General features: G+C 40.3%; 1 protein-coding gene and 1 non-coding gene across 2 annotated transcripts in view; both read right to left on the bottom strand.

Annotated features, from left to right (window-relative positions):
• The window catches only part of LOC116550510, a 139-nt gene extending 42 nt beyond the window's left edge, over positions 1-97 (bottom strand). The window contains exon 1 of the small nuclear RNA XR_004268462.1: positions 1-97. This exon is cut by the window's left edge and continues 42 nt beyond it. This is a non-coding gene — a small nuclear RNA (U4 spliceosomal RNA).
• A 44,296-nt stretch (positions 98-44,393) lies between these two features.
• On the bottom strand, positions 44,394-53,035 carry MRPS33 (mitochondrial ribosomal protein S33). Its single transcript, XM_032275631.1, has 3 exons — positions 52,930-53,035; positions 48,583-48,824; positions 44,394-44,771 (listed from the first exon to the last, which is right to left on the bottom strand). Exons 2-3 carry the CDS (start codon positions 48,795-48,797, stop codon positions 44,666-44,668), a joined length of 321 nt encoding a protein of 106 aa, XP_032131522.1. The 5' UTR covers positions 48,798-48,824; positions 52,930-53,035; the 3' UTR covers positions 44,394-44,665.
• Between the last annotated feature and the right edge of the window lie 19,054 nt (positions 53,036-72,089).

Genomic DNA, 72,089 nt, shown 5'->3' with positions numbered 1-72,089 from the left:
AAGTCGTCGTGGCGGGGTATTGGGAAAAGTTTTCAATTAGCAATAATCATGCCTCAGATAAAACTCATTGACTACGATACTGCCACTGTGCAAAGCTCCATGTATATAGTCTCTAAATCAGCTACTTCTTGGCTGGGCACAGTGGCTCACGCGTGTAATCGCAGCCCTTTGGGAGGCCGAGGTGGGTGGATCACCTGAGGTCAGGAGTTCAAGACCAGCCTGACCAACATGGAGAAACTCTGTCTCTACTAGAAATACAAAATTAGCCAGGTGTGGTGGTGCATGCCTGTAATCCCAGCTACTTGGGCGGCTGAGGCAGGAGAATAGCTTGAACCTGGGAGGCAGAGGTCACGGTGAGAAGATTGCGCCATTGCACTCTAGCCTGGGCAACAAGTGAAACTCCATCTCAAAAAACCAAAAATAAACAATCAGCCACATCTTAAATCACCTACCTTGACTCGCTCCGTCATGTCTGAACAGAATTGGGCAAGCTCCAAACCCTGGTGCATGCCATTCCCCCTTATCCAGGAAATTTCCAAGTTTTTAGCCAATCAGGCCAAGCATAGAATGTAAGGTCTCGTTCTGGCCAATGGAAACTGGACACAGAAGTCAGGTGATTCCTTCAGGTTATGAAAGTTATAAATGTCCCTGTCTCCTTTGTTCAGATGTGCTCTCCTGGCAAGACTGCCAGCGAGTTGCACCCTTCCCGCAGGAAGTAAACTACCGTTGCTGAGTGATACATTGTCTTGGTGTGGATTTTTCCCAACTTTATAAACCCGTTTCCAACAAATCTGGGCGCTTGTCGTCTGGGATTCTGTTTCCCCTCTTGGGCAGTCCTTGGTTCTCTCTTGTGGGGAGGCGCCATCATGCCCTACAGCGGTGGCGGGGTTGGGTGAGAGAGAGAGAGTTCTGGTTGAGCGGAGAGCCAGAACTTACCCGGTGTGAGGAATAAACCCGGCTTCTCAGCAACCAGCAACACAGAGGAAACAGATTCCAAACCGCAGCGACCAGGGGCCTTGGCCAGGCAATCTCGTGCAGGAGCCAAGGTAGGAAACATTGCAAAGGGGCAACACAATACTTCCTTGGTGGTCAACTGCTGAAGGGTGGAGCGTGTGTGTGAACTCGGTGTTGTTTTGTGAATGGTGACAAGTCCTGACCGCACGAATGCGAAGAGTGTAAGGGACCCTCAGAAGGGGGAAGAGAGGAAACAGGTCAACCTCCCAGGGCAGCGAAGGCAAGAAATTCCTTGCTTGAGGAGTTGAGTCTTCTATAAGCTTTACGTTTTTACAACAGAATAGGCAAGAGAGTCCCAGCTTGGGGGGTTGAGTCTTCCATAAGAAATGATAAAGTATTACTGTTTTATTTGAACTGAAGAACCAATCCTCAAGACCACAGTTGTCTGGCCAAAATTTGGGTCGGGCGAGGATTAGGTTTGTCAACTCTTAATAATGTATGTCAACAATAAAAGCCCTGTCTCACAAGAAGAAACAGATTATGCTCTCTGTTGGCTGCAGGGCCCTTTCTCCTCTACCCATTAAGAGAAGGAGGAAAACAGTAAGAGAGTAGAATAAAGTCAGGAGCAGTCTCACCTAAAATGAGTGGAGCTTTTACCCCAGAGCAATCAACACGTAAATGGGACCCTTTAGACCATCTTCCCTCATTTCCCGCTCCAGCTCCTCCTCCTCCTCCCCAAGCTGCCACCCCAGAACCCAACCCAGAATTCCCTACTCCTCTGTATAACCCAGGCTCTTGGGAGCTGGTGTCTCAAAGACCTGATCATTGCCAGCCTGAGTGTTCTTCCTTGGAGAAGGAGCTCCAGAGGGAGATAGAGCAATGCAAAAGAGATATTTAGAGTTTTCCTTTCCCCTCATCTTCCAAGGAATCAGCTTCAGCTTCAAAGCTTTTTTTTCTCTAAAGAAGATGCCTCATCGAGGAGGCGCAGTTTTGTGAAGCCTCAAGGAAGAGGCACAGTTGGCTTTTTGAATGCTCCCTTAACTGCTTCGTAAGTTCCGAGTCTAAAGAGAGAACTTAAGCCATTACTAGATGAGCCTGATGGGGCAGCAGAACAGAGTGATCAGTTTCAGGTCCCCAGTAATATATTTACCGAGTTAATGTCCTTTCTAAGTATTCTCTTTTCTTTTTCTTTTCAATGTATTTATTATACTTTAAGTTCTGGGGTACATGTGCAGAACGTGCAGGTTTGTTACATAGGTATACATATGCCATGGTGGTTTGCTGCATCTATCACCCTGTCATCTACATTAGGTATTTCTCCTAATGCTATCCCTCCCCAATCCCCCCATCCCCTGCTATCCCTCCCTTAGCCCCTATCCCCGACAGGACCTGGTGTGTGATGTTCCCCTCCCTGTGTCCATATGTTCTCATTGTTCAACACCCACTTATGAGTGAGAATATGTGGTATTTGGTTTTCTGTTCTTGTGTCAGCTTGTTGAGAATGATGGCCTCTCTAGCATCATCCATGTCTTCACAAAGGACATGAACTCATCCTTTTTTATGGCTGCATAGTATTCCATGGTATATTTATGCCACATTTTCTTTATCCAGTCTATCATTAATGGGTATTTGGGTTGGTTCCAAGTCTTTACTATTGTGAACAGTGCTGCAATAAACATACATGTGCATGTGTCTTTATAATACAATGATTTATAATCCTTTGGGTATATACCCAGTAATGGGATTGCTGGGTCAAATGGTATTTCTATTTCTAGATCCTTGAGGAATTGCCACACTGTCTTCCACAATGGTTGAACTAATTTACACTCCCACCAACAGTGTAAAAGTGTTTCTATTTCTCCACATCCTCTCCAGCATCTGTTGTCTCCAGATTTTTAAATGATTGCCATTCTAATTGGCGTGAGATGATATTTCAATGTGGTTTTGATTTGCATTTCTTTCATGACCAGTGATGATGACCTTTTTTTTTCATATGTTTGTTGGCTGCATAAATGTCTTCTTTTGAAAAGTGTCTGTTCACATCCTTTACCCACTTTTTGACGGTTTTTTTTTTCTTGCAAATTTGTTTAAGCTCTTTGTAGATTCCAGATATTAGCCCTTTGTCAGATAGGTAGATTACAAAAATTTTTTCCCATTCTGTTGGTTGCCAATTCACTCTAATGATAGTTTCTTTTGCTGTGCAGAAGCACTTAAGTTTAATTAGATCCCATTTGTCTATTTTGACTTTTGTTGCCATTGCTTTTGGTGTCTTAGTCATGAAGTGCTTGCCTCTGCCTATGTCCTGAATGGTATTGCCTAGGTTTTCTTCTAGGGTTTTTATGATTTTAGGTCTTATGTTTAAATCTTTAATCCATCTGGAGTTAATTTTTATATAAGGTATAAGGAAGGGATCCAGTTTCAGCTTTCTGCATATGGCTAGCCAGTTTTCCCAACACCGTTTATTAAATAGGGAATCATTTCCCCATTGCTTGTTTTTGTCAGGCTTGTCAAAGATCAGTTGGTTGTAGATGTGTGGTGTTATTTCTGAGGCCTCTGTTCTGTTCCATTGGTCTATATCTCTCTTTTGATACCAATACCATGCTGTTTTGATTACTGTAGGCTTTTAGTAGTACAGTTTAAAGTCAGGTAGTGTGATGCTTCCTGGGTTTTTTTTTTTTTTTTTTGCTTAGGATTGTCTTGGGTATGTGGGCTCTTTTTTGGATCCATATTAAGTTTAAGGTGGTTTTTTTCCAATTCTGTGCAGAAAGTCAATGGTAGCTTGATTGGGAGAACATTGAATCTATAAATTACTTGGGGCAGTATGGCCATTTTCATGATATTGATTCTTCCTAACCATGAACATGGAATGTTTTTCCATCTGTTTGTTTCCTCTCTTATTTCCTTGAGCAGTGGTTTGTAGTTCTCCTTGAAGAGGTCCTTTATATCCCTTGTTAGTTGTATTCCTAGGTATTTTATTCTCTTTGTAGTAATTGTGAATGGGAGTTCATTAATAATTTGGCTGTTTGTCTGTTGTTGGTGTATAGGAATTCTTGTGATTTTTGCACATTGATTTCGTATCCTGAGATTTTGCTGAAGTTGCTTATCATCTTAAGAAGATTTTGGGCCGAGATGATGGAGTCTTCTAAGTATACAATCATGTTGTCTGCAAATAGAGACAATTTGACTTCCTCTTTATCTATTTGAATATGCTGTATTTCTTTCTCTTACCTGATTGCCCTGGCCAGAACTTCCAATACTATGTTGAATAGGAGTGGTAAGAGAGGGCATCCTTATCTTGTGCTAGATTTCAAAGAGAATGCTTCCAGTTTTTGCCCATTCAGTATGATATTGGCTGTGGCTTTGCCATAAATAGCTCTCATTATTTTGAGATACATTCCATCATACCTAGCTTATTGAGAGTTTTTAGCATAAAGGGCTGTTAAATTTTGTCAAAGGCCTTCACTGCATTTATTGAGATAATCATGTGGTTTTTGTGTTTGGTTCTGTTTATATAATGGATTACGTTTACAGATTTGCGTATGTTGAACCAGCTTTGCATCCCAGGGATGAAGCCAACTTGATCGTGTTGGATAAGCTTTTTGATGTGCTGTTGGATTTGGTTTGCCAGTATTTTATTGAGGATTTTTGCATCAATGTTCATCATGGATATTGGACTGAAATTTTCTTTTTTAGTTGTGTCTCTGCCAGGTTTTGGTATTGGGACAATGTTGGTTTCATAAAATGAGTTAGGGAAAACTCCCTCATTTTGTATTGTTTGAAATAGTTTCAGAAGGAATGGTACCAGTTCCTCTTTGTACCTCTTGTAGAATTTGGCTGTAAACCTGTCTGATCCTGGACTTTTTGTGGTTAGTAGGCTATTAATTGCCACCTCAATTTCAGACCTTGTTATTGGTTTATTCAGAGATTCAACTTCTTCCTGGTTTAGTCATGGGAGGGTGTAAGTGTCCAGGAATTTATCCATTTCTTCTAGATTTACAGGTTAATTTGCATAGAGATGTTGGTAGTAATCTCTGATGGTAGTTTGTATTTCTGTGGGATCAGTGGTGATATCGCCTTTTTCATTTTTTATTGCATCTATTTGATTCTTCTCTCTTTTTTATTAATCTGGCAATTGCTCTATTTTGTTGATCTTTTCAAAAAACCCGTTCTGGATTCTTTGATTTTTGAAGGATTTTTAATAAATCAAGTTCTCCTGGATTTATTGATTTTTGAAGGGTTTTTTGTGTCTCTATCTCCTTCAGTTCTACTCTGATCTCGGTTATTTCTTATCTTCTGCTAGCTTTTGAATTTGTTTGATCTTGCTCCTCTAGTTCTTTTAATCATGATGTTAGGGTGTCAATTTTAGATCTTTCCTCACTTCTCTTGTGGGCATTTAGTGCTATACACTTTTTCCCTCTAGACACTGCTTTAAATGTATCCGAGAGATTCTGGTACATTGTGTCTTCATTCTCATTGGTTTTAAAGAACATCTTTATTTCTGCCTTCATTTCGTTATTTATCCAGCAGTCATTCAGGAGCAGGTTGTTCAGTTTCCATGTAGTTGTGTGGTTTTGAGTGAGTTTCTTAATCCTGAGTTCTAATTTGATTGCACTGTGATCTGAGAGGTGGTTTGTTATGATTTCTGTTCTTTTACATTTGTTGAGGAGCATTTTACTTCCAATTATGTGGTCAATTTTAGAATAAGTGTGATGTGGTGCTAAGAAGAATGTATATACTGTGGATTCGGGGTGGAGAATTCTGTAGATGTCTATTAGGCCCACTTAGTCCAGATCTGAGTTCAAGTCCTGGATATCCTTGTTAATTTCCTGTTTCATTGATCTGTCTAACATTGACAGTTGGTTGTTAAAGTCTCCCACTATTATTGTATGGGAGTCTAAGTCTCTTTGTAGGTCATTAAGAACTTGCTTTATGTATCTGGGTGCTCCTGTATTGGGTGTGTATATATTCAGGATAGTTAGCTCTTCTTGTTGTATTGATCCCTTTTACCATTATATAATGCCTTCTTTGTCTCCTTTGATCTTTGTTGGTTTAAAGTCTGTTTTATCAGAGACTAAGACTGCAACTCCTGCTTTTTTTTGCTCTCCATTTGCTTGGTAAATCTTCCTCCATTCCTTTATTTTGAGCCTATGTATGTCTTTGCACATGAGATGGGTCTCCTGAATACAGCACACCGATGAGTCTTGACTTTTTATACAATTTGCCAGTCTGTGTCTTTTGATTGGGGCATTTAGCCCGCTTACATTTAAGGTTAATATTGTTGTGTGTGAATTTGATCCTACATTTTGATGCTAGCTGGTTGTTTTGCGTGTTAGTTGATGCAGTTTCTTCATAGTGTCAATAGTCTTTACAATTTGATGTGTTTTTGCAGTGGCTGGTACCAGTTGTTCTTTTCCATGTTTAGTGTTTCCTTCAGGAGCTCTTGTAAGGCAGGCCTGGTGGCAACAAAATCTCAGCAGTTGCTTGTTTTTAAAGAATTTATTTCTCATTTGCTTATGAAGTTTAGTTTGGCTGGATTTGAAATTCTGGGTTGAAAATTCTTTAAGGCTGTGGAATACTGCCCCCCCCACCCCGCGGTGTTCTGGCTTATAGGGTTTCTGCCAAGAGATCTGCCATGAGTCTGATGGGCTCCCCTTAGTGAGTAACCCAACTTTTCTCTCTGGCTGCCCTTAACAATTTTTCCTTTGTTTCAACCCTGGTGAATTTGATGATTATCTGCCTTGGGGTTGCTCTTCCCAAGGAATATCTTTATGGTGTTCTCTGTATTTCCTGAATTTAAATGTTGGCCTGCCTTACTAGGTTGGGGAAGTTCTCCTGGATAATATCCTGAAGAGTGTTTTCCAACTTGGTTTCATTTTCTCTGTCACTTTGATTTTATTGGTACACCAATCAAATGTAGATTTGTTTTTTTCACACAATCCCATATTTCTTGAAGGCTTTGTTCATTTCTTTTTACTCTTTTTTCTCTAATCTTGCCTTCTCACTTTATTTCATTGAGTTGATCTTAAATCTCTGATATCCTTTATTCCACTTGATCTATTTGGCTATTGAAACTTGTGTATGCTTCACGAAGTTGTCGTGCTGTGTTTTTCAGTTCCATCAAGTCGTTTATGTTCTTTTCTATGCTGGTTATTCTAGTTAGCATTTCATGTAACCTTTTTTCAAGGTTCTTGGTTTCCTTGCATTGCTTTAGAACATACTCCTTTAGCTCAGAGAAGTTCATTATTACCCATCTTCTGAAGCCTGCTTCTGTCAGTTCTTCAAACTCATTCTCTATCCAGTTTTGTTTCCTTGCTGGTGAGGGGGTGTGATCCCTTGGAGGAGAAGAGATGTTCTGGTTTTTGGCGATTTCAGCCTTTCTGGACTGGTTTCTACCCATCTTCTTGGGTTTACCTACCTTTGGTTTTTGAAGTTGGTGATTTTCGGATGGGGTCTCCTGAGTGGACATCCTTTCTGTTGATGTTGAAGCTATTTCTTTCTGTTTGTTAGTTTTCCTTCTAAAAGTCAGGCCCCTCTGCTGCAGGTCTGCTGGAGCTTGCTGGAGGTCCACTCCAGGCCCTGCTTGCCTGGGAATCACCCGCGGAAGCTGCAGAACAGCAAAGATTGCTGCCTATTCCTTCCTCTGGTGGCTTTGTCCCAGAAGGGTACGTGCCAGATGTCAGCCAGAGCTCTCCTGTATGAGGTGTCTCCCAGTCAGGATACATGGGGGTCAGGGAGCCACTGGAGGAGGGAGTCTGTCCCTTATCAGAGCTCAAGTGCTATGCTGGGAGATCTATTGCTCCCTTCAGAGGTACCAACCAGGCAGGGACATTTAAGTTTGCCGAAGTGGAACCCACAACCGCCCCTTTTCCCAGGTGCTCTGTTCCAGGAAGGTGGGCGCTTTATTTATAAGTCCCTGATGGGCTGCTGCCTTTTTTCAGACTTGCCTTGCCCACCAAGAAGGGAGTCTAGTTGACAGTATGCCTGCCAAGCCCTTGCTGAGCTGCTGTGGGCCCCGCCCAATGGCTGCATAAAATTCCCAGTGACTTTGTTTAACACGGGCAGTTTAGAACTGCCTACCGGAGCCTCAGAAATGGTGGACGCCCCTCCCCGCATGAATCTTGAATGTCCCAGGTCCAGCTCAGACTGCTATCTGGCTGCAAGAATTTCAAGCCAGTGGACCTTAGCCTGATGGTCTTCATGGGGGTGGGACCCGCCAAGCCAGATCACTTGGCTCCCTGGCTTCAGCCCCCTTTTTCAGGGGAATGAGCGGTTCTGTCTTGCTGGCATTCCAGGCGCCTCTGGGGTATGAGAAAAAACAAAACAAAACTCCTGCAGCTAAAACAGCCGCCTAGTTTTGTGCTCGAAACCTGGGGCACTAGTGTTGTAGGCAACAGAGGGAATCTCCTGGTCTGTGGGTTGTGAAGACCATGGGAAAAGCACAGTATCTCAGCCAGAGTGCTAGAGTGTTGGAGAACATCCCTAATGGCTTCTCTTGGCTAGGAGGGGTGTTCTCTGGTCCCTCGTGCTTCCTGGTGAGGTGATGCCCCATCCTGCTTCAGCTTGCCCTCCTTGGGCTCCACCCACTGTCTAACCAGTCCCAGTGAGATGAACCTGGTACCTCAGCTGGAAATGCAGGAGATCACTCACCTTCTGAATTGCTCTCGCTGGGAACTGCAGACTGGAGCTGTTCCTATTCAGCCATCTTGGCGGAAGTCCCAGTTTTCATTCTCTTTTCGAGGGAAGAAATGGTAGACGTGGAGAGCCAGAGAGAGAGAGAGAGAGAGACAGGGAGAGACAGACAGTCAAAGAGAGAGAGAGAAAAATGAGTCAGAAAGAGCGCGAGAGACAGAGTCAAAGAGAGAGAGAGTAAGAAAGGCAGAGAGAGACACATACACACACGAGGCAAAGAGAGAAGGAGACACAGAGGAGAGAAATTAGGAAGAAGAGAAAGAAATATTAAGAAAGTTACAGATATAAGAATGCACCTTTAGTAAGGAAAGTTATATAAAACAAAGAAAGTTAAGATTATCTTTGATAGTTGTAAAAATGTTATAAAAAGGAATTTATGCAAGAAATGTTGTATAATTTTTGTTTTGAAAGTGTAAGCAAATTTTGAAATGTTAATTGTAAAGGAAATTCTGTGTGTAAACATGTTGGCTAACGTTATCTGGTATCATCTAGTTTTTCTGTAAACTGGACATTAAAATAAAAGCACAACAGTTTTTTTAGTTTTTTTCTTTTTGAGATGGAGTCTCACACTGTCACCCAGGCTGGAGTGCAGTGGTGCAATCTCGGCTCACTGCAAGCTCCGCCTCCCAGGTTCAAGCTACTCTCCTGCCTCAACCTCCCAAGTAGCTGGGATTACAGGCATGCACCACCATGCCCAGCTAATTTTTGTATTTTTAGTAGAGAAGGGGTTTCACTATGTTGGCCAGGCTGGTCTCAAACTCCTGACTTTGTAATCTGCCCGCCTTGGCCTCCCAAAGTGCTGGGATTACAACAGGCGTGAGCCACCTTGCCTGGTCAACAGGTTTTTTTTTTTTTTTTTGAAGCCCTGACCTGCTCTTTAACAAAAATTATAAAAGGTCTCTTAGCACAGGCACCGCTCCTAGAATTTCCAGTACACCAGCACCAGCCTGGAGACTACCCTACCTGGTGCTGCTAATCACTGAGACTACCATTCGTACAGCAGAAAAGAGATGGGCACATCACACCTGAGTCAAGAAAGTGGCATCACTGTTAGAATCATGGGCTATTGTTCCAGGATCAGACCCTAGCAAGTTAAAGCTAAGAAAAGCTTAGTCGATCTTTTCTTTTTCTTGTCTTCCGTTTAACTACTCCCCATCTTGTTATTAATGTAACTCACCTCAAGTTATTACTTTTGATGCCTGTTTAGTTATACCTTGTGGAGATTTACATGACCAAAGATAGCTTACTGCTTCAGAAAATTATCTCTGTCCTTCTTAGACTTCCTCAGATTAGGAAGACATAATGAGTTCCTCTAAGGACACTAGTAATCCAAGGAATAGAAGCTGTATTAATTGGTAGGAATCAGACTTTAGTCCCTCTGAAACAGAATCTCTGTTTTCTGCTTAGCCTAATGTCATATGGAACACTAAAGGTTTAGGATAAACTGCTTCCACAGGATTTTGTCAGTCCTTAAAACCATATATCCATTTCACCAAAGGAATTACTCCTTCTAGCTGTCAATATAACCAGTGTAATTCTATATCATTGTAGCATCTGAAAACTCTTCCCCTTCATTAAGTCGTATTTATGGCATAGAAGCCAACATTTCAGGAAAGGATCCTAAAGAAATTTTTGCAACACGCTTCATTGCTCCTTCAACCTCTTTATTAATCACTCCTCCTAGACACAATGATGAAACCAAAGTCTCAATGGTAGAAGTAGAGGACCTAAGGCAAACCATAGGCATTGAAACAGGATATAAGGATGCAAATGCCTGGTTAGATTAAATATTCCATTCGCATCTTAAATAAAAGTGACTGTTACGCTTGTGCACACGGTAGGCCAGAGGCCCAGGTTGTCCCCTTTCCATATGGGTGGTCCTCAAATCAAGCGGACATGGAATGCATAGCTCTTTCTCAGGATTCCAACACCTAGAATAACAAATTGTGCCTAGTTCTTTCTCTGCTATTTTCCGAGTTTCAACACCCTGTGGGATCAGCCCCTGAGGGCCATACAGCCTCCATCTCTCAAGGTGAAGTTCACCTTGTGTCTCTCATGACAGGAGGAGAACTCAGTATTCCTTGGAAATTTCACAGGATGCAGTGAAGTAAGGCACTTTTGAGAGCTAACCCATCAGTCTTCCATCAGCCATCCTCCACCAGACGTATGGTGGTATTGTGGGGGACCCTTACTGGACACTCTGTCAAATAACTGGAGTTGTACTTGCCCTCTAGTCCAATTGGCTATCCCTTTTACCCTGGCATTTAATCAACCAAAGGTAGAGGAAATCCAACCAATTACATACAAGAGGACCCCCTTTTGGGTCCTTTGATTCTCCTGTGTACTTAGATGCAACTGGGGTCCCAAGAGGAGTTCCAAATGAATTTAAAGCCAGAGATCAGATAGCTGCTGGATTTGAATCAACACTATTCTGGGGGGTGACAACAAATAAAAATGCAGACTGGATAAATTATATTTATTGTAATCAACAACGATTTGTTAACTATACCAAGTATGCTGTTAAGGGAATCACAGAACAGTTAAGGTCTACCAGCCAAACAGCATGGGAAAGCAGGACTGCTCTTGACATGATGTTAGCTGAAAAGGGTGGTGTTTGCATAATGATCAAGATCCAATGCTGTACTTTCATTCCAAATAACACAACTCCAGATGGAAGTATCACGAGAGCATTACAGGGACTCTCTAATGAACCAGCCCTATCTAATGAACCAGCCAAAAATTCAGGAATAAATAACCCCATTTCAAACTGGCTAGAGAACTGGTTTGGCAAATGGAAGGACACTTTGGCATCAGTCCTCACGGCCCTGGTAGCGGTATTAGGTATACTTCTTTTTGTAGGATGTTGTGTTATACCCTGTGTTCGAGGACTCATGCAAAGGCTCATTAATACTACCCTTGCTAACCTATCTCCAACTCCTCCTCCATCCCATCCAGAAAAATTACTTCTGTTGGAAGACCACGCCGAACAACGAAGCAAGGACCTATTAGGTAAGTCTGAAGAAGAATTATGAAATAAAAAGAGGAGGGAATTGTGAGAGATGGGAAAGTTCTTCTTCAAGGTTTATATTTTAGACTACATTAGAAGGAGTGACAACCTCTTGCTCTAAGGCCATTATTCCCTATTAGCATAAACATATACCCATGTATACATTCTCTAAATCAGCTACGTCTTAAATCAGCTACCTTCATTCACTCCAGTATGTGTGAACAGAATTGGGCAAGCTCCAAACCCTGGTTCATGCCATTCCTCCTTATCTATTCAGGAAATTTCCAAGTTTTTAGCCAATTGGGTCAAACATAGAATGTGCGGTCCCATTCCGGCTAATGGAAACTGGACACAGCAGTAGGGCAATTGTGCCAGGTTATGAAAGTTATAAATGTCCCTGTCTTTTTTGTTCAGGTGTGCTCTTGTGGCAAGACTGCCAGGGCACCCTTCCTGCAGGAAGTAAACTACCCTTGCTGAGTGATGCATTGTCTCGGTGTGGATTTTTCCCAACTTTCTAAACCTGTTTCCAACATCTAAGAAAACCCAAGTCACAGTAAATGCTTCTCTTTGGGTCTGTTTTCACAATTGAAGTAGGACAGTGCTGCAGAATAAACATTTATCTATTTATATGTCAGACTGATCTGACATTCATCCATTAGGCTAAACAGAATTTCTTCAGAGAAGCTTTTGGAGTGGCCAGTGTCCCATAGCAGAAAACAAGATTCTTGAGGGCAGGGACCATTTGTATCTCGCAGCTGCTGTATCCCCAGGGCCTAGCAGAGTAGATGCTCAGTGGTCACAGGTTGAATGAATGGACTCATTTACTCAATAATATGTGACAAGTCCAGTATTCCATACTGGGATATAAAGAGGAAAGACAAGGTCCCTGCTTCTTCAACAGCTTCTGGTCCCTTCATGGGTGACAGACCAATGGACTGACAATTGCCATGGGTGTGAAAAGCACTTAGTAAGACATGTCTAAGTTGTTTCAGGAACACAGAAGAGGAGTATATAATCTACACTGGGTGAAATCAGGGGGAATGAGAGAGCTCAGAGACAGTGTCCAGAAGGAGTGTTGCTTGAATTAAATGTTTAAGGATATTTAAAATTATCCAGGTCAGAGCAATAAAGTAGAAGCAACTGCATGTTCATAGAGTAAGAGGCCAAAGGGTGTGTTTGTATATCAACACTGTTCTAAGACAGCGAGTCTAAGAGGTGCTGTGTGTGTGTGTGTGTTAGGCTGATAAGGTCAACTGGTGCTTATTCACTTCCCTCCCATAGTTCTTCAAAGACTCATGACCCTATGTTCAAATAATGGGCTGAAACAGAATGTTTAACCCCTGTCTACTCCATTCCCATCCATTCTCCCAAATCACCTGATTGTCCTTGATGCTGGTATCTACCTGGTCATGACTCCGTTTCTTTCCTGCCCCTATGTGGGTATGACCTTCTCATTTGCATGGACTGTAATTCTTCCTGCAGGAACCATCTCTGAATCAGCCCCAAGGTTACCCCAGAACGGCAAGAGTCCTTCACACCATAAATGGCTATTTTTCCCCCTACAGAATAATTTAGTTCATTGTGTTGCTTTTTTATTTTTCTTTGCATTCAAAAACACAGTCTAAATATTCATATCTTAGTTTTCTCTTTGGCAAAGCAATGAAGTGTACCACATAGCTAAGGCAATGGAACAATGGAATACAACCGGGTTTCAATAAAACCACTATCACTAATTAATTAGTTGTAGAACTTTGGAAAAGGTGGTTTTCTTTTTCTTTCTTTCTTTCTTTCTTTTTTTTTTTTTTTTTTGATGGAGTCTCACTCTGTTGCCCAGACTGGAGTGCAGTGGTGTGATCTTGGCTCACTGCATCCTATACCTCCTGGGTTCAAGCAATTCCCCTGCCTTGGCCTCCCTAGTAGCTGGGACTACAGGCACGTGCCGCCACACCTGGCTAATTTTTTGTATTTTTAGTAGAGAGAGGGTTTCACCATGTTGGTCAGGCTGGTCTCGCACTCCTGACCTTGTGATCCACCCACCTCGGCCTCCCAAAGTGCTGGGATTACAGGAGTGAGCCACTGTGCCTGCCCAAAAGTGATTCCCTTATATTTAAAGCAACAGTTGGATTAGTACTAGGTGCTAAGATATTATTCTGTTTGAATTCTTGACAGGCAAAGAAAATATTCTGCTATAAACAAGACGGGGGAGGCAAATTGTTGATATTGCGCAGAAGCAGTAGTTATTCCAAGTCACTTTCTCTATCTCTCTCTGTCTGTCTCTCTCACATGCACACATGTGAACACTGCATGGGAATAATTCAGTTCAAAGAAATCAGCTAACAGAAGCCCAGCAGTGGGTGTAAGGTTAGCATTCTCCATAAATGCTTTAATAGTTGTACAGTTGTAATTAAGTTCTGCTTGAGAAAATTGGTTCTCACAGTGCAACCTGAGAACTTCCTTCATGGCTTCTTCAACTTCAAAGCTTGAGTGGGTCTCTGTGTCCTATAAATCACCAATTTAATTTGTCATTGTAAGGTCCAAAGCCCCTATGATACCAATAAGATGTGGTGTCATCTACCTGACCTCTCACTAATATGTGGTAGAAACTGGTGATCTGTGTTTTTCGAAGTAAAAATAAGTATGAAATCTGTTTGTATGTAGGTTGTTGAAGAGTATCTTTTTATCTAAAGGAATCTAATTACATCATTTTTCGTCAAGGGGGTAGTTGGTTTTGCATCTCCAGTACTGTGTGTGCGTGCATATGTGTGTGTACCTGTCTCAAATAAAGTAACAATTCCAGTTTGGCAACCCCTAATTGCAGGGATTGCTAAAAAGATTAGTATGCATGTTATTGCAGAGAACTCAACATCCTATAAAGTCATGTGGCAGGAACTAGGGCATGTCTCAATTTACCACATTAATATTGCAATAAACCAACTCCTCTCTGTAAACATCAGGGTAAGGACTGCCTAGAGGGTGGCTTTGTAGGGCCTTCTAAAGAATTTATTTTTCAGAGGATGGGGAAATCACAGTAGTTTCATTCATTCATATTTTGTTCTTTGGCTTTTTTCCTTATTTTAATTTCTCTTTTATTCTAATTAGAAAAATAATACATGAATATAGAAAGTTTTTTGTTTTTTTTTTAAATGGAGCATCACTCTGTCTCCCAGGCTGGAGTGCAGTGGCACCATCTCGACTCACTGCAACCTCCACCTCCTGGGTTCAAGCAATTCTTGTGCCTCAGCCTCCCAAGTACCTGAAACTACAAGTGTATGACACCAACCTTGACTAATTTTTGTACTTTTAGTAGAGATGAGGTTTTACCATGTTGGCCAGGCTGGTCTCAACTCTTGGCCTCAGGTGATCTGTCCACCTCGGCCTACCAAAGTGCTGGCATTACTGGCGTGAGCCACTGCTTCTGGCCACGTTGATCACCTTAATGTCAAAATATTTGTGCCTCCTTTGAGTCACTTCTTTAGTATGGATTATTAAAACTGAAATTAGGCCAAGCGCGGTGGCTTATACCTGTAACCCCAGCACTTCAGAAGGCCAAGCTGGGTGGATCACTTGAGGTCAGGAGTTTGAGACCAGCCTGCCCAAATGGTGAAATCTCATCTCTACTAAAAATGCAAAAATTAGCCAGATGTGGTGGCACACACCTATAGTCCCAGCTACTAAGGAGGCTGAGGCAGGAGAATTGCTTGAGCCTGGGAGACACAGGTTGCAGTGAGCCAAGATTATGCCACTGCACTCCAGCCTAGCCAACAGAGTCAGACTCTGTCTCTAAATAAATAAATAAATAAATTCAAGTGTTAAACAATATACTCATGTAATAAACCTGCACATGTATACCCTATGAAGCTAAAATAAATGTCCAAAGTTTTATTTTAGATTGAGGAGGTACATGTACATGTTTGTTACATGGGCACATTGCATGATGCTGCGGTTTGGGGATGTGAATGATCCTGTCACCCATGTAGGGAGCATAATGCTGAATAAGTAGTTTTTCAGACCTTCCCCTCTTCCCCTCTCCCCTACCTCTAGCAGTCCCCAGGGTCTACTATTTCCAAGTTTTTGCCTATGTGTGCTTAATGCTCCCTCTTATAAGTGACAACATTGGTATTTGGTTTTCTGTTTTTGTGTTAAATCACTTAAGATGATGGTTTCTGGTTGCATCCATGTTGCTGCAAAGGACATAATTTTGTCCTTTTTTATGGCTGCCTAGCATTCCATGGTGTATATATACCATATTTTCTTTATTAAATCCATCATTGATGGGCACCTAGGTTGATTCCAGGTCTTTGCTGTTGCAAATAGCATTGCAATAAACCTATGAGCACATATGTCTTTTGGGTAGAATTATTTCTTTTCCTTTGTATATATACCCAGTAATGGGATTGGTGGGTAAAATGGTAGTTCTATTTCAGGATCTTTGAGGAATCTCCAAACTGCTTTCCACAGTGGCTGAGCTAATTACATTCCTACCAGCAGTGTATTAATATTCCCCTTTTTTCTGCATCCTCACCAGCATCTGTTACTCTTTGGACCTTTTAGTAATAGCCATTTTGATTTGTGTGAGATAGTATCTCACTGTGGTCTTGATTCACATTTATCTGATCATTAGTGATGCTGAGCATTTTTTCACGTTTGTTGGCTGCCTATATGTCTTCTTTTGAGAACTGTCTGTTCATGTCCTTTGCCCATTTTTAAATGGGGTTGCTTTTTTTTTTTTTTTTTTTTTTTTGCTTGTTGAATTGTGCAAGTTCCTTATAGATTCTGGACATCAGTTCTTTGTCAGATATATAGTTTGAGAATATTTTCTCCATTCTGTAAGTCGTTTGTTTACCCTGTTGATAGTTTTGCTGTGCAGAAACTTTAGTTTAATTAGTTTCCATTTGTCAGTTTTTTTTTTTTTTGGGGGATCAGTTTTTTTTGTCAGTTTTTGTTTCTGTTGCAATTGTAAAGACTCTTTAAACACATTATGAAATTGCTATTCAGAAAGGATAAATTAGTTTTTATTCCTACCACCAGTAGTACATGAAAAAAACTATTTCAGTACACTTTCAGTTTGAGGCATTCACATTTTAGTACATCTTTGTTACATTGGTAGGGAGGAAAAGTATTATATATTTGCAGTTTTAATTATCAGTTATTTGATTATTAGTGATGTTGATCATTTAATCACATGTGCATTGTGTGTTCACATTCTTTGTCCATTATGATTGAGAATGTAGAATTGTTTTTAATTTTACTCATTTATAAGATCTTTAGTACTTAGTCCATAATGTTTGTTTTCCTATTTCCTGAAATGATTGCTTATATTTCAAACCTACATATCTTTTTGATGCATAGAAGTTTAAATATTTGCTGCAGTCCAACTTTTTAATCTTTTGTTTTCTTTTATTATTATTATTATTATTTTGAGACAGAGTCTTGCTCTGTCATCAGGTTGGAGTACAGTGGCACAATCTCCACTCACTGCAACCTCCACCTCCCAGGTTCAGTTGATTCTCCTGCCCCAGCCTCCTGAGTAGCTGGAACTACAGGTGTGTGCCACACACCCAGTTAATTTTTGTATTTTTAGTAGAGATAGGGTTTCATCATGTTGGCCAGGCTGGTCTTGAACTCCTGACCTCATGACCCACCCACCTTGGCCTCCCAAACTGCTGGGATTACAAGTGTAAGCCACCACGCCCAGCCTCTTTTATTATTTTTAACCTCTGAAAGTTATCTCCAGTCCTGAGATTTAATGAAGTTTTCCTCCTAGCATCTTTTGCTGTATATAAACTATTTAAAATGTAACACACACACACACACACCCCTACTCATGTACCTGACACCTACACATACACCTCAAAGTCAGAGTGTATACCAATCAACTTAAAGAAAGCAAAGGTAGTAATTCACCAAGAAGTTAAAGCTGTCCTTTATTAAGAACCAGTTGGACCACAAATTTCAATAAGAGCATTTGAAAGAAACACTTGTTACTGTGGATGAGTGGCTTTTAATGAAGAATTGAGGATGACAAAGAGGAGGCTGCTAGAGAATCCTTCTCCTGACCGCAAAGATGCATTTTTACATTGAGCTTGAGGTCTCCTCATGTTCTCCACTCTCTTCTTTTTTTCTGAGGCCTCCTCTTGCTCTCCATTCTCTTGTTTTTTTTTTCTTTTTGTTTGTTTTGTTTTTTAGTTTCTAGAATAAATTTGTAGCAATCTTGAATCCAAGGAATGATGACTTAAAGTAGCTGTAGGTTGCAGAATGCAAAGTTCCTCATTTTCAAAAGAAGCTGAGAGAAACTAAAAGGTTAGAGAACTGGAGTAAAGCTGTCTGGGAATGCCCAGGAGTCTCTTACCATCTTTTCCTGTGATAACAGAAGCAGGTTGTTAAATGGAAAACTTGAGTCTCAGTGCAGAAGGTGGCCTCTGTAGTTGTGAAGCCAGAGGGAGAAGAAATTGGAAGTTTCCCTTTTGACATGAAATAAGGGATATCATAATTAGATTATATATTCATACAATTTGAAATTCAACATGAGAAAGGTAAAAATTTATACTTAATAAAATTTTACCTATACTGTGGACCTGTTTATTTTTGTTTTACGCTTGTGGATCATTTAAATATTTGGTTTGGTTACCAATTTAGCAAGCACATTCCTTAAAAATTGAAATTATAACATATGTCCTCATAATCATTCTCACTTGGAAAATGCCTAACTGATGGGTCTCATAGCTACCGACTAGGTTTTATTTTTATTTATTTATTTTTTTTGAGATGGAGTTTCATTCTTGTTGCCCAGGCTGGAGTGCAATGGCGAGATCTCGGCTCTCCACAATCTCTGCCTCCCAGGCTCAAGCGATTCTCCTGTCTCCCTCCTTAGTAGTTGGAATTACAGGCATGTGCCACCATGCCCGGCTAATTTTGTATTTTTAGTAGAGATGAGGCTTCTGTATGTTGGTCAGGCTGGTCTCAAACTCCTGACCTCAGGCGACCTGCCTGCCTTGGCCTCCCAAAGTGCTGGGATTACAGGTGTGAGCCACCATGCCTGGCCAGTTTTATTCCTTAACCTATCTGAACCGTAGGCACAGTGACTAAGAGGAACTGCTTGGTTTGTAAAGAACTGGCTTTGTAAACTCAGCCTTATAAAGTGACCACAAATTTCACAAGTTGACATGTGTGTCCTGTTTGAGCTCACTTGTCAAGGGTTGTTACAATAAAACTTGGGGTTCAGTTCTGCATCTTCAAGAGATGGTGGGCAAAACACCAGCTCTTGGTATACCAATTTCTTTAGCTGTAATATTGGGGCTTTGGCTAAATCACTAAGGTCCCACCTAGCTCTAAAACTTGAATTTCAAAAAATCCTGCAATTAGGAAAAATCTAACAAGCATAGCTTTTCTTATTCTTCTTTTTTACCTATATAAAAATGACATTTTAGAAGAGTCATAGGAAGCAGCCCAGAACTTTTTAGCTAATTAGGAATACTAGAAAGACAAATTTATGTTATTCCTTTAAGTAACTCTAATAGGCTGTCTCTGACTTTACTGTGTTGGTTCTCTTTTTAGATAGCTTTTTCTCTTTTCTTTGTTTATAAAAAATCTTGATACAATATGTACCTCATAACAATGTTTCTGTCAGTGATGGATCACATATAATGACAGCTCCTAACACCTAGTGAAATCCCAGCTGTAATAACATGGTAGCACAATATATTACTCTATGTTTAGATACGTAAATATTTATTATCATGTTACAGTTGCTTACAGTTTTCAGTACAGTAACACGCTGTACACATTTGTATCCTAGGAGCAATAGGGTATACCATACAGCCTAGGTGTGCAGTAAGCTATACTATCTAGATTTGTGTAAGACCACTCTGTGATGTTTGTACAACTACAAAATTGCCTAACAACACAGATCTCAGAATATATAACCATGGTTAAGCAACACATGACTATTTTTGTTTGTCTATTTTTTATTTGTATCTTTTGGAGATGAGTCTTGCTCTGTTGTCCAAGCTGGAGTGCAGTGGCATGATCTTGGCTCACTGCAACCTCTGCCTCCTGGGTTCAAGCAATTCTCCTGCCTCAGCCTCCTGAGTAGCTGGGACTACAGGCATACACTGCCATGCCCAGCTAATTATTTGCATTTCAGTAGAGAGAGGGTTTCACAGTGTTGTCCAGTCTAGTCTCACACTCCTGAGCTCAAGCAATGTGCCTGCCTTGGCCTCCCAAAGTGCTAGGATTACAGATGTGAGTCACTGTGCCTGGCCAATATGACTGTGTATGAGAAATGTCTATCATATTCAATTAAATTCAAAGATTTTAATAAAGAATTAAAACATTGAAAATAATAAAAACATACATACTAGAACATCTTCCTGTGGCAAATTCTTACTAGGCAAAGAAACTGGCCATGATTAAGGCACTACTCCCACCTGATGGCACAGACTAATTACAAGAAAAGTATCAAGAAAAGTATCAAGGCTGTAATCCCAGCACTTTGGGAGTCTGAGGCGGGTGGATTCACCTGAGGTCAGGAGTTTGAGACAAGCCTGGCTAACATGGTGAAATCCGGCTTCTACTAAAAATACAAAATTAGTCAGGCATGGTGGCATGCACCTGTAATCCCAGCTACTCCGGAAGCTGAGGCAGGAGAATTGCTTGAACCTGGGAGGCAGAGGTTGCAGTGAGCCAAGATGGCACTATTGTACTCCAGTTTGGGCAACAAGAGCGAAACTCTGTCTCAAAAAAAAAAAAAAAAAAAAAGTCAGCTTTTTGAATGAGCGAAATTAAAAACGGATGATACATTTTTAGTCTTTTTTTTTTTCCTTTTCCAGCTGGAGTCTCACTGTTGCCCAGGCTGGAGTGTAGTGGCGTGATCTAGGCTCACTGCAAACTCCGCCTTCTGGATTCAAGCCATTCTCCTGCCTCAGCCTCGCATAGCTGAGATTACATGCACTTACCACCACACCCAGCTAATTTTTATATTTTAGGTAGAAACGGTGTTACCCCATGTTGGCCAGGCTGGTCTCAAACTCCTGACCTTAAGAGATCCGCCCACCTCCACCTCCCAAAGGGCTGGGATTACAGGCGTAAGCCACCATGGCTGGCCAAATTTTTAATCCTATAAGGTCCTCCAAAATTTATATTTAAGAAGGCATCTGGCTGGGAGCAGTGCCTTGGACTCATTTAATCCTCATGGCTACCCTATAAGGAAGGTACTATTATTGGCTTCATATAACACACAAGGAAAATGAAGCACACAGAAGGTGAATAAATTACCCAATGTCATAACTGGTAGAGATAGGATTCAAATCTTGTCTGCCTGGATTTAAAATCTGCTCTTAACCACTATACCACTTCTTTGTTGTCCATTACTTGAATATAATTAATTTAACAAAGTACTCATTTTTGAATACTTAGGTAGTTTCTAAGTTAGTGTTATTATAAATAATAATGTGATGATCAGTCTTGTGGCTAAATTTATGTAAACATATATCTTTCTACTCTTAGGCTAAATTCTGAGAAGTAAAATCGAGGACCAAGTGAACTTCATTAGCTAATTGCCTTATATCAGAAAGTAAGGAAATGCTCAAAGAAAGAACATGTACCAATCAATACTTCCAGAAACAGATCTAAGTTATTCATTGTTTTTAAATTTACTTTCAAATTGCAAATGTCATACATTCTTTTAGAAAATTAAAACAACTCTAAAGCTGCTTTTTGTGTATCCTAAGATTCAGGAACAAAGTAAATACATTGTGATTAATGGGAGTCATGTGTGTGTTAAAGATGTAAGTTACAAATAGGGAAAGTGGAAGACTCAAGTGAACCAGTGGTATTGGATTAGAATCGGAAGGTATGGGGTATGAATTTATGGTTGTTGTTTTTCTACATATTTAGACAAATAGGTATAGAAATAAATTTAGATATATCCCACCCTCCCAGCCCTGCAAGTTGCTAGGTACTTGTGAGGCAATGTACTGGGGAGGGAAGAGCATGGATTCTGGGGTCAAAGGGCCTGTGTCCTACCCCTACTCGGCCCTCTACCTGCAGGTGACCACTGGCACATTCTCCAGCTTGTCTCAGCTTCAAGTTCTTCCCCTGTAAGATGGGGATGATGAAAACAGTACCTGTCATGCAGAATTGTTAGGAGGATTGATAATTTAGATGTTTATACATGTAATGTACTTAGAGCAGTGTCTGCCTCTTTTCACTTGATATCTAGTACTATGTAAGATAGAAGATGCATGTCTTCTATATTCTGTATTTCCCATTTCTTTTGTGTGCAGTTTTTGATTCTTACAATAGAAGGAACATGTAGAATATATATTTGTATATTCATGTCAACATAGTATTTAAAATTGCTACTAACTTCATTTAATTCAGCATAAGACTAACAGATGAAGTCTCTCATTTGCTTGAAGATACTTTACAAAATACCAACTGCTCTATGTTTCTTTAGAGAAAGGTTATAGTTATTAATTTTGATACGTCTGATAATATTTTAAGTCTTCAGCAAGTCCTTTTACTGTAGATTCATGATAGCTAATTAGTACTAACTGATTTAGAGGTTTCCTTTTCCATCATATGGAATGATGTAGAGAAATCAGATACAAACTATTGCAATTAGAAAATAAAATATGAAACAACTTCAAAAAAAAAAAAGAAATAACTTTAGATATGTGTGTGTTGGGGGGGAACTTATATAGGCATTTGTGTATATATATCCTAACTCTGTCTGCTAAAAAGGCCTAAAAGCAGACCAGGTGTGGTGGTTCATGCCTGTAATCCCAGCACTGGGAGGCTGAGGTGGCGGATCTCTTGAGCTCATGAGTTTGAGACTAGATCGGCCAACATGGGGAAACACTGTCTCTACTAAAAATACAAATGGTAGTTGGGCATGGTGGCATGCACCTGCAATCCAAGTTACTGGGAAGGCTGAGACACAAGAATCGCTTGAACCCGGGAGGTGGAGGTTGCTGTGAGCAGAGATCATGCCACTGCAGCCTGGGCAACACAACAAGATTCCATCTTAAAAAAAAAAAAAAAAGCTGGTTGTGGGGGCTCACATTTGTAATCCCAGCTTGGGAGGCCAAGGTGGGTGGGTCACTTGAGGTCAGGAGTTCAAGACCAGCCTGGCCAACATGGGAAAACTATCTGCTTGGAAGGCTGAGGCTGGAGAATAGCCTGAACCCACAAAGTGGAGGTTACAGCGAGCCACGATCATGCCACTGCACACCAGCCTGGGACAGAGGGAGATTACATCTCAAAAAAGAAAAAAAAGGGCCTAAAAGCAATGAAACCCAGTAGCCATGAACTTCCAAGTGTTGTTCTTCATTAAAAAAAACCTGTTGGAAATAGATGCTTGGTGCCACAAAGAAAAATCAGCACTCATACAAAGGATCTTTCAGCAATGCAATTTTTACTTCCTGGATTGCAGGAAGGGTACTCTCACTAGCCATCTTTCCATGAGAGTACAGTGAATAAAGGAAAGCAGACAAATTTATCCCTTACACATTTAGGGTCATCCTTACTGCTGTCTATTCTCCATTGGTTGGAGCCAGATCTCACAATCTAAACTAGAACCCGATTGGGTAATAACTTAAAACTTTTCTGAACAGGTAAAAGCAATAGAGAGCTGGGACATACCTGTGAGTACATCCAGCACAGATATCTTGGTTAAAGTACAAGGACATAGAAAGTACTATGTGCCTGTAAGCACGGCATGTCTAACAGCTACATAGGACAGGGCTTAACAAAGTTATTAGCACACTATTCTTAAACAAAAAAGGAAACTTTAAAAAGGAACTTTTCTACTTCCCACAATTCCCTTCTCTTTTACTTTATAATTTTCCTTTTTAAACTTTTTTTTTTTTTTTTTTTGAGACGGAGTTTCGCTCTTGTTACCCAGGCTGGAGTGCAATGGCGCGATCTCGGCTCACCGCAGCCTCCGCCTCCTGGGTTCAGGCAATTCTCCTGCCTCAGCCTCCTGAGTAGCTGGGATTACAGGCATGTGCCACCATGCCCAGCTGATTTTTTGTATTTTTAGTAGGGACGGGGTTTCACTATGTTGACCAGGATGGTCTCAATCTCTTGACCTCGTGATCCACCCACCTCGGCCTCCCAAAGTGCTGGGATTACAGGCGTGAGCCACCGCGACCGGCTAAACTTTTTTTTTTTTAAACATGTTTTGGCTTGGTTGTTCTACCTGAGTTTTTAAAAGAAAAAACTTCTCTTTCTTTTCTCTTTACACTATTTCTTTCTTTAGTTTTACTTCCTGTCTCTCTCTTTCACACACACTTTCTCTTACCATTTTTTTCACATACTTTTATTTTCTTTCTTTTTAACATTTTGCTGGCTGGAGCTGCTCTTGCCTTGGGCTGCTGCTCGTGCTGCTGCTCATGCTGCACTTTGTCTCAGTGCTAATTTTTCTTTGTGGCACAGAGCATCAATTTCCAACTTCTATTTCCAAGAGAACCGAATACCTTTGGTGAAATGGCTGACTCAGGTTGGTGCTAAAAAGGTTGAGGACCGCTGGTGTAGAGCATCTTTGTGTCAGAAAGTAATGAAGTGCTCAAAGATAGAGGGGACATGTCTAAAGGATGTGAGAGCCAGCTCTACTGTGTCCCCCACTGGCCAAATCTGGGGCAATTTGTGCATCAAAATAAATAATGAGTATATAGAATCCATACCAATATGAATTCTGCATCAAAATAAGTAATTCTGCATCAATGTAAATAATGAGAATAAAGAATCCATACTAATATGAATGAATGAAATAATGAATGAATAGGGAAAAGGGGAATTTTTCCTTGATGATAAAATTCCAACTGATAAATGTAGAAGGAATGATGGAATCAGAAAATCACCATTTCCAAGGAAAAAGTGGCAAGTTAACAGTAGAGAAACTTGGCAGACATCCCTTTAGCCAAGTGTTCAAAGTATTTTCTGTTCTTTTTTTAATAAAATGGGGGGCCATGCTATGTTGCCTAAGCTGGTCTCTAACTCTGGGGCTCAAGGAATCCTCCCACCTCAGCCTCTGAGTAGCTGGGATTACAGGTGCATGCCACCTTGCCAGCCAATAGTGTTGAAAGTGTAACATTAATTATAGTGGGACATCATGTGCCTTCTACCATGAGGCACTGAGAACACAACAACAGTTTTGTGGATTTGCTGCCAAAAATGGTAACCTGACTTGAATCATGAAGAAACATCAGACAAACCCAAATTGAGGAACATTCTTCAAAATATCTGGACTGGATTCATCAGAAATATCAAGGTCATGAAAAGCAAAGAAAGACTAAATTAGAAACTGTTTGTAATTAAAGGAGACTAAAGAGACCTGACAACTACATTCAATACACTACCTGGGATTTTCTTTTTCTGTAAAAGTCGTTATTGGGGCAATTGGTGAAATTTGAATGTGGTCTATAGATTAGCTAATAGTGTTTTATCAATGTTAACGTCTTAATTATCCTGCTTTTGGTATTATGCTATGGTTATGTAACAGAATGTGTTTAGAGAATACATGCTGAAGTACTTAGAGGTAAAGTGGAATTATATCTGCAACTTACCCTCAAACAGTTTTTAAAATTTACACACACACACACACACACACACACACACACACACACACACACACACACACAGAGATTGCAGAGAGGGAGAAAAGGCAGAGAGAGAGAAAGATAAAATATCTGTCATAAATGTGACAGATATTAACTTTTGGGGAATCTGGGTAGAGGTTACAAAGTAATTCCTTGTACTACTTGTTTCCGCCCCCCAGACAGAGTCTTGCTCTGTCACCCAGGCTGGAGTGCAGTATGCGATCTCAGCTCACTGCAACCTCTGCCTCCTGGGTTCAAGTAATTCTCCTGCCGCAGACTCCTGAACAGCTGGGATTGCAGGCATGTGCCACCATGCCCAGCTAATTTTTGTATTTTTAGTAGAGACAGGGTTTCACCATGTTGGCCAGGCTGATCTCAAACTCCTGACCTCGTTATCCACACGCCTCAGCCTCCCAAAGTGCTGTGATTACAGGCGTGAGCCATTCATTGTAGCTGGCCTCCTCCTACTATTTTTGTAACTTAGTGTAGATCTGAAATTTTGTCAAAATAAAAATTTAACAAAATTTAAACAATGTAAAAGTGTATCTCTTTAAAAATGGAAGTGATTTCAAAGTGATTTCTTACTCTTGTTTCATTCTTTCCTTATATATTCTCATAATGAATAATTTGGTGAATAGCTTTCTAAATTTTTGCTATGCATGTACAAATACATGAATATGTATGTGTCTCCATGTATGTTCCTGCACAATTTCTTGTAGGTTCATACTCAACTATACAACAGAATAGTCTGCTGCATTTTTTTTTTTTTTTTTTTAGATGGAGTCTCATTCTGTCACCCAGGCTGGAGTGCAGTGGCGTGATCTCGGCTCACTGCAACCTCCACCTCCCGGGGTTCAAGTGATTCTTCTGCCTCGGCCTACCAAGTAGCTGGGATTACAGGCGTCCACCATCACACCCATCTAATTTTTGTATTTTTAGTAGAGATGGGGTTTTACTAGGCTGGTCTCCAGCTCCTGACCTCAGGTGATCCACCCACCTCAGCCTCCCAAAGTGTTGGGATTACCGGTGTGAACCACTGTGCCTGGCCTGCTGCTTGATTTTTAAAATGCTATATTACTGACATTTTCTCATGTCAGTACATATACATATACCTCTTTTCTTTTTTAAATTAATGTAGTTCTATACAATCTAGGGTATGGATGTAGTATAACTCATGTATTGATTTTCTCATTGATGAACATGTGGATTGCTTTCTTTTTCTATAAAAAGCTGCAACTAACGTTTTTGTGCATTTGCATCTATTTTCTGTGGTATAGACATGAAATTCCTGAGTCAGAGGATATTTGTATTTTACCTGTTGATAAAATTGCAAGGACTATTGCATTTTAGCGCAAAATGCAGCTAAGTGGCTTCTCTAAATGACCACTGGCAGAACCATATGTTAGGAACAAGTGTGAACGACGACTAAGTCAAATCTGTGGGTCATTTGGATGCGTCTTATGGCCCACAGCTTACAGCTGTGCATTGCTTGCTGGCCAGCACGGAGCAGTGACGATCAGCCATGTGTGCATTGCTGATCACCACAGAGACGGGCGAGTTGTCCTTGTTTATTGCTTGCAAACTATGTGTTATCTCATGCAGGCTGGTACATACGTGATTACAGTCCCTCAAGAGTTAATTGTTAACCGGAGGGGTTATGCTAACTCTGTTAAGTGCCCATAATTACCTGCATGTTTTCTGTTGTGTTTATTTTAAGAATGCAGACAGCTATTAATTATTGCAACACTCGATCAGTATTTACCCCCTAGTTTACTTTCTTCTCTTTACTATTTTCTCATCTTTTAGTCACAATTGATGTAGTAATATCAGTTATATATCTATAAGAAAATGTCAGAGGTACTGAGAAAGGCTTACTATAAATGAATAAATATAATAGTTTTTAAAAATTATTCCACTCATAATTCCCCCTAAAAATATTTGTCCTATCCAGTAGTCTGGCTTTTCATCTGCAATGAATATGTCATGTTTTGTGAAAGGGGTGTATGTGTGAGGGAAAGGGGGCAGAAAGAGCTATCCCAACGACATGTATACTCAGAGATTGTTTCCAGGCCAATGGAACTGTTTTTGAATTATTGCTGTAAATTAGCATATTAAAAATATAAGAATAGTTCTTAAAGTATAGCAGGTTAAAATGTGAAAATCTTTGGGCAACATAAGGTTTATTATTATGTGAATTTAAAATAATGGAAGGAAAGATGAAAAGATCGTTTTCAAGTAATATTATTGAGTTTCTCTTCCAAGTCCTGGGCTGGGTGCTAGGGAACACAGATGCATAAGGACATTGATGTTCTTTCTCCTTGAATAACACATTTTTGTGGGACACAGACAAGTAAGTACGTAGTTATGATATGAAGGCTATGTAATATTGACCTACACTGGATATAGATGTAAAATATTAAGGGAGCAGAGAAGAAGAAATAATTAGTTTTAACTGAGGGTATCCGAACAATTTCAATGGAGATACGATCTTTGGGCTGGGCCTTGAAGGATGAGTAGGAGTTTGCCAGGTTGATAAGACATAATGGAAGACATTTCAAGGCAAAGACAGTGATGACTTGCATGAGTGAAGGCAGAAAGGCTTTTGGATCCCTTCTAATAACTCGGAAAGTTAATGCAAATCCTAGGCCAGTGCTTCTCACACTTTCTGTGTATACAAACCATCCGAAGCACATTAATATGCAAGTTCTGATTCAGAAGGCCTGGAGCGAGCCTGTCATTGTGCATTTCTAACAAGCTCCCAGGGGCCTATGGACCACACTTTGAGCAGAAAGGCTCTAAACACTGTTAATTGCTGTCTGTTTCAGCCAGGCCTGCTACTTGGCACAACCTAGAAACAATGGAGATTACACATTTGTGTTTTGCCATGAAAAAATTTATAGCGAGTATCTGAAGGCTCTCTTTTTGAGACTGTGATATTTCAGAAACAGATTCTGCACTGTACGTGAACCAGCCCAGGGTGTAAATAGAATGACTCATCCTGGAGGCCACTTGTCCGGATGACATGGGAGCAAGCACTACAGGAAAGGTGAGGGAAAGGTCCTGACAGGCCCGGCTAGTTCTGTGCATCCAGGGCAATGGTGATATCCTTAGTGTGAGGGGACTGTGTGGCAGGAGGTGGGAAAGAAAGCCAGGCACACAGTATTTTCACAAGATCTAAATTGGTTGTGGCTCCTTCAGAATAATAATAATAATTAGAAAAAAACCCCAATTGCCACTTTGAGTTCTTTTTTGATGATGCTTTCTCAGGTGTTTAAATTTTAGTGAGAAAATAGCTACATCACTTGACTGCTTTGTTTTACATTCGTAACATTCGCTTTTTTCTAAAAAAAAATAATCTTTTAAAAAATTATAGAAGTAGGACTTGTCCTTGGCAGAACATTTGACAAAACAAAACAAAAAAAACCTCACAACATTTTGAGGTGGTCGTAGTTCAGTAGATGATTTGGACTCATTTCCTTTCTTTGTTTTCCATACGTCACGCGGTTGCCTACCCTCATTGGGGTGTTGGCACCAGTGAGGGTTTGGTACTATGATAAAAAATTATCTGTAGTTGAAAAAGAGCTGGGGGGCCTGCCTGTTGTGCTGGAGACAAATGTGATCTCAAAATGAGGTCACTGAGTTTTTTTTTTTCACTTTCATCTTCCCTGCTATTTATGCTGATTGCGAAATGGAATCGGAGTCTTCTTTAGACTAATGAAGGACGAGGAGAGATCAGGTGATTATTTTTCACAAGAATGCTCATTCTGGTCATGCCTTCCTTTCCCTAATGACATTTACGACCTACACAGATAGCCTGGAGCAGACCACATGGCTAAAATGTAGCATCCAGGAATTGGGATAGGCTTACTACCTCTGTATCCCAAACCCCCACATAAAGACTGTTGCAGAGACAAGAGATCATATTAGAAGGATAAACAATTATTAACATCAAGGACTCGCTAAGAATAAATCTAGACAGATGTCTGAGCTTGTTGGAGAAAATGATAAAACCAGAGGCTGAAGGAGACTAGGTGAGGAGGACACCACAATGCAAAGTCAATTCAAGGCATCTTTGACATATTCCCAAGCACAAGGCAAGGGCCCAGGTCATCTGGATGCCTGCATCTTGGGGCTTAGTAAATAAGCAGGTCGGTACCAGAGTTTATCTCCTTCAATTTTGCTTCCACCAGAATTCCTAAAAGAGAGATTCTCATGTTTTAGGGGCATATTTAACACCTGGAAGAGCTTGTTGGGAATGCAGATTCCTAGGCTGCAATCCAGCCTGCTGACTCAGAGAAACCCCTGATGATTCGCAGTAGGTGGATTGAGCCCATCCTCTGAGCATAATTGCCTTAGTGAATTCACATTAATTGACAAGCCACTTAAAAAAAAAAAAAAAAAGAAACAGCGTAGGTCTAGTGACACTAGGAAAGGAAGTCATGTTTTTACCCCTGCTGGTCTTCCACCAAGAGCTAAGGGCAAAGAAGGGAAGAGATCCAAAGCAGAGAAAACACAAAATAGACAAACCTCAATGTTTACCTCAGAGGGATATTTTTAAAAGGCTGTGTATAATCAAATTTGTGTGAGTTAATCTTTACTTTCCCTTAAATCCTAACTTAATGTATCCACTTTTGATTTTCATGTGGTAGTGACTTTGTCACCTTTTTTTTCTCTTCCACTTAGGCCCAGCCTCCCATCCAGAATGTAACTGCCTGTGAACCAGCTACAGAGAGCACCCAGGGCCATTTGCTTCACAGCAGTAGAGCTTCTTGCTTATCAAGAGCTCCAGCCCCTTGTTGACAGAGTGGACCTCTTATCTCTCAGGGATCACTATTATCTGGGTTCCTGCATCCCTGTGTGGAATTTACAATCTGCCTGAGGGCCTGGCTCTTCCGGGGCTCTGCTCCACTGTTCCCCAGCTGACCTGTCAATTTGCGGTTGGAGACCCAGAGTGACCCAGCTCCTACATCACCCGTCAGACTGGTTGCCCTGGTGGGGCTGACCATTTATCTGGCTCTGGGATTCTTGAAAATCCTGAGAACACCAGCCTTCTAGGAGTCTGATATGGGCCATTTTCCCTGGAAATATAAATGAACCTGATTGTCGTAGGAGCACTTATAGCTCTTGCTGGTCCTCCTGGTCCTGAGTCCAACCATTCCCACTGTCCCTGCTCAAATCAGTCTCTCCTTATTTGTCCTATGGACCACCTGGTGCTCTCCTGACTTTCCTCCTTCCACCTTTTTTAGTCCCTTTTAATCCACCCTCCATTTGGCTGCCCGAGGGAGCTCTCTAAACTATGGATTTACTGACATCATCGCCCTGCCGTGTCCCTTTAATAGTTCCCCATTATCTGAGGGTAAAACCTAAACTTCTCAGAATGGCCCACAAGGCCCTATCTTTCCAGCCTGATCTCTCTCTCTTTCTCTCTCTCTCTCTCTGTAATCCTGCCCCCAGTGCGATTTACGCTCTAGCTGTAGCCAACATCTTATTCTTTTTAGGACTGTGCCATCTTCCAATGCCACATCTGTGTCTCCGCTCATGTTATGTCCTCACCCTGGAATGTTCTCTCCTCCCATTTTGTTCCTCTTGCTTTCTTTTTCTTCAGGTTTTTTTTTCTTTTTTTAGACAAGGTCTTGCTCTATCCCTCAGGCTGGAGTGCAGCCTTGACCTCCCAGGCTCAAATGATCCTCCTGCCTCAGCCTCTTGAATACTCAGATCACAGGTGTATACCATATGCCTGGCTAGTTGTTTGTTTGTTTTGTGGAGATAGGATCACCCTATATTGCCCAGGCTGGTCTCAAACTCTTGGACTCAAGAGATACTCCTGCCTTCACCTCATAAAGTGTGGGGATTACAGGCATGAGCCATCATGCACAGCCTTATCTTTTTTTTGAATAAGGATCTCACTTTGTTGTCACCCATGCTGGAGTGCAGTGGTGTGATTTTGGCTCACTGCAGCTTCGACCTCCCGGGTTTAAGCAATCCTCCTTGCCTCAGCCCTGACAAGTAGTTGAAACTATAGGCATGCACCACCACATGCAGCTAGTTTTTGTGTTTTTTTCTAGAGACAGTGTTTCACCATGTTACCCAGGCTGGTCTCAAACTCCTGAGCTCAAGCAATCTGCCTGCCTCAGCCTCCCAAAGTGCTAGGATTACAGGCATAAGCCACCACACCCTGCCCTCCTTTAGCTCTTTAATGTTATATATATATATTTTTTACACATTAGTATGAAATGGTAAGCATTCATTACAGAAAATTCAGAAAGTGTAGAAAAGAAAATCAACCATAGTCTCATCTCTCATAAGCAACAAATGTTAATATTTGGGCATAGTTCCTCCAGTATTTTTGTTCATTTGCATTTTCTTTTCATAACTGACAGCATTCTATACATGAACTCTTATATTCATTTAAAAAAGTTTTTTTTGAGACAGGGTCTCTGTTGCCCAGGCTGGAGTACAGTGGTCCAAACACAGCTCACTGCAGCCTCAACCTCCCAGATCCTCCCACCTCAGTGTCCTGAGTAGCTGGAGCCACAGGCACACAGCACCATGTGCAGCTAATTTTTAAATTTTTTGTGGGGACACGGTCTCACTTTGTTTCCCAGGCTGGTCTCCAATTCATGGGCTCAAGTGATCCTCCCACCTTGGCCTCCCAAAGTGCTGGGATAACAGGCATGAGCCACCATGTTTGGCCTATGTTGTCTTAAAATAGTCTGAAATATCAACCTGGGCAATATAATAAGACCCTGTCTCTACAAAAAAGTAAAATAGCTGGATGTGGTGGCACACACATTTGTAGTGCCAGGTACTGGAGAGGCTGAGGTGGGAAGATTGCTTGAGCCTGGGAGGTTGAGGCTGTGGTGAGCCATGACTGCAGCACTGCCCTCCAGCCTGGGTGATAGAGCAAGACCCTGTGTCAATTTTTTTTTTTTTCTGAAACATATTTTTAAAAAAGCTTTTTATTTTTTTGAGGTGGAGTCTCACTTTATTGCCCAGGCTGGAGCGCAATGGCACGTTCTTGGCACTGCAACTTCTGCCTCCCGGGTTCAAGCGATTCTCCTGCCTCAGCCTCCTGAGTAGCTAGGACTACAGGCGTGTGCCACCACACCCAGCTAATTTTTGTATTTCTAGTAGAGACAGGGTCTTACCGTGTTGGCCAGGCTGGTCTCAAACTCCTGACCTCAGGTGATCCGCCCACCTCTGCCTCTCAAAGTGCTGGGATTATAGGCATGAACCACTGTGCCCAGCCAAAAAAGCTTTTTTAAAAATATAGTTTAAAAAATTTTAAAGAAAACTTTAGACTTACAGAAAAGTTGCAAAAATAGTACAGAGAATTCCTATATATCCTTCACCCCACTTCCCTTAATGTTAACATCTTACAACCAGAGTGCAATTATCAAAACTAAGAAACTAACATTTGTGTAATACTATTAACTCAACTACAGACTTTCTGCAGATTTCATCATTTTGGTTTTTTCCCCACTAATGTTCTTTTCAGGTTCTGGAACTCAATCTGAAATCCACATTGCATTTAGTTGTCACATCTTTCTAGTTGTCTCTAATTATGTGACAGTTCTTCACTCTTGAGAACTTTTGTCATTGATGATTTTGAGATATTTGAAGAATACTGGCCAGGTATTTTGTAGAATGTCCCTCAATTTGAATTTTTCTGTTGTTTTCTCATGATAAGATAGAGGATCTGATTACTGGAGAGAATTCAACAGAGGTAGCATTCTCAGGGCATAATACTGAGGGCGGGGTACACAAAATGTCAGTATGTCTAGTTATTGATTGTAGGGCTGTAGGGCCCCACAAGGTCATGCGGTGTCCCTTATGCTGTGCTGAGGTACAGGATCTGAGAAGTATAGAGACAGGACACTGAAGAACTGGTGAAGAGCATCTGGACTCGGGGGGCCACGCCACCTGTGAGCGGAGATCAGTGAGAGCCCCAAATGCCCAGAAGCATCTGTATTTATTAGGTACAAGCAGGGGGCAGGGCCGTAAGTGAGGTTGTCATCTATAGGCTTAGTAATAGGGCGTACATGATCATGTGAGTCACAAGTGAGGGGGCCATCCCATTATGCCACCTGGGCAGAGAGGTGGGCAGTAGGGGGCCATGCTGTGCACAGTAGTAGAGGATCGTGTACAGAAAAGGGGTCCACCCCCATTAGGTCACCGAGGCAAGGAAGTGGGCTGTGTGCAACAGGTGTTGTGTGCAACACTTCTTATCTGGAGGCTGGAGACTTCAAAGGGTTTCTTTTTTTTTTTTTTTTTTTTTTCTTGAGTGGTACATCAGAAAGTTCAAAGGGTTTCTAATAGAAGGATACTGTAAGCCAATGCAGTGGGAGCTGACAGACTTGTGCTCTTCCCTTAAGACATTTATGGGAGGATGATTTGAGCTAGCACAGAAGTGAGAAAAGACTGACAGGGTGTGCAGCCGCTGTGACTGGTCACACCAGAGGGGTTCTTCTCCCTCGGTTATTTCCAGGATCTCAGGCCTGAGGCCTACTTTCCACAGGAACTGGATGCAAGGTACTACAACTCCTTTATCAGGAGAGGCTCTTGCTCCAAGCCTGCCGTACAGCGTGTGCCCTTTCAGGCAGGGACACTAGTCTTTGGTTCTTGTCCTCCTCGTCTGGCTGTTTTCCTATGTACTGCTTCTGTTCTCTGACTGCTCTAGGCATTCCTCCTACTACAAACTACTATATGGTTATATAGAAGGATTCTATAAATCAGCATTAAATGCATCAGTACAACTCTGACTACAATACCTATACGATTATATAGAAACATTATATAGAACTAAGTATGCTAGATGTAAGTATTAAGTATGATTATATAAGCTAGATATATGTAAGCAGTAAGTTATACTTTAGGCACTAATTCTGTAAACTAATATATGATTGTGTATAAAGGATTATATAAAGGAAATAGCTGAGGAATAACACTTTAAGATATTCTTCAGGCACTAATTGTGTCTGTGGTCTGGACAGTTCTCCTTCGTCGGTGCCCATGTGGGGTGTTACCCACAATTGATGTTAACCTGGATTACTTACTTAAGGTAGTATCTGACAGCTTTTTCCACCATAAAGTTACTACTTTTCTCTTTGTAAGTAATTTTTTTTTTTTGTGGGGGAGATAATTTGAGAGCATAATATTCTGCTTCTTCTAAAACTTTTGCCCATAAATTTTAGCATCCATCAGTGGATACTGCTTGTAGCTGTTATTACTGTGATATTCTAATTGTGATTTTCTATTTTCTTATACATTTTGAAATTGGAATTCTTCTGTAAGGTAAAGTTGTACCTTCTCCTCAATTTATTTATACTGTGTGGACTCAAAGATTTTTATTTAACCATTGGATTTTAATCTAGTACTATCATAATATAGTACTATTCTTAATCCAGTACTATTCTTATTTATTTTGTTGCTAAAATTGTTTCAGCCTTGGCCATAGGGGGCTCTTTCAGGTTGGCTTTCATGATAGATCGACAAGATCTCCATCCTATTTTTTTTGAAGTGGGGGACACTTCATTACTTTTTAGCATGATTTGTGTCTTACCTCTCCCAGCTCTGGAATCCACTGTTTTCCCAAGGAGCCACAATTTCTTTTGTTGGAGAATAGTATTTAGAAAACAAGGTCTATGGCTTGTATTTTGGAGTCAAAAAACATGCATATTACTAACAACTAAGTATACATGTTGCCAGATTTTTTTTAAGTAACTTTAAACTAAACACACTGCCACCAATTTTTCCAGTTCTACTAAATCACATTGTGAATTCAAATGAATTACCATTCATCTATCTTTCTTTTTATTCTTCCCTTCATCCTTCTCTCTCTCCCATTCTCTTTTCTTTTTATTCTTACTTTCTCTTCTAATATAATGAAAAAAATGTACTTCATTTATTCTTAATCCAAGTGAGTTTAGATATTTCATTCATTCAACAAAAATTTAGTGATGCCAACTGAATCAGGTTCTAGGCAATGGAGACGTCCTCTTTTGGTTAATATTTTCGTGGAATATCTTTTTCTTTTTTTTCTTTTCTTTTTCTGTTCTAAGTGGAATATCTTTTTCTATTTTCTCACTTTTATTCTGTTTGTATCTGTGGATCTAAAGTGAGTCTCTTGTGGGCAGCATATAGTTGGATTTTTTTTTTTTTTTTTAGATAGAGTCTCATTTGTCACCTGGGCTGGAGTGCAATGGCATGATCTTGGCCCACTGCAACCTCCACCTCCCTGGTTCAAGCAATTTGCTTGTCTCAGCCTCCTAAGTAGCTGGGATTACAGGCACCCATCACCACACCTGGCTAATTTTTGTATTTTTAATAGAGATGGGGTTTTACCATGTTGGCCAGGCTGGTCTCAAACTCCTGACCTCAGGTGATCCACCAGCCTCGGCCTCCCAAAGTGCTGGGATTACAGGCATGAGCCACTGCACCTGGCTGAATCATGTTTTTTTTTTTTTTTTTTTTTTTTTTTTCTTTTAAAAGATGGGGTTTCACTATGTTGGTCAGGCTGGTCTCAAACTCCTGACTTCAGGTGATCCGCCTGCCTTGGCCTCCAAAGTGCTGGGATTACAGGCATGAGCCACCACGCCCGGCCAGGATCATGTGTTTTTATCCATTCTGTTAATCTGTCTTTTGATTAGAGATTTTAATCCACTTATATTTAAATTAATTACTGATAAGGAGGGACTTCTGTTATTTTGCTATGTTTTCCACATGCCTTATGGCTTTTTAGTTCCTCATTTTCTTTTAATTTTTACATTAACGTCCTTGTGTTTAGTTGATTTTTTTTTTTTTGAGAGAAATGGATAAATTTCTTTCTCACTTCCCTGTGTGTGTGTGTGTGTGTGTGTGTGTGTGTGTGTGTGTGTGTGTATACATATATATATATTTTTTTTCTGTTGCTCAGGTTGGAGTGCAGTGGCATGAACATGACACACTTCTTGGGCTCAACTGATCCTCCTGCCTCAGCCTCCTAAGTAGTTGGGACTACAGGCACAGGCACATGCCACCATGTCCAGCTAACTTTTGTATTTTTTTGTATTGACAAAATACCTGGCTCCCAAAAGGGTAAAAAGAGAAAAATGGAGAGGAAAAGAGGGCCTTTACCCTTTAGATCCCTTGAAGTCACTTCAGCTAAAGGCAGAGGGGCTTGCAAGAAGAGGAGGAGGTGCAATAATGGCCACCTCTTTGTATGTACTTCTGTGTTCAGAAGCTGACCATTTGTCTGAATAATGCCACTATAGACACGAGTGTACAAATATCTCTTTGAGACCACCAATGCCAGTGGTCTGATTTTTAAAAATCAATTTTAATCACATAATTTTCAGCATCTCATATGGGTCTCCACATTATTCTTGCATTTTAGAATGTCTCTTGTGTCCTCTCCTATTTGTTTTTCCAAATGGGTTTTGAAAATGTGAATGATTTTATCACACTCCAAAAATGTTGATTAAAATTTTGATAAAAATTATAAAATAAATTATATAAACTAAATATAAATAATTATCTTTTTTGGAAACCAAATATTTAATGTGTTCACTAAATTGTCTCAATACAAAAAATTATAAAATAAATTATATAAATTAAATATAAATAATTATCTTTTTTGGAAACCAAATATTTAATGTGTTCACTAAATTGTGTCAATACAATTTCATGCTAATGCCAATTGGAAGGCCAAGACCAGGAATTCATTGAGGAAACAATTTTCCAAATAATAAGGAGCACTAAGGTGATCTTCCTCTTCAGCCACACTACTAGTAGCTATAAGAGTGTAAGTCAGTCAGTTTTATCCAGATTACTGAGCATTTACCAAATCATCAATTTTAAGAATTCTCTGGACAGTTTCATTTGCTAGGGTCAGAGCAATGAATGGAATCACAAAAGTTGGGCAATTGGTTCCTCCAAAATGGAAATACCACCCTTTTGATATTAATGCCTGCAATTTTTTCTTGTTAGGCATGCTGATTTCTTAGTTCTGTTACTGTAGAAATGGGATTCGAAGCCAGCATTTTCAGCTAGTGAGTTGGATGACCTCCATAGCATCTGCAAAACATGAACACAGTACAATTCCTTACCATCAGTGTTCACATTCAGTTAACCATATGGCCAATTCTATTGGAGCACCACCTTCTGCAGTAAGAGCTCTCTTCACCAGACAGCAAATAACACATAGCACATCATGAATGGAGGGCTCAGTTTTTCAGTCCTGTGATAATTTTAACTGTTTTTCCAGGACTTGCACAGCGTGTAATATTGAGCAGTTTTTCAGAACCATTTAAACGGACTTCCTTGGCTAACTCAGCAAAACCCAGCGTGTCAGTATGAATTGGTCAATATGAGCAACTGGCTTGGTTCCAATTGTCTTACAAATGAATTAAACATCTTCCTCAGTTGTTTTTTTTTTTATTTTTTATTTGAGATGGAGTCTTACTCTTGTCACCCAGGCTGGAGTACAACGGCATGATCTCGTCTCACTGCAACCTCCGCCTCCTGGGTTCAAGTGATTCTCCTGCCCCAGCCTTGCGAGTAGCTGGGATTACAGGTGCCCGGCTAATTTTTTGTATTTTTAGTAGAGATGGGGTTTCACCATGTTGGTCAGCCTGGTCTCGAACTCCTGACCTCAGGTGATCTACCTGCCTTGGCCTCCCAAAGTGATGGGATTATAGGCATAAACTACCGCATCCGGCCCTTCTTTTTCAATATTTTAACCACCATAATAATTTTGTTCAGGAAATGTCATGAAAGATCACTAGGAGCATCTCTTAGTGTTCTGTATGAGAAGGACATTATATCTTATTTGTAAAAGTTTGCTATACTAAACTTAGAATATAGGCTCTCTCTCTCATAGCACTTAGTCCGTCTGAACATTGTCAGAAACTGCTACTTGATTTCCATATCTGGTTTGGGAGCAGATAAGCAAAACTGAATGTGCCCAATCTTAACGTTTTCAAATTGGGTTATGCCAGAATTTACCACTTTCTGGGTGAGAACAAGACCATCCACCAACTCACAGTCATCAATTTTTTCCACCACCTTTCTTAACTGCAGTCATACATTGCTTAACAATGGGGTACCATCTGAGAAAGGCATTGTTAGATGATTTTGTCATGCAAACATCATAGTGTACTTACACAAACCTCAGTGGTATAGCCTACTCCACACCCAGGTTACATAGCATAGCCTATTGCTTGGAGGCTGTAAACGGTACAGCATGTTACTATACTGAATACTACATATCTAAACATTGAAAAGGTACAGCAAATACATGGCATGATAACCACTGTCATATATGCAGTCTGTTGTTGACTGAAATACTGTTAATATGGCACATGACTATAATATCTCTAAGATTTACAGTAGTAGCTGAGGCTGAGTCACTTTCATCACTGCATTTACACTCGTTGGAGAAAGCAGAACTTGAGTACTGAAAGACAACCTGTGAGTTTAGTGAACTGGTTGCACTATTTAACAAAATTTCTCTGTCATTCAGTTCCACAGGTTGAGATACGTTACTCAAGATCTCAGTACACTTTTCTAAAAACTTCTGGGATGACTTGGAAGTAATGGTTGGATGAATCCCTTTCTGAAGAAGCTTGGCCCAGGAACCTATGAGAGCCAGCAATAGTGCCTACTGATGCGGTGCCATCTCTGGCTTCTGTATCTTGAGCCTTAGCTCCCCCAGCATTCTGCTGCTGGAGGTGAAACTTGCATTTGTTTCAGAATGGTGGCACCATCATTTGTAGTGGCACATTGCCTTTTCCACCTCAAATCTTTTTTTCCATTCCGTTTGGTCCAAAGCTTGTTTTAACAGGATCAGCAGCAGTGATTTGGCTTTGGCTGCGATGTTGCCAGACCTCTGCCAGCTTATCATGTCCCTGACAGGCACCTTTCACACAGCAGCTGGCAGCCCTGGCAGGTGCCCTGCTCCATGGTCCAAGTAACATCTTTACTTGGGCATGGTAACTAAAACCTTCTCCATGTGTTACATCTTTTGTTTTGTTGTTTTTGTTCTTGTTTTGCTGTTAGGTTCTAAAGCTTTGCTCCTTTAGAGTTAGGGAAAGGCTCCAGGACAGCTATGGAATTTCACTAGGGAGCTAGGGGGCACAGGAATCTACCAGTAGGGGACTTTGGCCAAGTTACTTTAAGCCATAGTTCTTAAAGCATGATCTCCAGACCAGCATCATCAGTCACACCTAGGAACCTATTACAACTACAAATTCTTAGGCTCTGCTGGAGACCAGCTGAGTAAGAAACTGGGAGTGGGGCTCAGCCATTTATTTTGAACAAACCCTCAAGATGATACTGATGAATACTTATGTTTGAGAAATACTGTGTTAAACCATATTTCTTAACTTTGGCTTCATAGTAGAGCCACCTAAGGAGCTTTCCTCTGTCCACTCTTATTATGATTGGTCTGGAGTGGGACAAGTGACAGGGATCTTGATTCTAATGCATAATCAGAGTTGAGAGCCACAGCTCTGAACTTGTTTGTGTATAAAATGGGGGAAAATAATACTTAGGGCTATTGTAGGGATTGATACAACTTACAGTAAGAGTGAAGCAGGCCAGGTGACTCAACGCCTATAATCCCAGCACTTTGGGAGGCTGAGTTGGGTGGATCACTTCAGGTCAGGAGTTTGAGACCAGCCTGGCCAACATGGCAAAACCCCGTCTACTAAAAACACAAAAACTACCTGGATGTGGTGGCAAGCGCCTGTAGTCCCAGTTACTCGGGAGGCTGAAGCAGGAAAATCACTTGAACCCAGGAGGCGGGGGTTGCAATGAACTGAGATTGTGCCACTGCACTCCAGCCTGGCAACAGAGCCAGACACTGTCTCAAAAAAAAAAAAAAAAAAAGAGTGAAGCAGGGTGTCTAGTAAATGGTGAAGCACTTGACAAATGATACTGATATAATGATACTCAAGAGAGACTAGAGCTACATCATCAGGTCATGAAGACACTGGGACTTCGAGGGCTAGACATTTATAGCTGTATGATCTTGGCCTCGGTCTCCTCATCTGCAAAATGGGGATACTTATCACATGTGGGGGCCAAATAAGATATAGCCTACAAAGCACAATGTATTAAACACTCCAGAAATGCTGGCCTTATCTGCATTTATTGCTTTCCTGCTTGGGAAGTCATTCCTGATGATGCAAACATTGACCTCTTTTATCTCTAACTCCCTTATTAAATATTAACTTGTTACTAGTTCGGTACTTAACCTACTGGCCATTTCTCAGGTATTTTCAGACTGGAGCTCTTTTTAGATTTATCTGTGTCCTAAAACTTTCAATTTCTGTTTAGAATAATTTTTATTCTAAACTCAAAGGGCCAATCAATAGTTGTGTGGCTCTATCAGGAAAATGATTCTGCATTGAGCACTAACTTAGATTGTCTGAGACAGTGCTAGGTAGAGCTCAGTCTTCTGCATCAGAGACACAGAAAGTTCTCCATAAACGAATCCATCCTTTCAAAAAACACACATTTCCTTAAGTAGAATGAAAAAGGTCTTAGAAGCTACATTGGTTTAACACTAGTCTCTACTTTAATGTGAACCTGTAATATTGCCACATCTTCAATTAAGTGACAAAATTGCATCTGGGTAGTTTTATAACCCTTCTCTCCATTTTGCTGCCTTTATGGCATTTAAAAAACATTTCACTGTTTTATGTTCAGCATAAATGTTTTACTGTTTTCCAAGTTATCTTAATATCCAGGGCTGGACAGCCTCTCTGTTTTATCTAAGCCTTCTTGAATGTAATATTGTTTGTTTTGCTGATTCTTTTTTTTTTAAAGAAATGCTTTCTTCTGAGCTTTTCTTGAGTACTTAAGGAAAGCCATGAAGACAGAGTTGGCAGGATAACAGATGTTCCCCCCTATTTATTGCTCCTGAGGTTTGTTCCCTGCTCTAAATCTCTAAAATTAGGCACATAGGAGTTTGGGAGAAATGTGTGATAAAAGAGAGACAGGGTGAAGCAGGCAGAATTTCAAATTTTGATTTATTCTTTCTTGGAAGATGATTTACAAATACAAGCATTATGGTTATAGATGTTTAAATACATGCCTTATGTTTGTCTTGAAACGCACACATATATGGTGCTTAAAAAAAATAAACTTCTGGAGCCCCAAATTACATAAATAATAAGATGTTACCTCTCATCTACCTCCTCTTCCTGAACTTATCATGCTTCTTGTAACTGTGGGGAACTTTATATTTTTAGCAGATATGTGTCAGTGCTGCTACGAAAATCGTGCTAGTAAGATACAGCGGTACTTACTAGTCACACAGTACACTATATGTAAAAGCTTTTAACTTTTTTTTTTTTTAAGTTGGGGTTTCACCACGTTGGCTAGGCTGGTCTTGAACTCCTGACCTCAGGTGATCCACCCACCTCAGCCTCCCAAAGTGCTAGGATTACAGGCGTGAGCCACCACGCCCGGCTAAGTTTTTAACTTTTTGTAATTTACAGAGTCCTTTTCACAAATATCTTATTTCATTAATCCAATCGAGTATTACGATTTTATAGAGAAGGAAAGAGGTTCAAAGAAGGTAACTGAATTAAGGTCACATAACCAGTAAGTACACTATGTCACAAACCTATACTTTTGAATCCAAAACCCAGTCTTTTTACTATGTTATGCTGAAATCGAAGGCAAAATGGCCTATGCACACTAATCCCCAAACATTAGAAAGCACCAATAGTTTAGGTTTTGACCAGAGAAATCCAATTAAACAAACTAGCTAGTCTAAACTTGGAGTTAAAGATTTTTTCTGAATACACTTAGTATCCATCTTAACTGTTGATCACTGGTGTCCTGAAATTGGACTTCCCTGCTGTCAAGAGTTAACTTTTCCTTATCTTCTATTAATATGTTCTAGCTGGTCCATGGTAGTTCTGTACAGGCTGTTTTGAGTCACACAGCTTGCTCTATCAGTTGAAGGTATCGTTTATGTACAAATATATTTTAGCTTTCATTTCTGATTTTCAGCCTGGATCAGTGGCATACTGATCTACTGCTGCATTATCTACCAACTTCCCTGTCAACCATTGCTAAGGCTCACTGCAGGGTCAGGGTCTGAGATCTCACTGAAGCTCTTCCACTGGCAAACCAATACATCGTTTCTTTACTTGTTTTCTGACTCAAGTCTGCTGTTATAACGTAATGCAGTTATTCTCTTTAAATTATCATGCGAATTCTCTTAAGTTCCTCTTACATTCAGATCTTTTCCAAAAGCTGGAGATCACATAATTCAAACATCTACTTAGCTACACTGGGGTCAGGCTGAGAGCTTGTTTCTCAGTCCAACATCCTGGGGTGATCATCCACCTACACCTGGCTCAGCTGCATTGGCCAAGAATAATAGTGCATCTGCACTTTTCTAAGCACATTTCTGAGATCTTGCCAATACTTTGTAACACACACATGCTCATTCACACAATCTTAGGGACTAAGTCTATTTGTCTCTGTATCCTCTACACCTATTATGTGTCAGGCATGTAGCAGGTGCTCAGTAAAAAGTTCTAAATGAATTCTCAAGCCTTCTGCTGGAATTCACTTTTTTAAATTTAATTTTTTTAGACACCATCAAGCTGTTAGGAATTCACTTCTATCAGATACAAACCACCCAATTTTAGTTTAGTTCTTTTTTTTAAAAAAAAACAGGCTATAAAATAGGCCCTAGGCATACTATCTGGATTAGGTATCTTTAAAAGTAATATTCATTTAAACATATGTACTGGAATTCTTTCTACTTCAGAAATCATACATACTATACATACTCTTGCCTATGCACTTTGTTCTCTTTATCTGAGAAGTAGAAGCAGGGGTTAAAAGTACTTTAGTGCAATAACATGCATATAGTTGACACTACTGTACACTTAAATGTGATTAAGATCACTAATTTTATGTTGTTACCACAATATAAAAGGTTATTAAAAATTTTACTGGACATGCTAAAGAATTAGAACAACTCTTGGAAAAAAAAATCAGAAAAGGCCTCACAATTTCTTTGGAAACTCATTGCTGGAATACAATAAAACCAGCAGTGAGCTACTCAAATCTGTACAACAGTCATCTCTCAGAGAAATAACTTCTGGTTATGTTCAAGCTGTTTCACAGAATTGGCAAAGCCCTTCATGATCTGGCCTCTATTTTCTTATGGCCAGCCATGAACAAGTCAGTGTTCTTTTATTTTTAAATGGAGTCTTGCTCTGTCACTGAGGCTGGAGTGCAGTGGCGTGATCTCAGCTCGCTGCAGCCTCCACCTCCCGGGTTCAAGTGATTCTCCTGCCTCAGCCTCCTGAGTAGCTGGGATTACAGGCACGCACCACCATGCCTGTCTAATTTTTGTATTTTTAGTAGAGATGGGGTTTCACCATGTTGGTTAGACTGGTCTCCAACTCCTGACCTCGTGATCCACTTGCCTTGGCCTCCCAAAGTGCTGGGATTACAGGCGTGAGCCACTGCACCCAGCCAACAAGTCAGTATGTTTTGAACAGACAATTTCTTCATATCTTAGGGCTTTGGAAATGGTACTCTCTGCCTCAAATACCTTTCTCACCATTTTCCTTTTGGCTACCTCTTATTTATCCTTCAGCTTAAATATCATTTCTTTAGGGAAGCTTTATTTAAATTCCCTAATGTGGTTTGGGCTTCTGGCTATCTCTCTCTGCATCCATCCATCCATCCATCCATCCTTCCTCTTACAGAGCCTTTTTCCTTTGTAGCATGTAATACAATTATATGTAATTATGTAGTACATACAATTGTATGTAATTAATTCCCTCCCATAAGACTGAAACTTATACGAGGTAGGGAGTATTTCTCTTGCTAACCACTTGTATTACCAGGGCCCCAGTCAGTATCTTGTACAGAGCAGGTATACAACACTTCCTTTTAAAAGATATTTACCCTACAAATTCATCTTAATAGGTTTCTCAAAGGAGTAGGTGAAGAGGCACAGAAAGTTTGTGAGCTTGGTGGTGGAGACAGTGGCTGAAGGGCCCGAGATGAAAGAAGTTAGGGCTGGGTGAGTAAGCAAGAAGGGAGAAATGAGAACATTATAGGACGCTCACTTAATAAAGTTTCCCCTCCATTCCCCAGCATCCCACCCCACCCCAAACAAATCATCAAACAATAACTTATTTATTCATTTCATTAGAGAACTAGGTAAACATCACATTACATGGCCAAGGCCAAAGTAATTTTGCACAGTTAGAATGTGTTCAAGAAACCAGCCACAATTTAACTGGATTAGAATTCAAGAAGGATATGACTGTGTTCCTCCAAATAACCTTCATTTAGGAAGATGACATTCCTCCAATATGTGGAAGGACAATAAATGCACTTTCTTCTCTCTGTCACTGAGGAAGAAATTCTCCCTCTTGAGGGACCAAAATTATTTCCTTTTTGCTGCTCTTTTCCCTTCTCCTTTCTTTGGTTTCCCCTTTCCACGAAGGTTCTTTAGTCGTTTTTGCTCATCCATAAAATCCTGATGCTCATCTCTGAATGAAGAAGGAAAAAATAATTAACCAGTTGTTTTTACAAGAGTAGAAAAGTATACCAATCTAGCACTGCTCTCTTAGGTCATTCTGGTTATCAATCTTTGACTTTTATAAGATGGCCACATGCTCAGCTTGGTGAACAAAAAGTACAGGGGGTCCCTAACATACAGATGCGGTGTGTTCCAAAAATTCGCTTATGAATATGTTTCCCCTCACAGAAACAGTGCCACAAGCTGCAATGAAATTCTCAGGCCAGCCCATGTAAACCTACATAACAATGACACAACACTAATGATTACCCCCAATTTCCCTGCAGCACTAAGACAAAACACAGAAAGGAGAAAAACTGGGTATCAGCTTCAACAGCTACACAGAGACCCTGACTGCCCTAGGAACTAGTATGTACTAAGAATGGGGTGAGGTCCAGAGGAAGCTCAGCCTGGCCAACATGGTGAAACCTTAATGGCAGTGGGTGACTCACGCAAAAAGGCTGCTGGGGAAAGGCTCAGGCAGAAGGAAGTCAAATCAAAAGATACTAAAGGAATCAAGGTACCCAGGACTATGTAAGTATGTGGATGGTGTACAAGTTGAAGACTGCTTATACTGTAAAAGAAGTCTACATCTTAAGCCCAGATACCTAAAGAATGATACAGTGTTTAAACATGTAAGCTCTGGAATGTGAACCTGGGTTCAAATCACAGCTCCACCATTTACTAGATCTGTCGCCTTGAATAAGTGACCTTACCTCCCTGCACCTTAGTTTCCTCACCTGTAAAGTATGGATAATAACAGTGTATGAATCAAATGTAAGAGAGGGGTTTGCTGAGCTTAATTTCTAACTCTCTAGGCTATCCATGAATATCATGGACAGTATACAACTCTGTGGGATTAGTGGTGAGTATCCCCAAAGAATTCTCAACAGTGCAGCTGGAGTAATTCTTCCAAAATATAAGTCAGATCATGCCACTCCTGTTCATAGCCCTGCAAATGGTTCCCCATGTCACTCAGAGCAAAAGCCATCATCCTTACTATGGCCTCACAGCCCCTTGCAATCTGTCTCCAGTCCCACACCCTCCCAGTAGCCTGCACTCCTCCTGGAATGGAATACTCCCACCTTAAGGCCTTTGCTGCGCTCCTGCCCCTCTGCCTTGCCAGCTCTTCCCCAAGTCCTACTCAGCTCACTCGCCACCTCCAAGTCTCTGCTTAAGCCTCAACTCCCCAACGAGGCTGACCCTGACTGCCTGTTTCATCCTGTAACTTGGCCTCTCCCCACCCACCGCAGGCCCTGTCAGCTCTCTGGATCCTGCTCAGCTGGCTCTACTATTTTTTACCATAGTACGTTCAACTTTGTAACAGATCATATAATTTACTTATTATTATTATTATTATTTTCCTTCCCTTCTTCTCCCCCTCCCTCATTCTCATCAACCATTGGACAGAAAGATAACTTTCTGGCGACTCTGTCTCTGTTGATGATATAAGCTAGGCACCTGGTTAACTGAATGAATCAATTGTTTCTGAGCACCGGTGCTTCCCTCCCTCTTGTGCAGGTCTCTGAATAATATTTTCTTTATTGGAGACTGTCTAGTTTCATCCTGCCTGATGCCACAGGAGGTCTGGCATCTTGGAGGTGCCATTTACCATACCTAATGAGTACATGAAAATATTTCTGGTTTTCTACAGATAAAGTAGTTTTTCCCTGTCTTTAAAGATAGCTAAGTCTTTATTTTTTCAAACAAACAGAGAGCAGCAGCAAACAGATAAATTAAAATAACTGAATCTGATTTTTTCATGGGTTACAATCTTCTACTCAGGATATCTGTCTCCCAATATTTTATTTTGAGTTATAATAAAATTAGTTTTTATTTTCTAAGCCTGGAGGTAGTCCCAAAGCAATTCCAAACATTCAAAACATATCATAGATGATAACCTCTAATAATACGTTAGCCAAGCAAATCTATTTTGTTCGCTGCTATTCCCCTAGTGCCATCTTAAGTACCTGCACATGGAAGGTACTTAAAAAATATCCATTGGATAGTGAATGTACCAATCTTTAGCTATCTGGAATGAATGTCATCCTGTACTATTAATTCTATTGTATTAGAATAAGTGATTCCAAATAATTTTTGTATTGTTGCCCAAAACAAGTCCAATTACAACTTGTTACATTTTTAATAAGATGGTAGGTATTTTAACTTTATACAATTATGTACTATTTGAATTCTTTGTAATGAACATATTAAAAAAAATAATATTTTTTCTTTTTTTTTTTTTGAGACGGAGTCTCTCTTTGTTGCCCAGGCTGGAGTGCAGTGCTGTGATCTCGGCTCACTGCAACCTCCACCTCCTGAGTTCAAGTGATTCTCCTGCCTCAGCCTCCCAAGTAGCTGGGATTACAGGCATTCACCACCAAGGCTAGCTAATTTTTGTATTTTCAGTAGTGATGATGTTTCACCATGTTGGCCAGGATGGTCTTAAATTCCTGATCTCAAGTGGTCAGCTGCCTTGGCCTCCCAAACTGCTGGGATTACACGTGTGAGCCATCACACCTGGCCAAAGAAATAATTTAATGAAAATGATCACATAGGTATTTGATTTTTTTTTTGAGACAGAGTCTTGCTTTGTTGCCCAGGTTGGAATATAGTGGCATGATCTCGGCTCACTGCAACCTCCGTCTCCTGGGTTCAAGTAATTCTCCTGCCTCAGCCTCCGAAGTAGCTGGAATTACAGGCGCGTGCCACCATGCCCAGATAGTTTTTGTATTTTTAGTAGAGACGGGGTTTCAACATGTTGGCCAGGCTGGTCTCAAACTCCTGACCTTATGTGATCTGCATGCCTCGGCCTCCCAAAGTGCTGGGATTACAGGCATGAGTCACCGTGCCTGGCCTGATCTTTTTTCTTTCTAGAGACGCATACAGTCCTAAGCACCTACTTCCTAGTACCAACACATGGTATTAAGAGCCTGTGTGATTTACATATTATCCTTAGAGGCAAACTACAGCTTATCAAGACCAAGTTAATATATCAAAAAGTATACAAAAGAAAAATGCCAGAAAAGAGTAGGAAGAAATAAGAGAATGTCAACAAAAATGCCACCAGAAGAGAAAAAAGCCTCCACATACCAGTTACGCAACAGATCAGGTGGGGGTCACTCTGTTCATCTGATAACAAGAGCCCACTGCCCTGGCAGCCTTGGTGTTTCTGGGGCTTTTACTGCATCTCCCCTGCCCCCTCAACTGCCGAGACAGAATCTGGCTCTGTCGCCAGGCTGGAGCGCAGTGCTGCGATCTTCGCTCACTGCAACCTCTGCCTCTCAGGTTCAAGCGACTCTGCTACCTCAGCCTCCTGAGTAGCTGAGACTACAGGCGCGTATCACCACGTCCTGCTCATTTTTGTAGTTTTAGTAGAGAGGGGGTTTCACCATGTTGGTCAGGCTGGTCTCCATCTCTTGACCTCATGATTCACCCACCTCGGCCTCCCAAAGTGCTGGGATTACAGCCACCGCACCCGCCCTCTCTACATCCTTTTTAGAGTGCTCCTAGATTAACAATTATTAAACACCTCTCTACAGCTCAGTATCTATTCAACATTAGTCATGTTGTAGACATAATTAAAATATGTCTTCCAACAAGCATGACTTTCCCTTTTTTTTGGTCTCTCCATTATGGGTATTTTGAAAGAAGCCTTTCTCCTGCAAACTGTACCTTTTGAACTACCTGGGCTCTAGTATAAGAAAGGCTAATTTTTTTTTTCCTTTTCTGATCTATTAAAAAAAAGCCTCTCATACGTCCCTCTCTGTGTTTGTCATCACCTGTAGAGTCCCAGAAGCCGGAGTGTCCGCATGAGTCCAGAGTAAGTGTGGTGATCTGGATACCAGTCATAAGTCTCCTTCTTCTTGGCCAAGGGAAGTTCACTGAACAGTTTCACCACTTTCATAGACTTGGAATCAGTAGGCCTGGCGACTTCACCAAATAGCCGAGCACTGAGACGAGACATGCGCAAGGCATATTCTGAAAGGGAGGACATTTCTTGAGTGGCAAGGAGTTAGAATTCCTATAGAAAATGAGAAGAAAGATACAGGTTAGGGTGAGAAATGCCAAGATTACCTAATGAATACTTTAGAAAATGAAAACACAGCAAACCACTCATGGTTGAGTGCAGTGTTAGCAGGATATGCCTTAGAGTGGAGAACAGCCACAGTTCAAATGGCTATTTCCTTCCCATGCTTGACGTCTGCGATTTTTGCATTTTGTGTTTATATGCTGTTACTTCCTTGCTGTACTGCCTCTTTCACAACCAACTATTTTGTAATTCACCAGGTTAATTGACTGACTGTTTACCTATTTGTAGGCTGGGGATGAAGAAGACAGGGAAACAAGTTATCCTAGTCCAGCATTATTATACCTTCAGAAAACACCCACCTAAGCAATCTGCAGCATTAATATGCTGACTGCTTGCCATCAAAAGGTGTAATCATGGCAGAGACATAATTACGCTGTTGTTTTTACTATCAGTCCTTTGAACACTGTTCTCCTCAAGTGCTCCAGATGGCTCTGAGAACTGCTAATGAGTTATGAGGTCATTTGGCTTCTAGGTTACTGAAGTGAATTCTGCCTAGAGACTGAGAGCATTTGGGAAAAACAAATAGACAGTAGCCCTATAGAAATAAATCCAATAGCTCAAAAGATTCATTTTCTTAAAAACAGAAGGCATGTATGAATTGTGAGATTGCTTCTATCTTATATATTCTGCTTTAATGCAAACTAGCTAACTTTTTATCAGCTGAAAACAGTAGCTTTTTCTTCAGAGGGACACAACACTGAAACAGGTATAAGAATGATATCCATGATATGCACAAATTACAGCTAATAGATATAAAAAAATATACAGGGAATACATAAAAATCAAGAAAGCTGCTGGTGGAATAAATATCTCAACTCAGTTTGAACTAGATGTAGGGGTTATTGTTGGCCGAATATGCCAATTTATGAGAAATTGTAGTAGTGAGATGAGAATCTTTGCTGAGTCAAAGACTATCTTGGGAAACAGTTCAGCTGAGATGAAAAGGTGCTGATATTCAGGCAGGAAAAAGGCATAAACCTTGAAAAACCAATGGGAGGAATGTACCAAAAAACCCTCCTACATAAAAATGGTGCCAAGTGAATTTCAAAATAGTTCAAGAAAACAAACCGTGTTTAAATCAAGGAAGTTTTAATGCCTATTTCAAGATCCATTAACAGAGGAGGCTGGGCATGGTAGCTCATGCCTATAATCCCATTATTTTGAGAGGCTGAGGTAGGAGGATCGCTTGAGGCCAGGCCTTCAAGACCAGCCCAGGCATCATTGTGAAACCTTGTTTCCACAGAAAAAAAAATTAAAGAAAATTAGTCTGGTATGGTGGTGCACACCTGTAGTCCCAGTTACTCGTAGATGCTAAGGTGGGAGCATTGCTTGAGCCCAGGCATTTGAGGGTTACACTGAGATATAACTGTACTATTGTACTCTATAGCCTGAGTGACAGAGCAAGATTGTGTCTCAAAAAAAAAAAAGCAGAGGCTGATCTCAAATTGTCAACCTCAAAACTATTCAGAACACCAGCCAAGCAATCTTGGGTCAATAGTGCCACCTGAAGGCTGATAATGGTAGAACTGTCAGATCCAAGGTCCACCCCTCCCCAGCATCTCATGACCTACAAGCCTGTTCTTTTTTCCATTCAGCATTCTCAGTTCCCTGATTCACTTCTTTCCCAATTCTGGTTGGGGTGGGGTTGTTAGGTCTACGGTTATATTCTCAAGGTGAAAAAAAGTCATTTAACAGTTTAATGTGTAAACAAATCAGTGCCATAAATCTCTAAAAAGCCTTGCAAATGTCTGGAAGTCACCTAGTTTCTTTGCATGCTTTTTCTCTTCCTTTGCCCTTTAAAGTTATCTTTTTCCAAACACTAGATTGAAAAATAACAGTTTCTTCCTCAACTTGCTTTGTTTTGCTTAATTACCATTGTGGCATCAGAATACATTTCTGCTGTAATTGCGTGGTATTTCCACAGTTAGTTATTTGTAAGCTTGTCTGGGAACTATCATTTTGTGACAGTGTTTTCAGGAAAATATGTTCTGAATTCCAAGTCACTTTATTTGTAAATAAAGAGGCAACAAGGAATCCTGAGGTCTAGGTTTGACTACTGGATCTGTCACTTAATCCTTGGGTTGTTGTGAACAGTTACTCATCCTCTCTAAATCTGAGTTTCCTTTTCCGAAAACAAAGCTTGCAGGACTAGTGTGAGAATGAGTAACAGCGGCACTCAGTAAATGGTAACTTACAAAAAAGAAAGAACTTAGAACTGTAAGTGTGGTGTTCATATGTTCTACACAGATACATTTGTTTATTCCTTGTTCTTAATCACATTAAAAAGGGAGAGAGAGACAGATAGACAGACGTACTCCAGATAGTAAAACTTTGTGCCTCCCTGGAATGATGACCTCACTTACAAAGGCAGCCAGGAGGAGGAGGGAACTCAGTAGGGCAGTAGTCACTGAAGCCATCACAGAATGCTGTTATCTCCATGCCCATTTTGGAATGTGGCAAATTACTGGGATACATAACTTGTAAGTAAAAAGGTCACATTAGAATCTGCTGGAACATGGGTATATCATAAAATCCAAGCCCTAAAATTTTATGTTGGAGAAAGGGAAAAACCTGAATCCCTTACTAGAAACAAAGGCCCATTTGCTAAACAGGAGGAAACTGAAAGTGGTTTTAACAATTAGCAGTGACACTGCTTTGTCGTTTCCTTCCACAGTGAACGGACACATGTTTCTCAAGAAGAATGACAAGGGAGCTTTTCTTATCATTTGCATGTCAATTACATTTTGATTCACACGAAACCATTCTCAGAGAGTACAAAACAAGTCATTTTAAGTGTTACCTTTTTAAAAATGTGAACCAAAGAAAACTGTAATATCATGAAGAAAAGTTAACTGGAGCTGAAAATGCTAAGCAAAACCAAATTACTCAAATGTGCCGAGAAAAACAAATTAAGCCCACATGAGAAGAAAATTCCCATATTTTTACTTTGGCATAAAAGGGCAAATTTCTTTGATCTTTTTGATAGGTCTGATGCATTGAAAAGATCAAGTTTATTTCAATAAGTACCTTTGTATTAGGTTTGCCTTTTCTTTTTGAAAGGTAAAGATGAAGTGCAAGAGTTCTTAATATAGGTGTGCTTCAGCGTTTTGAAAACTGGAAGTGTAAATCTGTATGCTGATTGTGTGTGTGTGTGTGTAAATTGTTCTGAGAGAACTTTCTCCATTTTCTCAAAAACCATTGGTTAGCAGAATGCACCACCTGCAGAAGAAAAAAGCTGGTAGGAGTCTCGCTTCTGCCTTTTAATGGCCACGACGTTTTTGTAATGGTGCTAATCCTCTGCCAGGTTCTCTCATCGACTACACGAGGACAGTCATACTACCTGCACTGTGAGGCTAACATGCAAAACTCACCGCACAGTGCCTACCAAGGAACTCACATACAGTGTACACACGTTGTCACAGAAACAGTCTAAACATAAAAACAATCTAAACAGAATGCTTAAAAAGCCCGGTACCGATTATTTTACAGGGTCATAGAGGCATCAGCGGCATTGAAAACGTATTAGCTGCATTCAGTTCAGCAAGAACAATCTTCACCTCCCTCCACCTGACTCGACCATGCCTGCCTGTGATGGGAACTGTAGTAGTGTCAAATAAACCGACATCTGACTTGGGAGCGCATTTCGCAAATATTTTTCTTAAATATCACGTTACTGTCTTTTTCTTAAGGTGGTTACAAAATTAATCTGCAGTCCACCACCCAAAACTACAGTGCCTAAGGCCGTGTGGTGAGCAGAGAAACTGAGCCTTCTACTGTTAACCAATCTGGAAGAGAGTAACTGCGCTTGAGAGGAAATTACGGTAGCAGTAACGCGGGTGTCCTTCGTTTAACAAATCCCCCAAATGAAGCAGGAAAAGGCCAAGTTATTTGTGTGATGCACGTGAATCGCCAGAGCTGGTCACTAATGAAATGGATTCGTCCTATTCCTGGCGACTCTACAAGGTTGGAGCCTCCCGTAGACCTCTATAGCCATCGCCCCTCACTGCAGACCCCCCAAAATCACCAACAGCCTTACCTGAACCTGACCTTTCTCACCCCTGCGTCCTTATCCCGGAAGACCCGCCCCCTATCCGGTTCCAAGCTCGCACTGGCGACTGCTACGGGGAGCAGTAGAGAAACGGAAGCTTGGCGGCTAGAGCAGAGCTCTAGTGAACGACCCGGAGTTACTATCGCCCCCTCTTGAGGCGGCCGAGGTGCACTTGGCGCCTGCGCAGTCAGGCTAGCGCCGCCGCCGGTGCGGTGGACCCCAGGAGGTTGTGGGCTGAGGAGAGTGAGCGAGGATTGGCTCTCTTGGAAAGGGCTTGTAGGGCTCGGTAATATATTTTGTTGGGAACGGCTACAGACTTACCCCTAAAAGCTCGGAAGCAATGGCAATGCGTGTGCTGTGTGGTCTTTCTGACCGACCTTCGGCGCCATTCTCCTCCCCTTCCATCTATCTGCTCATCCTCTAATAGTTAAGTAGGATCACTTGGCGCAAGCCTTCCTTACTACCCCTACGCTGGGTTTGGGGCACTTTTCCTCAGTGGCCCAGGAGCTTCTTCAGGGAGTAGGGATGGAACATTTTGCCTCCTCGGTAGCTATCTAGACATCGCTGGGCAGATAGTAGAAGACACTGTATTTCAGTCCATATTAAATGTTTTCAAGCAAGCCACATCCCATAGGCATTGTATGCAGGATGTACAATGTTTGATAGTTTGGCTGAGGAAACAGTACTCGCTTTCTGAGCATCGTTCAAGGTATTTCATAAATATTCCAAAATACACCTACCTACAGGGTATTGTATTTACACCCTCTTTCCTCCTACAGAATTTACTTTTAAGTTAGAATTTGACGTCTAATCAATCTATGCTACAGGATTTGCTTTTATCAAGTTTTTACATGTTATTTATATGATATAGTAAAAAACCTTATAAATTTGGGTCTAGTGACTACATTTACGTTTACAAAGGGGTAACGAGTATACTATGCGTGGCTACAGTTCAAAATAGAAGTCCTAAGGAACGAAACTCCTGGGAAAAATTTCATCTGGTCTTTTGTACTAGTTTCTGTGGAGTTGGCTTGTTTTTATCTAATGGCCACTGAATCATATAAACAAGAAGACTTCCTTTGCATGTAAGTTGCTGGTTTAAAGCCAAATTTTAATTGGCTCGAGGCAAGAACTATTATATATATATTATGTATAATATATATATTTTACATATATATGCATAAACCTTGTTGGCTTCGTTTTGTATAGCCATCTTGTTTTTCCCTTTTCACCTATGAATTGTGTTATTAGTGTTTTGTGAGTTACTATAAGCTACCATGAATCTTTCTTGAAGCATAACTAGGTATAAAGAGTTTCAGGTGACTGTTTAGGTACTTTGCACTATCACTTTTATTAAGTCAATTTTATGGGGTTCATATTAGTTTCCTGAGGCTGCGATAACAAAATACCACAAACTTGGTAGTGTAATACAACTGAAATTTATTCTCTCAAGGTTCTAGAGGACATAAATTCAAAACCAGTATCACTGGGCCAAAATCAAGATATTGACAGGGCTGTGTTCCCTCCAGAGATTCTAGGGGAGAATCAGTTATTTTACTCTTCCAGCTTCTGGTTGCTACTGGCATTCATTGGCTTGTGGCCACATCACTTTAGACTTTAAGGCCAACATCTTCAAACCTCTACTCCCTCTTCACGTTACCTTCTCTACATGTGTCAGATTTCCCACTATCACCTTTTTAGGATATGTGTAATTGCATTGAGGACCCACAGAGCTAATCCAAAATACTCTCTCAATCTGAAGATCCTTAATTTAATCACATCTGCAAAGGCTCTTGCCCCATGTTTGGTAACATTTGCAGGTCCCAGAGATTAGAATCTGATACCTTTGGGGAACAGTTTCAGCCTACCGCAGGAATGGAAGGAGCAAGCCTCTGAAATTGGCCAGAGAGCGTTACTGACCAAAAGCAAAGTTGGAATATTAGGGATGGAAAAATGAAATTAATAAAATAAAATTGAACCTCCTATGGATATTGACTTCACCAGACCTTGGCTTACCCACTTATACCTCCAGGATAAGGTATTTTTAAGAATACTTTATAATCAGAGATTGTTTATAAATCAGATATTGCCTTATATATTTCTGTTTTCTATAGTCCTATGGACTGTGAATTATTAGCTGGCTGTGAAATCAATTTAATGAATAGAGATCGGCATTAAAAGAAAGACACGATACAAAATATCAAAATGCATCACATGTAGTAGAGGTAAGTATTATTTCATGAAACAATATGTATATGTGTATTGAATCATAATGTAAATATATTTCTTGCTGTAGGTTGTGGTAAAATGGAAAGCCTCCACTTTAAGTGATTTCATTATTCATCATACTCTTTGGCAAATGTTCTTTGTCATTAGGAAGAGCAAGAATTAAAGCTACATCAACTTAAGTTCTTATGGTATGGCATAGTCGAAGGGGCAGGGGAATATTTATTGCTTTAAGTAAATAAATTTACAGATACCCTATTTCCTTTTATTTTCTTTTCTTTTTCTTTTTTCTTTCTTTTTTTTTTTTTTTTTTTGATGGAGTCTTACTCTTGTTGCCCAGGCTGGAGTGCAGTGGTGTGATCTTGGCTTACTGCAACCTCTGAATCTCAGGTTCAAGTGATTCTCCTGCCTCAGCCTCCCAAGTAGCTAGGATTACAGGCATGCACCACCTTGCCCAGTTAATTTTGTATTTTTAGTAGAGATGGGGTTTCTCCATGTTGGTCAGGCTGGCCTCAAACTCCCAACCTCAGGTGATCCACCCACCTTGGCCTCCCAAAGTGCTGGGATTACAGGCGTGGGCCACCACACTCAGCCAGATACCTTATTTTCATAAATACTCTTTTTTTTTGAGATGTAATCTTGCTCAGTTGCCTAGTCTAGAGTGCAGTGGCCCGATCTCCGCTCACTGCAGCCTCCGCCCCCTGGGTTGAAGCAGCTCTCCTGCCTTAGCCTCCTGAATAGCTGCGACTACAGGTGTGTGCCACCATACCCAGCTAATTTTTGTATTATTAGTAGAGACAGGATTTCACCATGTTGATCAGGCTGGTCTTGAACTCCTGACCTTGTGATCTGCCTGCCTTGGCCTTCCAAAGTGCAGTGATTACAGGCTTGAGCCACTGCGCCCAGCCCATAAGTACTCTTTCTTAGCATCATGTAGGTTCCTTTTTACTTCTGCATTTACAATAGTTCTTGCAGCTTACAAAAGAAAGGTATATCCATCACGCAAGGTCTGAGGGATATACCTTCCAGGATGACAAACAAAAGGACAATTAAAAATGTTTTGGAGGAAGCTTCCTCTAATGGTCAATCAAGGCACCATCAACCCTTCTTAGGCTCCATGTCCCTTCCCATTTTACATATATTCCATTTAGGGGTGAAGTGTGACTGTCAGAAATATGGTAATTGGTTTGTTGTGATTTTCTGAAATCAGATGTACTGTGTGAATGTTAGTGGTGAGAGCGACAGTAATTTTCCTTTAATCATCAGATCTCTTCCATCTTCTGTTGAAAAATACATTGCTTTTGAAGGAGAGTTTAGTGAGAGCAGAGCAAAGCAGCATTGAAAAAAGTATCGAAGCCAATTTTTTTTCCTGTATATTTAAACCTAAGCAATTCTTTTCAGCTATTCTCAGTACTTCTGCATAGGATGTGTCATTATCTGGAAAGAAAGGCAGCTCTAAACAGCTGAATTAGTGGAGCTTTCTGACAGATTTTTTGTTTTTTGAGACCGAGTCTCATTCTGTTGCCCAGGCTGGAGTGCAGAGGCATGATCTCGGCTCACTGCAACCTCTGCCTCCTGGGTTCAAGCAATTCTCATACCTCAGCCTCCTGAATAGTTGGGATTACAAAATTAGCCACCACGCCCAGCTAATTTTTATATTTTTAGTAGAGACAGAATTTTGTCATGTTGGCCAGGCTGGTCTCAAACTCCTGACCTCAGGTGATCCACCTGCCTTGGTCCCCAAAGTGCTGGGATTACAGATGTGAGCCACCACACCTGACCGTGACACTGATCATTATAAATATTATACAGATTATTTTCAGGGACCTTCATATTTTTCACATTGCACTGGAATAAACTGTGCGAAAGTCATACATAATTTTATTTTAGATTTGGTATGTGTTGTTCAATGAAGACTAAAATGTGTTGTGATAATCACTGATACAGTTCACCAAACCTTTTCCATTTCCTTCCACTTTGGCTAGACTGTATTTCATGGGAATTTTGAGATCAGTTAGGGCCATGTGACTCTTTCTGGCAAATGAGATATGAGCAGAAGTGAAGCGTCACCTTCTGACTGGGGTGGTTGTTTTCCCTGATGAAGTTCCCAGAGCTCTCCTTCCCCTCTGAGACAGAGAGTCATTGCTCTGTCAGGCCATCCTCCTGAGTCATTATGAGGGGCTGATCCTGTTCCGCCTGCCATAATGGAAGTACAGCTTTCATTAGAAATGAACCATTGTTGAAATATTATGCAGCCATAAAAAACGATGAGTTTGTGTCCTTTGTAGGGACATGGATGAACCTGGAAACCATCATTCTCAGCAAACTGACACAAGAGCAGAAAATCAAACACCGTATGTTCTCATTCATAGGCGGGTGTTGAACAATGAGAACACATGGACAGAGGGAGGGGAGCACTACACACTGGGGTCTGTTGGGGGGAAATAGGGGAGGGACAGTCGGGGGTGGGGAGTTGGGGAGAGATAGCATGGGAAGAAATGCCAGATATAGGTGATGGGGAGGAAGGCAGCAAATCACACTGCCATGTGTGTGCCTATGCAACAATCTTGCATGTTCTTCACATGTACCCCAAATCCTAAAATGCAATAAAATTAAAAAAAAAGGAAATAAACCATTGTTGTTTTAATTCATATGACTTTGTTTTAAGTCATACAAATTTGTTGTTTGTTATTGGAGCATGACCTAGCCTATTGTATCTGATACACTTATTTTATCAAGTTCTATTATGAATCAGAGAACTACTTCAATCCTGACTTTTTCTGTCTCTTATTAACAAAAATAAAATTATGCTTTAGCTTCTGGGGTGTTTTTTAAATAGCATATTCTTTTATTCTTCATTAAATATATAGGAAACATTTTGATTATGATTTCCAAAAAATGTTTAGGGCTATTCTAGAATATTTATTTATTATTATTCTTCAGTTATTCCTAAAAGCTGAAGACCAAAGTTCAATATACACACAGACATACTGAAGGAATACTGTCTCGTATACTCTAATTCATAAATAACATTTTATCAGCTGCACATTATGTTTTATTATTATGAAATAAGCAATGAGAAAAACCATATAGTGTTATTCTTGGTTTTATGACTTATTATAAACATGGATAAACCAATTCTAATAGTTTTGATATCATTTTAATATTTTAATCTTGACTGCTTTTAATAATTGAACTTATGAGATGTATTTGATAATTGCCTAATTAAAAAAACTAAAAATACATATTCTAATACGTTTGAGTTAAAAATGAGTTTAGAAAGTAAATTTGAACTAGATAATTGGTTTGACAATGAGGATTAGCTTTACTAATTAGACTATGTGGTAATGGGTGTTTTCTATAAATTAAATAAGGCATATCTACAGCTCCAAAGTTTGGCAAAAATGTATAAAGTACATGATGAGATAAAATCATGTTATAAAACTATTTTGTATCAAAATTTACAGTATCTCCATTTTGCCAACCCCTTGATGGGCTCAAGGATCCTCCCACCTCAGCTTCCCGAGTAGGTGAGACTACAGGTGTGAGCCACCATGCCTGGCTACTGTTTAAAGTTTTTGTAGTGACTGGGTCTTGCTATGTTGCCTAGGCTTGCCTGGAACTCCTGGGCTCAAGTGATCTCTCCTTCTTGGCCACCCAAAGCATTGGGATTACAGGTGTGAGCCACTGTGCCTGGACAAAACAAGGCGATTCTTTTTATTTTATTTTGGTTTTTTTTGAGTCCTCTGAAGTGAAAGAATTGAATAAAAAAAACCAAGGTGATTCTAAATGAAAACAGAACAAGTATAGATTCGGCAAATTTTGGTGTTGCCTTTTTGGTATATTTCCCAAACATTGTGAAAGCATATGTACTATATAATACATTCTTTTAAAAGTCAGGTTGAAAGTCATTCTTTGTTTTCAGAAAAAGAAGAAGGAAACAGGTAAGTTTTTAGCTGACAGATAATTAAATAATTTTTGTGATAGATTTCTATGTACCTATGTCATATTACTCAGAAAGAGTTCAAATACTTGGGTGATACTGTCATATGCTAAAACATGAATGAACCTTGAGGACATTGTACCAAGTGAAATAAGCCAGTCACAAAAAGACAAACATTGCATGGTTTCACTTATTTGGGGCATCTAAAGTAGTCAAATTCTTAGAAATGGAAAGTAGGATGGTGGTTGTCCAGGGGTGGAGGGTGGGAGGAAGGGGAGTTGTTCCATGGATAGAGTCGCAGTTTTGCAAGATAAAAAGGTTCTAGCTGCTGGGCACAGTGGCTTACTCCTCTAATCCCAGAACTTTGGGAGAGTGAGGCGGGCAGATCATCTGAGGTCAGGAGTTTGAGACCAGCCTGATCAACATAGAGAAACCTCATCTTTACTAAAAATACAAAATTAGCCGGGCATTGTGGCGTGTGCCTGTAATCCTAGCTACTCAGGAGGCTGAGTCAGGAGACTTGCTTGAACCTGGGAGGTGGAGGTTGCAGTGAGCCAAGATCGTGCCATTGCACTCCAACCTGAGCAACAAGAGCGAAACTCCATCTCAAAAAAAAAAAAAAAAAGGTTCTAGAGACCTGTTGCTCAACAATGCGCATGTAGTCAACACTACTGTACTGTACACTTAAAAATGGTTAAGATGTTAAGTTTTATGTTCCCTGTTTTTTACCATGATTTAAGAAAATTGTGTAATTCTACTATAACACAGGTTTTCCCATTTCCATCTACTTATGTGAACACATTTTCTCAGTGTTTACATCCATTTAAGTGAAAATAGCAATAGGATTGATGCTGTCCCCTTCAAGCAATTAAAAAGTCATATTTGAATATATTAACTAAATGGGGAAAACTTCATCTATTAAGGGATATGTTAAGACATTTTTTGTTTGTAAGCGTTCATCAAAATTCTTGATATATTTAAGTCATTTTGATCATTTGTGTACAAAAAGTTGTAATAAATCCAAAGAGAAAAGTATTTTTAGTACATACTTTTAGTCATAGAAGTTAAAAAAGTTAAAATTCAATTTACAAATATTTTGTTGCAGGAAAATATGACACACGGTCAGTTAAAACTTTCAAGCATAAAAACATATTAAGGTAAAGTAATGTTTTGTGAGAGAAGTAGAATATAACTTCAAGGAGAAAAAGCAATGATGTAAACGGGCCAACTGCAGTGGCTCATGACTGTAATCCTAGCACTCTGATAGGCTGAGACAGGAGGATTGAACTCAGAAGTTTGAGACTAGCCTAGGCAACATAGTAAGACCTTTTTTCATTTCAGTAGTTTTTGGGGGACAGGTGGTGTTTGGTTACATGCATAACTGAGATTTTGCTGCACCCATCACCCAAGCAGTGTACACTGTACCCAATGTGTAGTCTTCTGTCCCTCACCCCCACTCCTCCCTTCCCCTGAGTTTCCAGAGTCATTATATCATTCTTATGCCTTTGTGTCCTCATAGCTTAGCTTCCACTTATAAGTGAGAACATATGATGTTTGGTTTTCCATTCCTGAGTTACTTCGCTTAGGATAATAGTCTCCAACTCCATCCAGGTTGCTGTGAATGCCATTGTTTTGTTCCTTTTTATGACTATGTAGTATTCTATTATACACACACACACTATATATATATATATATATATGTATATATATATATATATCACATTTTCTTTCTACTCATTGATTGATGGGCATTTAGGCAGGTTCCATATTTTTGCAATTGCAAATTGTCTTGCATTACACATGCGTGTGCAAGCATCTTTTTCATATGATGAATTCTTTTCCTCTGGGTAGATACCCAGTGATGGGATTGCTGGGTGTGGAGGAAAAGTTAAATATTAAATTTGAACTAAATGGAACATGGACACAAACAGTGGTCACCAAGTCTTGGAATAGGTTGTGTCAGCCCCTTCAGGCATTCTTCCAGCGCTGTTTTTGAGAAATCTCTATTTCAATCTATTCCTCTACGTTAGTTATGGAAAAACGATAGACAATTGCAGAAACAAGTTGACCTTTTTGTGTTTCTTGAGCCCAGTCGCTAAGGGCCCTTGTGACTGGGCCTCATGCCAAATAACTTGTTACAAAAAGAGCTAGAGTTCCAGACTGCACCAAAGCTTCATGAGACCTCTCCTTGTCTGTGCATGGACCAGTGGCCGACTGGCGCCCAGACTGCTGCTTCCCAGTCTCGTGGTAAATCCTCCATAGTCTGGTGAGTGTAAATATATATATATATATCTATTTTCCCTTCTCCCCTTCCCATTGCCATTTGCTTATTATATCTGCATTGCCATTTACATGGGATAAATCTTGTTTACCCTTAAAGTATTGTGTGTTTTTCTTCTCCCTTCGTGCGTTTCCCACACAGAACAAATAATAGTTCTACTTTTAGTTCTTTAAGGAATCTCCACATTGTTTTCCATGGTGGTAGTACTAGTTTACATTCCCACTGCCCGTGTAAAAATGTTCCCTTTTCACCACATCTATGCCAACATGTATTGTTTTTTGATTTTTAAATTATGGCCATTCTTGCAGAAGTAAGGTGGTATTGCTTTGTGGTTTTGATTTGCATTTCCCTGAGAATTAGTGTTGCTGAGCATTTTTTTTCATATGTTTATTGGCCATTTGTATATCTTCTTTTGAGAATTGTCTGTTCATGTCCTTAGCCCACTTTTTGATGAGATTATTTGTTTTTTTCTTGCTGATTTGTTTGAGTTCCTTGTAGATTCTGGATATTAGTCTTTTGTAATGTGCATAGTTTGCGAATATTTTCTCCCACTTTGTGGGTTGTCTGTTTACAGGCCTGATTATTTCTTTTACTGTATAGAAGCATTTTAGTTTAATTAAGTCTTAACTATTTATCTTTGTTTTTGCCGCATTTGCTTTTCGGTTCTTGGTCATGAACTCTTTGCCTAAGCCAATGTCTAGAAGAGTTTTTCCAATGTTAACGTCTAGAATGTTTTTGTTTTCAGGTCTTAGATATAAATCTTTGATCTGTCTTGAGTTGATTTTTGTATAAGGTGAGAGACAAGGATCCAGATACATTCTTCTGCACGTGGTTAGGCAATTATTCCAGCATCATTTGTTGAATAGGGTATTCTTTTCTTATTTTGCGTTTTTGTTTGCTTTGTTGAAGATCAGTTGGCTGTTAAGTGTTTGGCTTTATTTCTGGGTTTTCTATTCTGTTCCATTGGTCCATGTCCCTTTTTCTTTATACCAATACCATACTGTTTTAGGAACTATAGCCTTGTACTAATAGTAGAGTTTGAAGCTGGCTTATGTGATGCCTTCAGATTTGTTCTTTTTGCTTAGTCTTGCTTTGGCTATGTGGGATCCTCTTTTGCTCCATATGAATTTTAGGATAGCTTTTTTCTAGTTCAGTGAACAATGATGGTGGTATTTTGATGAGTATTGCACTCAATCTGTAGATTGCTTTTGGCAGTATGGTCATTTTTACAATATTGATTCTATTCATCTGTGAGCATGGGATGTATTTCCATTTGTTTGTGTTGTCTATGATTTCTTTCAGCAATGTTTTGTAGTTTTCCTTGTAGAGATCTGTCACTTCCTTGGTTAGTTATATTCTTGAGTATTTTATTTTATTTTAGTTTTTGCAGCTGTTGTAAAACAGCTCTTGAGTTCTTGATTCTCAAGTTGGTTGCTGTTGGTGTATAGCAGTGCTACTGATTTGTGTACATTGGTTTTGTATACTGAAACTTTACTGAATTCATTCATCATATCTAGGAGCTTTTTGGATGAGTCTTTAGGGTTTTCTGGGTATACGATTATATCATCAGTGAACGGCAACTCTTTGACTTCCTGTTTACCAATTTGGACGGCCTTTCTTTCTCTTGTCTGATTGCTCTGGCTAGGACCCAGTACTACGTTGAATAGAAGTGGTGGGAATGGACATCCTTGTCCTGTTCCAGTTCTTAGAGGGAATACTTTCAACTTTTCTCCATTCTGTATAATGTGAGCTGTGGGTTTGTCATAGATGCCTTTTATTACCTTAAGATATGTTCATTCCATGCCAATTTTGCTGAGGGTTTTAATCATAAAGGGATGCTAGATTTTGTCAAATGCTTTTTTTTTGCATCTATTGAGATGATCATATGATTTTTGTTTTTCATTCTGTTTATGTGGTATATCACATTTATTGACTTGCATATGTTAAATCAACCCTGCATACCTGGTATACAACCCACTTGATCATGGTGTATTATCCTTTTGATAAGCTGTTGGATTCGGTTAGCAAGTATTTTGTTGAGGATTTTGCATCTATGTTCATCAGGGATGTTGACCTGTAGTTTCTTTTTCTTTTTTGTTTTTATAATGTCCTTTCCTGGTTTTGGTAATAGGGTAATACTGGCTTCATAGAATGATTTAGGGAGGGCTCCCTCTTTATCTTTTGGAATAGTTTCAGTAATATCAGTACCAATTCTTCTTTGAATGTCTTATAGAATTTAGTTATGAATCCATCTGGTCCTGGACCCTTTTTTTTTTGTTGGAAATTTAAAAATTACTGTTTCAACCTCACTACTTGGTTTTGGCCGTTTCTATTTCTTCCTAATTTAATCTACGAAGGTTGTATATTTCCAGGAATTTATCCATATTCTCTAGATTTTCTAGTTTGTGTTCATAAAGGTGTTCATAGTAGCCTTGAATGATCTTTTGTATTTTTGTGGTATTGGTTGTAATAGCTCCCATTTCATTTCTTTCTTTTTTTTTTTTTTTTTTTTAGATGGAGTCTCACTCTGTTGCCAGGCTGGAGTGCAGTGGCATGATCTCAGCTCACTGCAGCGTCTGCCTCCCGGGTTCAAGTGATTCTCCTGTTTCAGCCTCCTGAGTAGCTGGGATTACAGTTGCCCATGATCACACCTGGCTAATTTTTGTAGTTTTAGTAGAAACTGGGCTTCATCATGTTGGCCAGGCTGGTCTTGAACTCCTGACCTCAGATGATCTGACCACTTTGGCCTTCCAAAGTGCTGGGATTACAGGCGTGAGCCATCGTGCCTGGACCAGCTTGTTTTTTAAAATTTCTTTAAATTGGTTAAATTGGTTTTTAACCTTTCTCTGTTACCTCCTTGAGTAGCTTTATAATCAACCATCTGCATTCTTTATCTGGCAATTTAGAGATTCTTCTTGGTTTGGATCCATTGCTGGAGAGCTAGTGTGATCTTTTGAGTGTGTTATAGAACCTTGTTTTGTCATATTACCAGACTTACTTTTCTTGTTCTTTTTCATTTTGGTAGACTGTTTCACTGGGAAGATCTGGAACTTAAGGACTGCTGTTCAGATTCCACAGGGTAATTCCTTGATGTGGTGCTCACCTCCTTCCCCTAGGAATGGGGCTTCCTGAGAGCCAGACTGTAGTGATTGTAATTGCCCTTCTGGGTCTGCCAGCCCAGAAGGTTACTGAGCTCTGGGCTGGTGCTGGGGAAAGTCTGCAAAGAGTCCTGTGATATGATCCATCTTCAGGCCTCCCAGTCATGGATACTAGTACCTGCTCTGGTGGAGGTGGCAGGGGAGTGAAATAGACTCTGTTAAAGTCCTTGGTTGTAGTTTTGTTTAGTATGCTGGTTTTCTTGAATGCTAGTTATACTACCAGTGAAGTGGTACATAGACTCGGGACCTCTAATTAGCCAGGGTGTTGTAAGTGGTGGAATTAGCTATTGTTTTCTACTTCTTTGGAACAAGATTGTTCTGTTATGAGTTGCTGTAATGGCTTGAGGTAGTTGACCTCCAGCCAGGAGGTGTCACTTTCAAGAGAGCCACACCTGCAGTAGTAGGAGGGGAATATAAGCTTGCCCTACGTTGGCCAAATAGGTAATCAGCTTTCTCAGGTCTTGGGTGGGGCCACAGAGCTCCCACTAGTTCATGTCTTTTGTCTTTGGTTGCCAGGGCAGGTAGAGAGAAACCATCAGGAGGGGGCAGGGTTAGGCATGTCTGAGCTCAGACTCTCCTTGGGCAGGGCTTGCTGTGGCCACTGTGGGGAATAGAGGGGTGCTTCTTAGGTTAATAGAGTTATGTTCCCAGAAGAATTATATTTGTCTCTGCTGCATCATACAGGTCACCAGGGAAGTGGGGAAAGCCAGTAGTGACAGACCTCACCCAGCTCCCTTGCAGCCAGCAAGGCCTTCTCACTCCCTCTGTGCCCCACCTAACACTGAATTTATATCCAGACTGCTGGCAAGTAAGTCTGAAATCCTGGCCCAGACTACTAGCCTCCCCGCTGAGAAAGCAAGCAGGGCTGTCAGGACTTGCTCCTCCTCCCTGCCCACACCATTGGCTGAGCTGTGGCTTCTATGCTTGTATTTGGACTTCCTTTTTGCTCACTCACACCTGGATTCAGCTTAGAAAAATTCATGCTCAGTTGAAATTATTACAAAGTTCAGCTAGAAGCTTCCTTCACCCCAGGGCCCCTTCCCAATTTAACTGGCTGCCTTCCCCAAGGATCCCTGTGAGATAAAACTAGGAATGGCTTCCCTGGGCTTGAGCTGGGGACCAGGAGTGCCTACAGGGCTCTTCCTGCTGCTTCTTCTACTTTTATATTTTGCTCAGCTCCCTAAATTTGTTTCAGCGCTAGGTATGGCTAAGTCCTTCTCCTGTGATTTGGATTTTCAGGTTCCCCAGTGGGGATATGTGTTCAGAGGCCAACTTTTCCCCACCTCTCACACTTTGGAAATTCGCAATTTTTTGGTTGTTTTGTGGAGTTTGCAGTAACAAGCTGCTTCTTTCAAAGGGTCTGTAAATTCTTTTGGTTTTCCTACTATTTTCTTCTAGTGGTTCTTGGAGCAAAAGTTTACAATGTGAGTCTTCACATGCTGTTCTGTTTGTCTAAGTGGTAGATGCATGTTAGTCCTGTCTCCTATTCCTCATTATCCCACAAGCTGTCTTCATATATTTTATTTATTTTTTGAGATGGAGTCTCATTCTGTCACCCAGGTTGTAGTGCAGGGGTGCAATCGCAGCTCACTGCAACTGCCGCCTCCTGGGTTCAAGCAATTCTCCTGCCTCAGCTTCCTGAGTAGCTGGGATTATAGGCATGCACCACCATGCCCAGCTAGTTTTTATATTTTTAGTAAAGACGAGGTTTCACCATGTTAGCCAGGCTGGTCTCAGACTCCTGACCTCAAGTGATCCTCCCACTTCAGCCTCCCAAAGTGCTGGGATTACAGGTGTGAGCCACCACGCCCAGCCTCTTTATTTATTTATTTTGAGATGGAGTCTCTCTCTGTCACCCAAGCTGGAGCACAGTGGCATGATCTCGGTTCACTGCAGCCCCCGTCTCCCAGGTTTAAGCAATTTTCCTGTCTCAGCCTCCCAAGTAGCTGGGACTATAGGCGCATGCCACCATGCCCGGCTATTTATTTTGTATATTTAGTAGAGACAGGATTTCTGTTAGCTTTCTAAAAATTTTTTTATTTGTTTTTTATTCTTTTTAGAGACAAGGTCTCACTCTATTGCCCAGGCTGAGTGCAGTGGCACAGTCGTAGCTCACTGCAGCCTCAAACTCTTGGGCTCAAGTGATCCTCCCCAGTTGGTCTCCCAAAACGCTGGGATTACATGTATGAGACACTGCACCCAGCCTCTGATAACATTTGTATTTCTATTCACTTAAGAAGTGTTTACCTTTACCTCATGAAACATAGATGTGGTAGGCTTTAAGGTCTCTGTCTGATATATAACATCTGGGTCATCTTGAGGTTGTGATCTCTTGATTTCTTTTTTTCCTTGAGATTGTTCACAGTTTGTTGGTTCCATGTTGAATAATTTTGGACTATATCCTGGAAAATCTGAATATTATATTGTGAGGTCTTTCGGGCCTGTTTAATTTCTCTAGAGAATGTTGATTTTTGTTTGTTTTAGCAGGCTAACAACTTCGTTTATTCAGACAGTTCTGTATCACAGACCTAAATGTAAGAGCTAAAACTATAAAATTCTATTAGAAAACATATAAGAACATTATTGTGAAATTGGGTTAGGCAAAGTGTTCTTGGATAGGACAGGAAAAACACAAACCATAAAAGAAAAAATTGTTAAATTGTACTTTATCAACATTTGGAAACTTCTGATCTTTGAAATAAACTGTTAAAAAAATGAAGAGACTAGTCACAACTGGGAGAAAATAGTTGCAAAACATATATCTGAAAAGGATTTGTGCCCAGAATATATGAATAATTCTTACAACACAAAATTAAGAAGACAATCCAATTATTAACCCAACTAAGACATGGGCAAGCTGCATGTGGTAGCTTATGTCTGTAATCCCAGACTTTAGAAGGCTGAGGTGGATGGATCACCTGAGGACAGGAGTTCAAGACCAGCCTGGCCAACATAGTGAAACCCCATTTCTACTAATAATACAAAAAATTAGCCACACGTGGTGTCACGCACCTGTAATCCCAGCCACTCAGGAGGTTGAGGCAGGATAATTGCTTGAACCCAGGAGGTGGAGGTTGCAGTGAGCCAAGATCGTGCCATTGCACTCCAGCCTGGACAACAAGAGTGAAACTCCCTCTCAAGTGCCACCACCACCACCACCACCACCACCACCACCGCCGCCATGGGAAAATTCTGTGGACACTTCACCAAAGAAGTACAGATGAGAAATAAGAACATGTAGTGATGCCTAACATCATAGGTTATTAAGGAAATGCAAATTAAAGCCAACATACTGAGTAGAATGGCTAAAATTAAAAACAGACAATAAAAAATGCTCATGTGGATGTGAAACTAATGGGATTGAAAAATGGTACAGCCACTTTGGAAAACAATTTGCAGATTATTATAAAGATAAAAATATACTTACCAAGAGGCCTAACAATTCCACTTCACCCAAGAGAAATGAAAAAATATGTTTACAGGAAAACCTGTACCCCAATTTTTATAGCAATTTTATTGATAGTAGTCTAAACTGCGAAACATCCCAGATGTTCATCAACTGGTGAAAAGATAAACAAATTGCAGTACCTACATACAATGGAATACTACTAAGTAATAAAAAGGAACAAAGTGATACATCACCACAATGTGAATAAATCCCAAAATGATTATGCTAAGTGGAAGAAACCAGACACAAGGGGCTACTTGCTGTATGAATCCATTTATATGACATTCTGGAAAAGGTAATACCATAAGGACTGGAAACTGTAGGGACACATCAGTGGTTGTCAATGGCTGGACATGAAGGGAGGGGACTGAACACAAAGGGGACATGAAGGAACATTTTGGGTAATTGAAATGTTTTTCAATTATGTTAGTGGTTACACAACAGTATATGTTTCCCCAAACTTATCAAACTGTATACCTAAAAAGGCTGAATTTTATGGTATGGAATTATATCACAAGAAACCTGAATTGTTAAAGAAGAGTTATTCTTTTTATAGCTTTTTGAATGAATGCCTCCTTTACTTTTTCCTTTTTAAAATTTAGGTTTTGCTCTGTAAAATATGATACAGATATAGCTAAAGTTCTATCCCTCCTACCTTTTCTCTCACTTTCTTTCTTCTCAGAGATAAGCATTGTTCTGAAATTGGCGTGTATTATTCTCAGGTAGGCATTTTTACTTTTAGGACATATGTATGTATAAATCATATACATACAACTATTTTTTTTAAAAAAATTATGTAGATGCTATTATTCTGTATGAATCTTTTGCAGCTTGCTTTAATCACTTGACATTGTGTTTTTGAGATTAATCCATGTTAATATATACAGATTAATTCATCCATTTTAATTTATGTAGAGTATTCCTCTGTATGAATAAATTACAGTTATTTAGCTATTTTTTACACTAAGGGGACAGTTGTTTCCATTTTTATCTTTTATCATCAGAAACATTTTCTGTAAGTCACCTTTAGTATATGCATAAGAATTTTAGGTAAGGCACCTAGAAATGTTATCACTGGTTTAAAGGATATAACTTTCAACTTTATTAGGCATCACTAAACTGATCTAAAAAATGGTTGTATGTGCCATTATGGAAAGCAGCATGGAGGTTCTTCAAAAAATTAAAAATAGAACTACCATATGATGCAGCAATCCCACTACTGGGTATATATCCAAAGGAAATGCAATTAGTATTCAAAAGAATATTTGCACTGCTATGTTTATTAAAGCATTAATTACAATAGCCAAGATATAGAATCAAACCTAAGTGTCCATCAGTGGATAAATGGAAAAAGAAAATGTGGAACATATACACAATGGGATACAATTTAGCTCTAAGAAAAGGAAATTCTGTCATTTGTGACAATATGGATGAACCCGGAGGACATTATGCTAAGTGAAATAAGGCACAAAAATGCAAATATCATCTCATTCACGTGTAGAATCTAAAAAAGTTGATCTCATAGAAGTAGAGAATAGAATGGTACTTATCAGGGACAGGGACTTGGGCAGTTGGGGTGTGGGGTTGGGGAGATGGTTAAAGGATACAGAATTTCAGATAGGAGAAAGTTCAAGAGATCTATTGTACAACAAGTGACATTAACAATACTTTATATTCTTGAAAAATGCTAAGAGAGTGCATGTAAGATATTATCACCATAAAAACGATAACTGTTAGGTAATGCATATGTTCATTAGCTAGATTTAGTCATTCCTTAATGTATGCATATTTCAATTTTTTTGGTTTGTTTCTTTTTGGAGACCGAGTCTTGCTCTGTTGCCAGGCTGGAGTGCAGTGGCGTGATCTTGGCTCACTGCAATCTCCTCCTCCTGGCTTCAAGCGATTCCCCTGTCTCAGCCTCCCGAGTAGCTGGGATTATAGGCACCCACCACCATCCCCAGCTAATTTTTTTGTATTTTAGTAGAGGCGGTGTTTCACCATGTTGGTTAGGATGGTCTCGATCTCCTAACCTTGTGATCTGCCCACCTTGGCCTCCCAAAATGTTGAGATTATGGGCCTGAGTTACTGCACCCGGCTTTTTTTTGGCGGGGGGGGAAGACAGGGTCTCCCTCTGTTGTCCAGGCTGGCATGCAGTGGTGCGATCTTGGCTCACTACAACCTCCGACTCCCGGATTCAAGCGACTTTTGTACCTTAGCCTCCTGAGTAGCTGGGATTACAGATGCCCACCATCATGCCTGGCTAATTTTTGTATTTTTAGTAGAGATGGGGTTTTGCCACGTTAACCAGTCTGGTCTTGAACTCCTGGGCTCAAGCTATTCACCTACCTTGACCTCCCAAAGTGCTGGGATTATAGATGCGAACCACTGTGCCCAGCCCCATTATTCTTCTTGTACATTTCTGTATTTAGTTTGCAAATGTGTTGTTTAGGAATTTTGTATCTGTATTGATGAGTATGATTAGCCTGTCATTTTACTTTCTCAAAATGTATTTATCAGGTTTTGGTGTTGAAGTTATGCTAGCTCAGAAAACATTGTGGGGCATATTCCTGCTTTTTCTATTCCCTAAGAGTTTTGAGATTAGCATTATTTCCTCTATAGATGTTGGTATGATATGATTCACTGGTGAAATCATCTGGGCCTGGAGTTCCCTTTGTAGAAAAGATACATCGTTATTCTTTTTTTTTTTCCCCATTTATTTATTTTATTGCATTTTAGGTTTTGGGGTACATGTGAAGAACATGTAAGATTGTTGCATAGGTACACACATGGCAGTGTGATTTGCCGCCTTCCTCCCCATCACCTACATCTGGCATATCTCCCCTTGCTATCTCTCCCCACCCCCCACCGTCCCTCCCCTATTTCCCCCCAACTGACCCCAGTGTGTAGTGTTCCCCTCCCTGTGTCCATGTGTTCTCATTGTTCAACACCCACCTATGAGTGAGAACATGCGGTGTTTGATCTTCTGCTCTTCTGTCAGTTTGCTGAGAATGATGGTTTCCAGGTTCATCCATGTCCCTACAAAGGACACGAACTCATCGTTTTTAATGGCTGTATAATATTCCATGGTGTATATGTGCCACATTTTCCCTGTCCAGTCTATCATCGATGGGCATTTGGGTTGGTTCCATGTCTCTGCTATTGTAAACAGTGCTGCAATGAACATTCGTGTGCACGTGCCCTTATAGTAGAACGATTTGTTATTCTTAAGATTTTTTCCCCCCAATTCCATTCATTGCCCAATAAACAGTACTCTGGATTTTTCCTTATTCTTATGTCAGTTTTGGTAAGTTGCATATTTTGTAGAACGTTACTGATATCACCTAAATTTTAATGTTTATTGGCACAATATGCCATGAATGACTTTTTGAAAAACCTGTTTTGGTTTATATAATCTTCTCTTCTATGTATTTGTTTTCTATTTTATTGTTTTTATCTCTTTATTATTTTCTTTCTATTCTATTTGGGTTGAGTTTGCTGCATTCTTTGTTAACTGCTTAATGTAGATGCTTAGTGCATTGCTTTTCAAATGCTCTTTTCTTTCTTTCTTTTTTATTTTTTGAGATGGAGTTTCGCTCTTTTTCCCAAGCTGTAATGCAATGGTGCGTTCTTGGCTCGCTGCAACCTCCGCCGCCCAGGTTCAAGTGATTCTCCTGCCTCAGCCTCCTGAGTAGCTAGGATTACAGGCATTGCCAACATGCCTGGCTAATTTTGTATTTTTAGTAGAGACAGAGTTTCTCCATGTTTGTCCGGTGGGTCTCCAACTCCCGACCTCTGGTGATCCGCCTGCCTCACCTCCCAAAGTGCTGGGATTACTGGTGTGAGTCACCATGCCTGGCCTTCTTTTCTAATACATGTATTTAAAGAAATGGGCTGGGCATGGTGGCTTACACCTGTAATCTCAGCACTTTGGCAGGCTGAGGTAGGAGGATCAATTGAGTCCAGGAATTCAAGACTAGCCTGGGTAACATAGGGAGACCCTGTGTCTATAAAAAAATAAAAAATTTAACCAGGCATCCTGGTGCATGCCTGTAGTCCCAACTACTGGGGAGACTGAGGCAGGAGGATCACTTG

The sequence above is a fragment of the Sapajus apella genome, unplaced genomic scaffold, assembly GCF_009761245.1.
Source record: "Sapajus apella isolate SASKATOON/1434 unplaced genomic scaffold, GSC_monkey_1.0 scaffold7, whole genome shotgun sequence".
NCBI classification, from domain to species: Eukaryota; Metazoa; Chordata; class Mammalia; order Primates; family Cebidae; genus Sapajus; species Sapajus apella.
This window is presented reverse-complemented; position numbering and strand designations above follow the sequence as displayed.

Excerpts from the sequence above, each read along its gene's own strand:
- MRPS33 (XM_032275631.1), bottom strand. The coding sequence starts at position 48,797 with ATGTCCTCCCTTTCAGAATATGCCTTGCGCATGTCTCGTCTCAGTGCT. Across the intron at positions 44,772-48,582 it reads CGGCTTCTGGGACTCTACAG|AGATGAGCATCAGGATTTTA; the intron begins GTGATGACAAAC and ends TTCTTCATTCAG.